This window comes from Pygocentrus nattereri, chromosome 17 (assembly GCF_015220715.1).
Source record: "Pygocentrus nattereri isolate fPygNat1 chromosome 17, fPygNat1.pri, whole genome shotgun sequence".
NCBI lineage: Eukaryota > Metazoa > Chordata > Actinopteri > Characiformes > Serrasalmidae > Pygocentrus > Pygocentrus nattereri.
In genome coordinates, this window is record NC_051227.1 from 38,605,365 (window position 1) to 38,677,453 (window position 72,089).

Genomic DNA, 72,089 nt, shown 5'->3' on the forward strand with positions numbered 1-72,089 from the left:
CGAGAAATAAGCATGGAGCATCCGCATGGAGTGTAAACGCCATTTAAGCATTAAGTCAAATATATTTCAAGGCAGTAAGTCTGCACCTTTATTTAAATCACTGCGCACACTACAGGTCCTCCAACCACAACAGCACTGACACAATTACAAATAGTGCAACATTCAAGGCACACACACACACACACACACACACACACACACACACACACACACACACACACACACACACACACACACACACACACACAAAACTGACCTCTAACAGTGGACTGCTGTCACAGTTGTGCTGTAATTATAGCATGTACAGATCAACGCTGACCAACATTATAGACTGCTGGCCATAACGGGAATAACTGCGTGGAAACCATTCACACAACAACACTGAAGAACATTCAACCCAAGTAGGTAAATGTGCCAGTATTTAACAAAAGACAGTTCAGACGTGTTTTCATTGTTAATTGTATTGAACATTACAGACTGATTTAAGCTTTATGGCCACCATTTCTATTATTTTACAGACAACGTCAAGACTTATTCACATACATTTTAAGGCAGTTTAGACATCTAGTATTTTTAGAGACAGAGTGGGGAAAAAAATATCCACTTCAGTATTTACAACCAAATAAATAAGTTAAAAATGCACAGTGAACTAAATCAATGCAAAGCATATACACAAAGTCGGCAGTTTATTAGGTGCATCATTGGCCATTTTATCAGAAACACCTACCATATAGGTGCATTTAGTAGGTTTACACTTGCTGCCTGTACCCCAATGGTCACCAAACCCTTGAAGATCTACTTTCATGCTGAGTTTAGTTCCAAAATGCATATTGTTGCCCCCACTTAACCAATACTAAGGAAGTTCATTAGCTGGGGCAGGTGTGGCAGATTGTGGCTGGAGCTGGACACCACAGGATTGTAGATTTCCAGAACCAAAGTTGGTGATGACTACAGTTCTCCATCTGTCGCTATGCATAAGCAACACCTTGTGAGTCCAGCGCTGGTATGAGTGTACCAGACCTCTGAATCACCAGTGAGTTGAGAACAGTGCACCAACCAAAAATATCCAGCCAACAGTGGACCTGTGGTCGAATACTGACCACTGATGAAGAACTAGATGAAAACCAACACACTGTGCAGAGAAAATGATCAAACCATAAAGATAACCATGTCTAATAAAGCGGCCAGCGTGTGTACATATGGTCTAAAAACACGCTAAAACATCATCATCATCATCCATCACCCAAATAATATCTAGTCAGTGGTGCTCCTTTTCCACTGATGGATGGAAGCAGATAAACTGTGCAGCAACAGATGAGCTACAGACAGTAAAAGTAAACCTACAAAGTGCACCTATGTGGTATTTAGACCTGATAAAACAACCATCAGTGGAGATATAAGGTAGGTGTACGTGATAAATCAGCAGATCAGGGTGTTTTACATAATATCCTACAGTACCAGTCAGTTTGTACAGTCCTACTCATAGAAAGGTTTTCCTCACTTTTACTATTTTCCAGGTTAGAATAGCAGCGAAGGCATCATGAAATAACACGTGGAATTATGCAGAGAGCAAAAAAAGTGTTAAAGTGATCAAATCTTGGTCATATTTTAGATTCTTTTAGGCATTTACCCCCCCCCCCCCTTTACGTTGATGCAATTCTCTCAAGAGCCTTCATAATGAACCACTTGAGATCATTCTTTTCAACAGAAACAAAGATAATACATATGCTAATACCTTGTTGTTGCTGAAAATTACTTGCTGGGGGGTATTTAAAAATGCATACAGTACTGTGCCAAAACCAAACCAGCACTAGGAACAAAGGAGAAAACATTTAGCAGAAAATTACTCAGGAACCTCAACAACTAAACTTTTTTCAGTATTTAATTTCAGGTTTCCAGAGAAACCTGCCAGGAGATTTCACCATACTTCCAAACTACTCAGAGATCGGTTGCATTTTCTGCTTCTCACAATACAAGCAATCCCAAGAATTCAGTGATGGTGAGGTCTGGACTCTGGGGTGACCTCAGGGTCACCAGAGCCAGCTCAGTCTGACTAGCAAACTCTGTTTTTCTGTCCGTTTTATTTGCTAAGTAAGGATTTCTCGAGCTGCCCTCTCCCAGTGGAAGGATATACAGAAACACTTAGATTCTGTCAGATCTTAAGTGAGAGTGGAGTTTTATCCTCATCTCAATTTCACCTTATCTTTTATGATTTGTTTTGGAAACTCCTGTTTTATTTATTTATTTATTTGACTCAGAAGTGCCTCATAAAAAATGAATAACCTGTCCTTAATAGCCATTTTGATTGGCCTTTTAATAAATGGTACCTGCCCTTTGCACAGTACTGCATTTTTTTTTATTTTTGAACTGAGAAGGAAAAAAAAAATCCATAATTTCATACATAGGTATCAATTAGTATTTGTCATAGGAACAAATTCATTCAGTCATCTTGAGACATAAGTATTTAGATGAAGTGTCTATGATTATGAAAAAAGCAGTCAGATGTGTGCAAACTTGCGACTGGTACTTATAAAACATTGTAATATTACTTGGAATGGAAAGAAAACTGATCAGTTCAATGTTGAAACTCACCCGTTAAGACAATCTGGGTTAAGACAACTGGGCCCTTCTGTGAGCTACTCTAAATCATATTACGTATAACCTTTGTTAAAGGGCAACTTTAGGAAAGTACTGCAGAGCCAAATCACAAGCCATGCACAGATAGATTAAGTTGTAAAGAGTGAAACACAGCTGAAAGCCCATAAAGCACGTACGGTCTCAGCATGACACCAAAAACACATGCCACATATGTTGACGTGTTAACGGCAAATCACACAGTAAAGCAGAATGTCATGGAAAAACACTCCTGCCAAAATGCACAGCAAGGAGGCGAGACAAGAATAGGTTAGCAATTGCTGAAGAGCGCTCCAAGCAAAGACAGGAATCACGTGCTTCACAGTGCAGCCCTCACGGCAAAGGGCAAGAGAGGGAATCAGGTGACTGGTAAACTTTTGTACTGCCTTGAAAAAGGCCAACAACAAAGAATGGAATAAGAGAGAAGGACAGTGAGGAAAGAATCAACAGCCAGTTTCCATTCTGTCTTGGTGTTATCATATTTGATATGGCATTTCAGAGATGGACATCAGCAACGACCCATCTGCAAAAGGTTTTTGCGCAGAAGCGCCAGCAGGAAGAAAGTGGATAAGAGCTCGCTAAGGCGTCTGAGAATCCTCTAATTCAGATCCGGTACAGGGGTGTTTTTGAGATCAGGCTTGGTCTGATAAAACACAAAACAGGTGGGCAGTAATCAGAGCGAGGCCGGATACATGTAGTGCGTTTCAGACCCAGAAATGTAAGGGCTAAATCAGATCCAGACCCAAAAGCATCCACCAGTCCCATGTCCACTTATTCATTCTAACGTACCTTCGCGTCTGACCGCTGACCTTTTTTAACAAGAGGGTTTGATATGTTTGTGTAAACGCATGTGTGTCCGGCGGTGATGTCTTCCAGAGCTCCTATGGTGGTAGTTTCTCGGCATTTTTGGAGAGGCTGTGGAGCAGGGTTTTCTGAAAGTCTTCATCGGACGCCTCAGGGATGAGGAACTCGATGAGCAGCTCCCACACGCAGTACACCAGATGCCTGTGCAGAATCACAGTCACAAGCCAGATGCTCAACACAAACACATACACAAAGACAGTCTAAACCAGGGGTCACCAACTCCGCTATTGGAGTCCTACTTTAGCTCCAACTAGGCCTGTCACAATTATTACATAATCACAATTGTTTCGGCTGATCGCCATTATATTCCACAGTAAGCTATTACATACATTTGTTTATGTCACAACACACAGAATACAACAAAGCAGAACACGTTTACTGAGACATGGATCTTAGAAAAACAGCCAAAATTCTAGTAACTGCGAGTGATGTTTGTTTATTTGAGCTCGGGTCTTTACTTTGGCGCTACTAAGGAACCGAGAGTTAAGCTGCAAGTTAGCTAATCCGCCAATTTGGCCACTTGCACTTTAATAGTTGCACACAACTATTACATTTCATGATCACGACAGGCCTACTGACCCCACCTGATCCATGTCACTGCTGCCTTCAGAAGTCCTCGATTAGATGAATGAGGTGTTAGATGAGGGTTGAAGGTGAAACCTGTTGGAAAGCAAATCTCCAGGAGGACGTTTGGTGACCCCTAGCCTGATCTATATATACTCCTCATGCCCCTATTTGCTCTACTAGCTTAGAACATACAGTATGCGTGGATATCACAGCCTAAGAAATACGCTGTTTAGTTCAGGGGTCCTTAATTGCAGTCCTGGGAACCCCACACTAAACACATTTGTGCTTTTCCTGACCCAGCATAGGTTCAACATTTGAATTGGTCATCAAACTCTTCAAGAGGGGTTTCATTTCAGCACTTTGTGAATTTGAAGTGAGGTTTCAAAGTCACAGAAAACTGGCATTAATCCATATTACTGCTATGCACGGATTCCCGAAGCCTCATTCACTGTGTGGAAAACTCTCGCTTATCACACACAGGTTTAAACCTTCCCTAGCTCTCATTAGAAGAGGTTTGCTAGCCTTCTGCCTTTAGCTCTAAAAGGTCAGAAATCTGGGCGAAGGCCCCATTTAATGAGGGCTTCGCCCACCGAACCCCTGGGAATTAGTATCTTTCAGGCGAATTAGCACGACGGCTATCAAACGCAGTGATTTATTTTGGCTTTCGCTGGTTTTAATTTGTTTTGGAATATCTGCAGTCTATCAGCAGCTTTTTAGCAACTCAGTCATTTTGAACAAAGGAATATGTTTTCTTTAGAAGCTGGAAAACACTAATAGGCAAAAGGAAAATCAGGAAACTGAATGATCTCTTTCAGATGGTACACTTTTTCCTGACAAGCATAATAGGCCAATGTACAGTTTTGACAACAATCTCGTGAGTTGTGAGTTGAAACAACAATCTCCCAGGTTGACAATCACTTTGTTTACACATGTGAGTTATTGGTGTTGATTGATAATTAAAATATAAAATCTGTTTAAATATCTGACAAAGAAAGAAGTGGAAAACTCAAATCTGATTTCTGATTCCATCTGACAGCCCTAATCCAGCACACCTGATTCAACAAAGTCACTAATTAACAAGCTCCTCATGTGCTGAGTCAGGTTTGTTAGAGCAGGACAAACACAAAAATGTGTGCAAGACTGCTTTTGGGAATCACTGGCTTAGCCGATTCAACCAGTTGATATTAAGATTCCCCAGACTTCTTGGATCACTGGAAAAAGCACAAGGTCTTTGTAAATGTTCTGTAAGCTCATATATTTCCTCATATATTCTTACCATTTCAAACAACTGCGGTCATTGTTATATTAATAATTTCACGCATTTATCTGAAAATAAAATGGTTTTAAATGACTGCAGTGCTGATTCCAAAGGTGGAGGTTTGCACTGGAGAGGAGAGGAATGAAGGTCAGTAGAGACAAGACGGAATACATGTGTGTGAATGAGAGGGAGGCAGGTGGAAAGGTGAAGATGCAAGGAGTAGAGGTCGTAAAGGTGGATGACTTCAAATATCTTGGGTCAACCATCCAGAGCAATGGACAGTGTAGAAAAGAGGTGAAGAAGAGGGTGCAGGCAGGATGGAGTGGGTGGAGATGGGTGTCAGGGCTGATGTGTGACAGAAGGATAGCAGCAAGAGTGAAAGGGAAGGTTTACAAGACAGCAGTGCGTCCTGCTATGATGGACGGTTTGGAGACTGTGGCTCTGTCTAAAAGACAGGAGGCTGAGCTGGAGGTGGCGGAGATGAAGATGCTGAGATTTTCGTTGGGAGTGACGAGGATGGACAAGATTAGAAATGAGCAGATCAGAGGGACAGTGAAGGTGGAGCAGTTTGGAGATAAAGCCAGAGAGGCCAGGTTGAGATGGTTTGGACATGTGTTGAGGAGGAATAGTGGATATATTGGGCAAAGAATGTTGGAGATGGAGCTGCCGGGTAGAAGGAGAAGAGGTAGACCTCAGAGAAGGTTTATGGATGTAGTGAAGGTGGACATGGAGATGGTTGGTGTGAAAGTAGAGGAGGCAGTGGATAGGGCAAGATGGAGGCAGATGATCCGCTGTGGCGACCCCTAAAGGGATTTAAGACTGTGAGAGTTTCTTTAAAGTCCATTATCTCATTAGAAACCTAATGCATACGGGGCAAAAGATCCCTGATTTGACACTGCAGCACTAATTCTGCAGAACACTGACTAGCAGTCAACAACAATCATCCAGATTTAAGCGACAGAACACGAGAGGATGTGTGTTATCGCTATAACATCTCCGACCAAATCACAGCCGTGATCTTATAGCGATAATCAGAATCTGAATCCTTTATTGATCCCAGAGGGAAACTGCAGTTGTTACAGCTGCAACCATTTATGTAAAAGAGTAAACACTTTATTTAAAACAAAGATAAAGAGAAATTTGTAATATGAGCACAAGATTTAAGTTCTTATGAATACAGTAAAGTGGCGGCGACTGTGATAATAAATATGAATCATCTAGTATAAAGCAGTTCAAAATTATTACCTCTCAGTTATTGCGCACAATTATTATTATTATTACACATATGAACAGTACTGTTAGATATTGAGTTTTGCACAGATGAACCACATGAAACACACGACCTCGAGTGTTCTGTTGCTTTTATACAACAGTTAAATGATAAACTGGGCCGCGAATGCGTCATTTAATATTTCAATGTTCGCAATTCCTTCTGCCAAATTATAGTTTCTTAACAAGCAGCTCGCTGCTACATCAGAGTAATGAGCTCCGCTCACCCGCTGCACAGCCAGCAGTTCGTTCTCCAGCTGACAGTTTAGGAATTTAGTGTAGTCTCATATTCAGAGTCCGACCAAATCGGCTGTAGGTCAAATTTTCCAAATATCCATTTTCTGTGGCAAAGTAAGAAGCGAAAACGTTCAAACGGCTTGAGCGTCTCCTATCAAAGTTGTTGCTTAGCAACGGCGTCTCAGCGGAGTGATACGTTTGCGAAAAGCCCACATTGTTACGCCGAAATATCGGCGCGGTTAGAACGCTTCTCAACCAATCAGCTTGCATGGCCGGAACTGACTGCTGTATAATGTGAATATAAAGCCGCATTTGCATTAGATATTTAATACAGGTTTAAGTGGCTGTGAACATGAATCATAAAATCACTACTTTCTGCTCTGAGAGCAGAGCTATTTACCTCTAATGACGGATTATCTTTAATGAGCAATTTTCTCTGTACATGCACGATTTGGAAATTCGGGGGAAAAACATTTGTGCGTGTTGTGTAATGAAACTGATTGCAGTATTGATTGTTCCACCTGTGTGTGTGTGTGTGTGTGTGTTCTGAGACAGACCTGTTTATGGTAGGATCCTGGATGGAGTCCAGCAGCATCTGCCAGGAGAGCTTGTACTTCTCGGAGCCCAGCATATCTGAGAGCAGATCTGTAAACACAGCAGACAGTGCTGTCACATACTCGTGCAACAGATTTAGGAGTGCTGAGTGAAGCAGGCAAACTGTTTTAGTGTGACAGCAATGATGAATTGCATCTTCACGAATCTGTGACTAAAAGAGTTACATTGTTCTGTTCAGCCAAAATAGCTATATAGCTATATAGGGGGAAAACATCTATACAGAAATGTGCAAAAGAAACTGTGAAGCCAATTATCTGGGCAGTAAGCATGTATTTGTTTAAAGACACTAACAATAGAACACATATAAATAATCCTGTGTGAGTTCATGCATGAATTTGTAAGCTTAACCTTTTCCATTTACTGTTACCATCCCATACCTGCTTCAGCTAATCCTTCATCAAATTAACCCAAACTGTTTTTGGTGATTTTCTGCAGTTATGTTTTTTTTTTTTTATGTTATTCTAATTTTATGTAAAACACACTGCTGAGACAAACAGTTTTAAAGTGTTTTCTTGGCTGCTTTTATGTGGCACTTTGAGTTCTACATGTAAAAGAATCAATATGCGCACTAGTTTCAGATTGTCGTACTGATTTGTGCTGTTAAAACTGAATGGCTAGACATTTTCCCTGTTCTCTGTCTAGAAAACGAGATGCACACTGCCATCTAGAGTGTTAAAAATGTCTTGATACAATAGGATATTAATTTAGTACATGCACAGGTTTAGCCAATACATATACAGTCCTATGAAGAAGTAAGCACCCCCCATGAAATGTTTCCCTTTTTCTGACAGATGTGGACATTGAGTACTCAATCTTCAGTTAAACAGTATGTATAGATACATGTTATGTAATACAACAAAAAACAAATTTATTATATATATATATATATATTAAATAAGGCATTTCCTTTAACTGTCCACCAGTTTCTGACATCTACTGGGAAATATTTGCCCATTCCTCCATGCAGAGCTCTTTCTTGCATGTACAGCCCAAATACCTCCAAAGCATTTCAGATCTAGGCTTGGACTAGGCCATTCTATAAGCAACCCATTTCTTCCTTTTAAGCCATTCCTTAGTGGATTTACTTGTATGTTTGGGATCATTATCTTGTTGGAACGTCCACTTCTTCCAAACAGTGGATCAATTGATTTTGCAATATTTTGGATTTCTTCTTAAGATGAAGATCCACATTTAACCCATCCGTGAAGTGAACCACCACATACACACTAGGGGGCAGTGAGCACACTTGCCCAGAGCAGTGGGCAGCCCAATCCGCAGCACCCGGGGAGCAGTTGGGGGTTAGGTGTCTTGCTCAAGGACATCTCAGTCATGTGCTGTCGGCTCTGGGGATCGAACCGGCAACCTTCCGGTCGTGAGGCTGGATCCCTAACCTCCAGCCCATGACTGCCCTTCAGCCCCTAAGCCTCTTCTTTCTCCAAGGCATCTATAACCTCTGAAGGCCTCAGAGAGCTCATCTGATCTAGTTAAGATAATACCACACGCTCCAATAACAAACAGCACACGGCGCCAGATATTTACTTTTTCCACATATGAAAATGTTGAAAAAGTCAAAACTTTTCAGGGTGTGTCCCTACTTCTTCACATGACTGTATACACACATATTTTCAAAACTAAATATTGCAAGGTACCATGTCATCATACAATATAGTTCTTACTTTTTAATATCTTCAATTTTTCATTCAATCGTTCTATTATTTGATCAAAAATTATTACAGTATTTCTAAAAAGATTAATGCGTCACGAAAGCACAATTAAATGTGCAAAATGTATGAAATAAAAATGAAGCATTAACCATAAGCTGCTCAAATCTTGTGTTATTGATCAATTAATTGACAGGGACCTGCTTAAAAGACAGGAAAGAAGCAAACCTCAGACCAAAGATCAATTCACAGATTATGCTGATTAAGTGCAGATGACACAACGTACGAACAGTGGAAACCCCACTCACATTAGCCCATTCAACAACAACAACAACATGTTTTTTTGTCATGTTTCAAATGAAAATTAAAAAGGAAGCATGACTTTGATCACCTCTCGCTGTACAGTCTGTTGCATCGGAAGTCTACTTTGTTTTCAAGGCTGTGGACATAAATGAATGGCCAGTCTTTTGGGGTTAACTATAGCCTAACAAGGACATCAGAGCACTTCTGTTTACTCTCATAAAAGGAAAAAAGAAGCCATCTGACTCAAACAGCTGTATCAGACAATGTACTTGGGCCATGGACCAGCTGGTACTGATAGTGTGAATGACTGTAATATTTTCCAAATTCAAGCAGCGTCTGGCGTTTGGAGGTACAAGTGTACGGGACGCATGTAGGAATCAAATGACTTGAGAAATTCAATGAAGCTGAACTTGGCTTCTTATTTATATTTCCCATTCTACCTTAAATGGCAGCTTGTACAGCTGCCAGAATGTAACTGCTGTTCCATCCAAGGTCACCTGAAAAATCGGAAAAATCAATTTGACCGGAAAAATCAAACAAAAAGCTGCCATATAAGTCCAGGGAAAACTTTTAGAATTTTTGGTGCTGGACAACAAGTGTACACCCACTCTAAAACCCACCCCTATATCCCTCTAGTTCATGCTCTTTTAATCTCCAGAGTACAATCAATAACACACAGCAGTCTAGCAAACGAAATGTTATCATTAGCTCATTTCTATTCTTCAAATTAAATGAAACATGTATTGATTTCATTTTGTCAGAGGTGTGCTTGGTGCTATTTAATGAAAATCACTTTAAATACTATTTGAAGTTTGAAGATAACTTCAGGTAATTAACCATCACCCATTGATTTTGCCCAGGGCATGATTGTTGGTGCCAGCTGGGCTGGTTTAAGTATTTCATAACTGTTGATCTTCTGGGATTTTCATAGACAAGTTTGTAGAAATGACTCAGAATGGTGCAATAAAGAAATAACACCCAGTGTGTGTCAGTTCTGCGGACAGAAGCGTCTTGTTGATGTGAGAGGTCAATGGAGAATGGCCAGACTGGTTCGAGCTGACAGAAAGGCTACGGTAACGAGGACAACCACTCGTAACAACTGATGAGCAGAGAAGCATCTTAGAACACACATAACATTAAACCTTGAAGTGGAGGGGCTACAACAGCAGCCTCAGGTAGCATTGGGCACAGCCTCACCATAACTGGACGGTTGAAATTTCGGAAAAAAGAAGCCTGGTCTGATCAATGTCCATTTCTGCTGAAGCACATGGATGGCAGGGTCAGAATTTAGCGCCAACAGCACAAATCCGTGAACCCACCTGGTTTTGCGTCCATAGCCTAGGCTGGTGGAGGTGGTGTAATGGTGTGAGGAATGTTTTATTGGCACACGTTGTGCCAGTTATTACCAATCAATCATTGCTTTAATGCCACAGCCTATTTGAGTATTATTGCTGACCATGTGCATCCCTTCAGGGCCACGATGTCCCCATCTTCTAACGGCTATCTTCCAGCACGATAATCCATCAGGTCACAAAGCAAACGTCATGTCAGACTGGTTGCATGAACTTGGCAATGAGCTCAGCGTTCTTTAGTGGCTTTGTCAGTGAATCTGAATCCAATAGAACACCTTTAGGATGTGGTAGAACTGGAGGTAGGCAGCATGAAAATGCTCCTCAAAAATCTGCAGGAATTTCATGATGTAATCATGTCATCTCGCACCAGAATCTCAAAGGAATTGTTCCAACATCTTGTGGAATTCTGTCAGCGGCTTGTTGAAATAGCTGCATGCCACTGCTCTGTGGTGAGTACATGCATTTATGTATTTAATCATTACTGCTGTTTGGTGCAGTCAACTGGCGTGTTCGTTACATTACTCTTGTTTGATGTGGATAACTGGTCTACTCCTAACATTACTATTGTTTAGTGCAAATGACGGGTGTCCCTTTAACATGCTTTTTAGCTGTGACAGTAATGATGGCACATCATCCAGTTCCAAAAACCACGAGCTCATCTTTTCTGGAAAATGTAACTGCCAATTTTTACTTCAGGGTTGCGAGACTAGGCAAGTTCCTGCCAGATTGTGTGGATTTTGGTTGGATTTGGCGGGAGAAAAAGTGCTTTGGCAGGTGGACAAAATTTGGGCTGGTTTGTCATTATTTTGTCAACTAACTGCACTCTAATGTTCTAATGATCCGTGAGATTGGGGGAAAGGAATTTTAATCTCAGTGATTTGACTCAGTCTGCACGTGCTGCAACAGCATGGCTTCATATATAGAGTGTGTGTGCTTCACTGACCTGCTGACCATAGACAGCTGAAGTCACAATTAGGCACAGTTTTTTTTTGAGTGTGTTGCAGTCAAATTCTAAATTTGTTTATATTTACAAAATAAAATCAACTGGTCGGTGAAAACAGTGGAAATATTTTCTTTGTCCTTTTTTTTTCAGTTGACGGTTCAAAGGAATTAACAAATCACAAATTCTTATTTTTATTGCATTTTACAAAATGTCCCTGTGGCATGCGCCCGCCACCATGAACAACCCCCCAACGGGCCCCCGACAATGATGGCCGTGGGAGCCGGGCGCACACCACAGTCCCTTTTCCAGAAATTAGGTTTGTGTTTGTTAATGTTTTGTATATTACTCAAGAAGAAGCCTTTGTTTGATTAGACATTAAGAAATACCCGGCACCAGCTTCATCAGGCACTGCAGGGACTGCTGCTTGGTCTCGTCTTTCTGCTGCTGGGTGCGCTGAGGCCGCGGGTGGGTGGGCAGGCGTCCCCCAGGCCACACAGCATCCTGCAGCACTTGCAGGTAGGTGACCCAGTACTGTGTGCAGGTCAGATTGGCCACACCGACATCCAGCCACCTGCATGAACACAAAAAAGGACAACACAAAATGAACACAAAGTCAAGACTTCACAAACGGCTGAATCCACAAACAAACAGCAACGGTCACTGAGAGTCCAGGACTGACTCACAACTCTTTGCAGTTCCTGCAGAAGACATTTAAGGTGAAATATCTCTAAACCACACGTTGGAAATACACATAAGCAGTTGTCAACATGACAACACAATTGCTTTTTCAAAGACAATAAATAATTCTGGCTTGGAATTTTGGATTGGCCTGTGACAGCAACATATGCTGCTGAATCAGACATTGACAGCATCGCAGATTTACTGAATGGGAACAGACAGCACACAACACATCGTAAAACAGCAGAAATACACACTCAAATCAACATCAGGAGGAGGATGGGAATGTCTCAGGAAACTGCATGAAACATGTTCCTGGCTTTGGATCTTCCATGATCCTTCTCCAGACTGGGTGTATGTCACTGCGAAAAATTTGGTGAGCATCAGGTTTATTATAGCACAAGTTATACAAAACCATATGGACATGGGCTGCATCCAAATAACTGAGGAGTCTCCTTTCCTATCTGCTTGCCTTGATTTTGCATGACCTGTAGCCCAATGCCTCAGCTAAAAGGCTTTTGAGATCACATGCAATAAAGCTTTACCTGATCGCACCCCTAGCCAGCATCCACTGACAGCAGTATTGTGGAGGTCTTCTGGTGGCGGTCACAAGTACCTTCCTCCTTTGTGCATGGTGCACACAACCGCTCTCATCAGAACGTCCCCAGTGAACTTGAACAAAATCCAAGCTTCAGAACTCGTCAGGACTACACTGTGCCAAATCCAGACGTCAGAACCTATCACGACTACAGCGCGCTAGTCAGCAGTGGAAAGTTAATGCTCTCAGTGGTGGCTGCAGCGGCTTGGAGGCCTCAGGCATCGCATTTCTGTCTTAGGTTTAGCACTGAGACTGATCCATCTGTGCGGTACAAACACCACAGTATAATTTAGTGGACAAACCTGCTGGTAAAGGGGTATACTTAGTGCATATTAAACAGGAAATTCATTGATTGTTCTACAACTCTGCATAATTTAATCTTTAAGATGGAAATAAAGTCATTTAGAGCTAAAATATACCTTACAGAACATTATAACACATATACATTACCTTATGCCTAAGGTACAGTTTTCCAATAGTTTTATGCTATGCTTTTAGCTTAAAACACTTTTGAAATACGGATATACACACACACACACACACACACATACATATATATATATATATATATATATATATAAAATGGTAAAATAGTGGTAAAACTGTGTATATATATATATATATATATATATATATATATATATATATATATATATATATACACACACACACACACACACACACACACACACACAGTTTTACCACTATTTTACCATTATTAACCTTAAAATGAATCTTAACATTAAAAAGTGTAGGTTCACTGGTTGTTTTGGATGGTAAATAAATTGGCTATATTTGCATTGTAGATCCTTGGTTCCTATCAACACTGCAAAGACATTTGAGTCAGTACATCTCTACAAAAAACTACTTCCCATCAAACTATCAGAAACCAGTGGAGTTTCCCTGAAGTATGAAGAGCTTATTCTCAGTACCACTGCACTGTTTAAATATGCGTTTAGGTGAAAATCCAGTTGAAGACCATGAGGCACTGCATTCTTGCATGTATTTTACTATGTAGTGACTGCTTAAGAGCACAATCACTATCAAATACTACGAAGGAGAGAGGATAGACTGCAGAATGACGGATGCTTCTGATACAGTCTAAAAAGGCAGCATGTAGAGATGCTGATATCAGTATCTGCAGAGAATTGCTTAAAAAAAACGATTTTCAGATCGGACTGATATTTCAAACTGATATTTGATGACGTATTTGCTGTACGGCAGAAGAGGAGAATGTTTCCGTGACGCTGTTTCTCTCAAAGCCTGTTTACTGTACACAGCAAACATTTACAGAGTAATATGCATCCATCTGACATCGCACCCCACTGACAAGCTTACGCGATGCCAGACATGCTAGGCTAGACATGATCTCATAACGAGAATGTCTGGGGACAACCATGAGAAATTTGGAGCTGCGTATGGGTTGGGATGTAGGCTTATTGGGGTTGGAACAAACTCAGAGCGATGTTTCTAAACCAATCCAACGCCTTGTGAAGGCAAAGTTGAAAGCAGAGCGGTAAGTCTATACATTAGTCCCCTCAAAAACTCCAGGAAGACGTATGTCACATATGTGGAGAACATTACGTGCAGTAAACATCTCCTGGAAGGCAAAAAGAGCACTTTTAGCTAAAAATGTTTTGTTAGCTCGCTTATTTTGCTTGTGTCATTGATTGTACTCTGGCTGTTAAAAGAGCATAGACCAGAGGAACTGGGGTTTAGGGAGGTTTCCCACTTACTTGGTCTGGTGTGGACCTACAGAACTCTGTCCTTAGTCTGGACCATTTTGACTGGTGTGAACACCTGCACCAAACAAATCTTGGACTGCCAAAAATCACAGATCTTGGTTCGCTTCCCAATGAACCCAGGTTCAGTTCACTGCTGGTGGAATGGCATTTTTGTAATGGTCCATACCACACGAGAGAAATTAGCTTCAGAGCTTACTTTCCATACTTCTAGCAGCTTGACAGCACTGTACTATCTGACTCTTCACAGTCGTTCTTCTCATTCTTCAGCACAAGCTGCTGTTAGTAACAGACAAATGACAAAGCAAATCATTTTGGCATTTGGTCATAAAGACGCAAATATCAGGTAAAGATTACTAATACTGCTTTGACTGTAGAAGTCACGCATCTGTTTTCATGCAAGGTAGGATTTTTTTGGCTTACGTGGTGGCAAATGTGAGAGGAACAATGAGCTTGTAGCCCTGCGCCAATAAAAAAAAAATAAAAAGCACTTACATCTGTAATTTGGTGCACTTTTTTGCAGTGTAAAATCAACCAAACCAAATGAAATGTCACAAACATCCAAACTCTGGCTCAGACTTTATCAAATTAAATGTGAGAACAGCCTTAGAGGGAATACATCTTTATTTGCCACAGATTTTGCCACAATCCAGCAGTAAAACTCTAACAACTTGTCCCCAGATGTGTGGTCTTCTTCTTCCGAGATCACATCTGGCCCCACGAGGCACTACGACGGCAAGCTAAACCGCATAACTCCATAAACAACATTATCACTCAGTTTAGTGCTGTAACTAATGTGTTAGTTCTGCTCAGAATACTCAGGATCCCCCTGAGAAGCATTCTGGCCTGACGTGCAGGGTGCAGTGTTTTATGGTGCCTGAAGCAGCTTGTAGTGCAGGCTCTCCTGCAGCTCTATGGGGAGGGATGCGGAAGCTTGAACATGTTCGGTTTGGTGGGGTCAAGTCTGGAAATAACCCCTGTGCACTCTCGCACATAGCCACACACACACACACAATGAGTGATGGCTTTCTTAGCCTCAGATGATGTTTAGTCTTCAGCGAGTTGCAGATGGCATGGCAGGCCAGGCTACACGTGGCTTTTTCAGCTCACAGAGGCATTTGTGGTGAAGCAAAATTACACGATGCAGCATTCCATGGAAGATATCCTACACAGTGCAATGCACAATTAAATGTGTTTGTAGATGGCTGTGGTATCTTAAACTTGCCCCCTGTAGAGATTTGAAAACAAAACTGGGAGTTGTTTTTTTTTTTTGCTCTAGTTTAGATTTGAACAAACACTGCCATGCGTAGGTAGTTCTAGACCAGACCAGGAGTCGGCGGCTCTTTTACGGCCCTGTTGCATTTAACCCATCCATGAAATGAAACAGCACATACACACTAGTGAATACACACACACTAAGGGGCAGTGCCACCACTTGCCCGGAGAAGTGGGCAGCCCTATCCATGGCGCACGGGGAGCAATTGGGGCTTAGGTGTCTTACTGAAGGACATCTCAGTCATGGACTGTCGGCACTGGGGATTGAACCGGCAACCTTCCGGTCACAGGGCCAGATCCCTAACCTCCAGCCCACGACTGCCCCCAATTAAATTTAATTTTTAGGTAAAATAACTCAACCCTCCTTTCCAGCAAAATAAAGCTCTGCTGATTGTTCCAAGTGTAACAATAAATGGTTATAATAACAGTTTAACAATAAATGGTCTTAAACGCTGGAGTTGACCAACCCTTAACCCTGAACACTGGCACACAGACTGCTGGTCATATATCAATGCAGACAATAATTTTGCCCAGCTAGCAGGTAATGAAACGGCAAAGATAAAGACTTAAAGACGAACATCGATCATTTGTGGACGAGTGGATTTGCATTTATAAGCACTCAGCTGGTTTCCTGATGTGTTTTATCTTCAACGAGAAACTGCCAAACGCTAAAAAGTTGCGAAGCTGAAGTCAGATTTTCATTGCCAGCTTCTTGTTTCAATTTTACTGTTCCACCTTAAATGGTACGGCAGTTACGTTCTGGCGCCTCACACGATTTCCATAAATTGAAAACAGTTTCCTATTTTCATCACCAAGCAACAGTGGCTGCACATGTACCAATGAGGGTTCATATCATATATACAGTTACAGATTCCAACTCCTCTGTGATTGTAGTCCACGTGATCTCACTCTCGTTCATATGGTTCTCGGGTTCTTGTTACACTGGAGGCACTTCAGAAATGTAGTTTTCCACTTTGCTGTTGCTTTTGTCAGTTTGCTACTCATTGATTTAGTTAGTTCTCCCGAAAGCACCGTCCAACATAGTTTGCCACAGGTATCGACAGAGAGGACTACAAACGTGGATCCAATCATAGCAACAAAGACAGCAGCTGGGCTTTAGCCTGGAACTACTACAGAAGGTTCACATGGTCAGACTAGAAAAGTGTGTCATCATTAGCACATTAACTTTGAAATTCCTATAACTAATTATTCTCCAGGCAAGAAATGTATTTCATAAACAGTAGACTATTTGTCCAAAGCGAAATAATGACACATTAATACAGAACTGAGGCCTGTGCCCGGCTTGGACAGTCAGAGTTATTTTGTTTACTTTATTTAATTACATACAAATCATAGGAAGACGCTAATATTCCCCATACTATTGGGCAGACGTGGGCTGGAGGTTAGGGAACTGGCCCTGTGACCGGAAGGTTGCCGGTTCGATCCCCAGGGCTGACAGTCCATGACTGAGGTGTCCTTGAACACCTAACCCCCAACTGCTCCCCGGGCGCCGTGGATAGGGCTGCCCTGCTCCGGGCAAGTGTGCTCACTGCCCCCTAGTGTGTGTGTGTGTGTGTGTGTTCACTAGTGTGTATGTGTTTCACTTCACAGATGGGTTAAATGCGGAGGTGGAATTTCCCCAGTTGCGGGATCAAAATAGTATCACATAATCTTAATATGAACAAAAACTAAATTTAAACATTAATCCTATGTCCGATTCAGTGTTTGGGTAGTGGCAAAATTCAGTTAATATGTGCGGTCATATGCGTACATTGAGTATTTTACATTTACTTCCAATCTGGCTCACTTGTCATGTCTAATGCTAGACCTGTATTCCGCTGCAGTCAGAACAAAACCTTGTATCTCCATTTTGGGAGTTTTTTTGGTCATAATTTGAAAATGCCTGCTGACCTTCACATTTTGTGTAAACGTCATGATGAACGGACTAAACGAAATGGCCCAAAATGATTTTGCTAATATTCTGGTTCCATTGACTTACATTAAAAGTAAAGCACATTTTTTTTCTTTCTCCTGTGAATTTGGAGGTACAAGGATTTGTTCCGACAGCAGCAATTTGCTACGACAGCCAAGATCAGTTTGTTCTTAATATTCACAAAATCTTGCACAACGTTGGACTGAATTAACATTTCAACATTTCTGATGTAAGATGATGGAACAGAAAGGAGCGGTGATCAACAGTAGTACATTTTATTCCAGTAATGGCATTACTGAAGTTTATAAAGCGCAGCTCATTTTAACTGGCACAGTCTTTGAAAGGGGACACAAGGCATTAGTGAGGAATGCATAGCTCAAACCAACAGCAGTGGAAAAAAAGGTTGCCTATGTGCAGAACCGAGCCAATAAAGCTTAAAGGGCCCTTTTCAAATGTTTAATGGGGGCCTTGATTTCTTCTGACACTCCAAAAACATAAACATGATAAGTATATTCCATTTGGAGCCTTGCCTAATTGGCATCTGCATTTCTATTGGAAAAAATGATACCATTAGAGCAGTCAGATGGGCGCGCACTGGAACTGGAATGTAGGCTTAATTTAGAGCGGCAGAGACAGCAAAGCCATTGTCTCTGATATAGCAGACAGAGTCGAATGCTGAGAGGCAACAGCAAATCCCATCCTATGCCCATTCGTTTCTCGTTAGTCAACGGCTATTTTCGCATTAATGTGTCACGCCATGCCCAGACCGGGAGACAGCACTGCGGTATTTAGGCCCACCAAAGAACCTGCATGTTGCTTCACTTTCAAAATATACAGCAAGCTGCATCATTCTATCATGCCAGCTATAATATGACACCATCAAACTGAGTTAATAACAATTTTTAATGGTTCATTTAGCCAGATTATCCAAAAAAAGAGACTTCAGTTGAAGAATCTTTATCTGCCTGTAAATACAATGATCGGATAATTACGGTATATATTATAAAGACTATCTATGTCTCTCAACGATCAGAATATTGCATAGCAAATGATTATGCTTAAGTATACAGTCATAGGCACAATTTTGAATACATCACATGATTTGACCAGGAGCACACAAACTTTTGCATATGACTGTATAGGTAGGGCAACAGTTCCTCTTGGAGAGAGCAAATACAAATCTATACCAAATATAAAGAAACTATAGTAGCTAATTGAAGGTTTTTAAGAAAAGGCCATTAACTTTGCTATTTTTCCCTAATTAATCCGATTGAACATTCCTTCTTTACCAATAAATGACCTCCCTCTTCAAACAAACCGGTCATCTTCCGAAGAATCGATAGCTGCCTTTGCCATTACGGTGTGCCATCTTTTATACAACAAATAAATATTGCATAAATGTCATTTTTCTTCCAGTAAAAATACAACTGTACTTAATATTCAGCGTCTCTTAACAAAAATAACTCTTTAGCCTGGCAGACACTTACAATCATACTCTGTCACTCTGCTTTGTCTTCTCTTACCAGCCTGAAATGTGTTTTGATTTGGAAATTTCATTAAGTCTCTTAAACATCTCAGCATTGTCTGATTGTACTGATGTTTGTAGCGGTGTCATCCATTCATCTATACAACCAGATGGTACTGAAGTGTTTATAAGAGTTCATAAAATTCCCAAATGAAAACACTTCACAAGCTTCTAAGAGAAGAAATGTGCCTTCCAGTAAACTAACAAAGTATGTTTGTTAGGATTTTCCCAAAATTTTCCAAATTCAGCTACGTGACACAATGTCACTCGATGCTGGAGAGTCCAGCTTGCCTTTATTTATAAAATAGCGGGCCTTGAAAACCAAACAAGGCTGCACGAAGTACGAGAGTGTAAAAGCCCTTGAGTGGGAGGGAGATGATTAATTCTGTGCTCCAGCCTGGTGCAGGTGTCTCCAGCAGGTGCCTATGCAAACTAATTACTCGAAGAACCTTGTCCAAATACAGGGAATAAGGCGACTGATTCAGGATCCACTGGTTTACCAAATGGAACATGATGGTCTGTCTGGCCAGCCAAGGGTTGTATTGCATCAATTAATCTTATGGAATAATCAAACTCTGAAAAGAGTCTGGGTCACGAGCCAGTCTTTAAACAAGTCATTACCTATTAGCAGACTGTTTTAAAACCCTGGGGAATGACTGAAGTAAAACAGAGTGCCTTTCCCACATTTTTCGCATCCATCTCCATCAAATGAGAATCTGCCATTGTAAAACAACACAGGCGTTAGCCTTGATCGTAACTTTCAACACTGAGAGTCAGGCTTGGTCAAGGACACCTTGGTATGCATGGTCTTCTTCATAACAAATCCTCTGCATCCCTATACGCATAAGACGAAGACAAACAAACGAGGTGCATATTTACCAACATCAACTTGCACGTAGGTCTAATAGCTACATCTGCATGGAAGCGTTTCCAGATGGACCTGCTAGAAGTGGCTGAAAATGTGAAAGACAATAAATCCAGCTCTCAGCAAGGACCTACAAATGATTGAAGATCGTACCAGCTGGAAGTCATTTTTTGAAAACCAGGTTTAGTTTAATGGAACAAAACAGCACACTGGGGGATCATATACCATTGATGTTCAATGTGCCTTGAAAAGGTGCATTTTTTAATTACACTTGACAAAAAGTTAACGGGCACCTTTAAATTGTTGCGTTTGGCAAATATGAACGTACAACATAACACTAAAATATTAAATTCAAGTGAAAGTCAAGTTCTAGTGGAACATGAGCAGGAAAACAGACGAAGGCAGCTCACAGCTCAACAGAGCAGAAAAGCATCATACACTCGGAACTCGTGCTGAAGTTCCAGCTGTATTTTGGTGTCCATGGCTGGGGGTCCCTGAGGATGCAGGTGTCCATGTTTTTCCTGAGTGGAAATAAAGACGGAACGGCTCTCTGCGTTTCTACATGTCAAACACGGCTGTTAGGAATGCACAATCAGAATCATCCAAGATCGGAATCGTTCAGCTCCAAACATGCTATAAGCCATCGGAGAATTTATTGTTTAGATTTTTGCTCATTTGTGCTGCAATTTTTGACGTAAATAATACGAGACAGGTAAATGCATTGGTACTGTATTTCAATGTTAATGCTACATCTATACCAAAGCATTGAAGTACAAAGAAGCATGGTACATTGTCTTAAATAATTATTTGTCATTTTACTTTCGATGTACCATCGGGGTTCGATTCCCCAGCCGGGTGACCGGGGTCCTCTCTGTGTGGAGTTTGTCCAAAGACATGCAGCTAGGCCAGTTGGACAGGCTACATTGCCCCTAGGTGTGATTGTGCCTGTCTGTCTGTCTGCCCTGTGATGGACTGGCGACCTGTCCAGGGTGTATCCTGCCTTCCGCCCGATGACCGCTGGGATAGGCTCCAGCACTCCCCCGCAACCCTGAGGGAGAAGCGGCTTGGATGGATGGATGGATGGATGGATGGATGGATGGATGGATGGATGGATGGATGGATGTAGCACTTCATTTGACTCATGTTATTGAAATAGTCAACTAATTTTAGATTAAGGGTTTAACCGGCCTGCTTGGCCTTATGTTGCAGATTCTGCTAATAGAAAGTATTGGAAGAACAGCATTTTATTCCACAGTATACAAGTTATATTAAGCAATGACAAAGACTACATGACCTGGAAATGTTCTAGCATGTTTTGTGTGTTTATTCAGCCCACACAGTGTGAGCTTTATTACGATTATGCAAAACGGTGGGTAGAGATACGGGATGATTACCCAGCTGATTACCCAGTTCCCTAAATTTACAAAATTTTGGGCAACAATTTTCTTCATCTTTTATAACCACAAACTATGTTTGAAAGAGTTCCTTTAACAATGGCAGCTGCTATTATGGCAAGATTTTTAAACCCTGGGCTTTCCAAACAAGCCCCAATTAGGTAGCCCTTTGCATGATTTTCTGATCAGCTGCCGGCTAGTAAACCAGTGGATATATTGTAAGAACATACTGCATATGCACCAAGTCATATTTTGTGATGCACCTTCTCATGTACGAACGTCTGGCCCATAGCGCCAAGCCTCGTTCGCTCTGCTCGTCTTATAATCTTACTGTGTGATGAGGACAGATCTACACGTACGCATTGATTTGGCTACAAATAAACAGAGGAAGAAAAAGAAACGGTTCGAAGTAGATGAATTTTCATCTAAACTCACCTTTACTTTGGAACAACAAATCCCCACAGTGATCCGATCTGATTACACAAGAAACTAGAACTGTTTACTCTATGCCTTAATTTGTCTCGCCCCACACTGCCAAATGCTTCATCAGAGATATTTGTGAAGACTACAACAACTCAATGCCATAATCAAAGCCTTCTCGGTTTACATCCCCAAAGATCAGAACATTCTGCAGCAGGTCTGCAAACAATAAGAGACATAGAGGAGTCCTCCAGCACTGCTCCACGAGCCTCTCTGGATGTTGTCGTTATCGAAGATCAGACTAATTTACCGTCTGTTTCTTCATAAACGTGCTTTTGTGGTTGTTTGACTCGGGGATGATTGAGCATGACAATAGCACAGGCTGCTGGAAGTGTGGATAGAAGTCTGACATGCTGGAAGCCATGGCCAATGTCTCCAGGCTAGTGGATCAGAGGGAAAAAGAGACAGCAGGGATCGGAGTCCAAATGCCCAGCTCCTTTTTGTTCCTGATCAGGCTGTGGGAGGCTTTCAGTCAGTTGGCTTTTCCCAAGCCCTTACTCAGGTCTAAGGTAATTAAAGACCCAGCAGAGCCTGGTGCTTGAATAAAGGAGAAATAATGACACAGCAGAGTTGAAGCACGTCGGTCCATTATGAGTGGTAAATTAGTCTCTGCATGGGGTCAAATCTTCAAAATGTCAATATAAAGCTAGTGGAGCTGCTTATGAATCCCCTTTGAAGCTTTTAAACGGGGACGGCCTGAATAATGATGCCACCTTAAGACTACAGCTGAGTTTATCAACAGACAGCATGGTAAATGCAAGTCAAGGGAGCCCATCTTCTTCCATTCAAAAACTTGGCCATATTGAAATAGCAGACAATATATCATCAGTTAACCGTTATTAATGGATCACTATCAGAACACGGCCCTTTGCAATACTGTAGACGTGTACCAGCATTCGCTAATTCGGTTTACCATAATATTAAACGAGCACAGTAAAAACTTTGTAGACACTCGGAAATACTGTCACTGCAATTTAGTCAAACATGGTGCAGCTTCCTGTGAGATTTCACGAATTCCTACTAGCCATTGATCTCTGAACACACTCCTAAAACAATCAACGGCCACAGCACAGCAGACGTAGGAGCAGGAACAACCTCTTATGCCCCAGAAAGGTAAAAACTCAGAACCCATCCAGCTCAGAGAAGGAAAAAAAAATCCGAAGTCTCTCAAATAAATAACTGAAGCATCTCGCACAAAACCCAAGCAGCTCAGCAGACTTCTAACAAGCGGACAGGCAAATCCAGCAGTTTGGCGAAAGGTCAGAATATCTACTGAATGATTCGCTGTATATCAACAGCATACCAGGTGGAAAATCTTCATCTGAACGTTTGTTACAAGGTTCTTCGGGCCTGCAGTATGTGTGTGGACTGAACCCATGTTAGTACTGAACCCGCTGTTTTAAATGGTGCTTGGTCAGTGTAGTGGTTAACACCTCTGCCTTCTACACTGTAGACTGGGGTTCAATCCCCACCTGGGCAAACACCCTACACTATACCAATAAGGGTCCTTGGGCAAGACTCCTAACACCACCTTGCCCCCCCCCTGTGTAAATTGATCAAGTTGTAAGTCGCTCTGGATAAGAGCGTCAGCAAAATGCCGTAAATGTAAATGTAATGTAAATAAATAAATAAATAAATTAAAATTCCTCTGTCGTTATCTTGATGCTACCATACCATGAAGGTTTTCACTTTAAGGACTGATATATAATGACTAAAGTGTTACATGGTGCGATTATATGATACTTGATTATGTGATATGCGATTTTTATGTTGGTACAGTACAGGTATGTTCCACGTGGTATATTATGTTGGAGCAACTTCACAACTCTTGATAAATGTCTCGGTGGTCTATGCTGGGATTCTCGACACCAGTCCTGACTCCTAATGGTCCTGCATGATAACGATACACAGTGAGCATCGTTATACGGACAATTTTTATTTTTTTAAAGTTTTGATGTTTGTTTTATTGTAAATACTCCACACATTAGAGCCTGCTTCAAAAATTGGATTCAAAATTATAACATTAAAAGCATCATTTGTTTAAAAAATCATGATAATATCAGAAAACATGATAAAAGGACAGGCATTTATCGTGATTATTTTTTATATCAGTTTATGCTTTCAATACTCGTATCACAGAAGGCTGCGATATCCAAAAGTCTGCTAACAAATAAAAATTCCTGCTTTAAAAATGAGCGTTGTGTTGGTTATTTGAGGAGTCGAGGCACTCACGCGAATATATTACAGGTCAACTGTTAACTATACAGCTTGACCTACTGCAGTAATCATCAGTAAACAGAGAAAGCAGCCTGATCACATGAAAAGTATATCAAAGCGCAAATACACTAGATGACCCAGTCTGAACTGTTCTTGTTTGTGAGCATTAATGTATATTTGCCAGTATCTGCTGCCACCATGTGGTTTTGCAGCACTGACAGTTGCACATGATGAATTGTTGCTTGGCAAGAAACTCTTAAAGAATAAGAAAACAACTGCAAGCAGGTTGCAGGTTGAGGTCTGGGCTCCGGGCACTGCGTTATCTGAGTCTTGCACAGGATCCTGATCAGTACACACGCATGTAGGTTATACACTGAGAAGCTGGTTTTAGGTTCACCTTCCACCAGCACACAAACTGTATGTTCCAGCACATCATAGTCATAGTCAGTGTGTAATAGGCCACAATCTAGAACCAAGTGAGTGCTCAACTGAGTGTTGACATCATGACCATAGCTAGCATCCAGACCTTGGGATATTCTAAAGGGTTTTTATTGGAATCAGGGGAGAAACAGCAACAAGAATAGCCAGTAATTCCTATCTGCACGCAATGATTCCCATATTGACTTTGACTTCCTGAGGTGTATAGGTATGCAAGAGAAAGGCGACTTTTTGAGGAGAGATCCCATGATTATTTTTATTTGGACCGCTCATAACTAAGTCAGCATGCTTTAGCCTAATTTCAGCAGCTATTCAGTTCAGGCCACAAGCTCTGTAGTTGCTGTATTATCAATAATATAATCAAATCAGAAAGTAACGGGTTGTTCAAAGTTCTTGAGACGGGGGACAGAAGGGAAGCTGTAAAACAATGAAACTAACAACTCATTTTGAACAGTTTCAACACTTTCAGTTGAAAATAAATGGGTAAATTAATAATTAAATAACCAGCTAAAAAGTAAACAGCGTGCCCGGAGTTAAATAAGCGTAGGGAAGAATGGAGGGATGAGAAATAAACAAATCAAAGGAAAAGGTACATAATTATGGATGAGTAATAAAAGCAATGCATGAAACAAAAACTTAGAGGAAACTGGCAGACGGTGTAACAGACACATATTTACCTGTTACTTCATTCACTATATGATGTGGGTCACTTTTCTGCAAAGTGGACCTCACTACTCACTTTCACTTTAGCTATGGTCCTGGTTAAAATGGGCTAAACAAGTGACCACAGCAACTCTGAACATGGCATGACAGCTGGCTTTAGTTGTTCCAGTTCTAGCATCTGCCTGGGCTATTCCTGTATAAACGCTTGAAGAGTTTACCGAAAATGTCATAAAAAAAAATTAAAAACAAACAAACAAAAGACTACCAGATACTGGCAATCCAGAGAATGAAAACAGGTTGTGGATTAGAGGGTCTAAAGAGATTGGCAGAACTCATGCAAGCAGACAGGACAAAAACAGGCAAATCGCGTCCGAGTTCACTACCGGTGTCCAGAATGTCATTTCGGAATACACCGCTGATCAGACATTGATGTCAGAATCAAAACTGGACTGTTAAAGAAAGGAAAAAAAAAAAGCCTGTTAATGAAAGACGAGCAACACGAGTCCATGGAACACGTTTGGCGTCAACAGCATAGACCAGCAGCATCAGTGAGACAGTATGGGGAAGGCTTTCCTGGCACGCTTTAAGGCCCCTATACTCACTGAAGAACTGGAAGCCTGAACATCCGAACATTGTTATTGAAGTTCATCCCGTAATGGCCAGTTTATCCACACTTGGTTGGACACTACCAGTATGACTCCACCAGGTTACAAGACACATATAATTACCAAAGAGCTCCAGGAATATGACATCACATTTTCTCAACCTCACCAGCATCTTTGGGATGAGCTTTGCACTACGCAGCTGTCCAGTGTGCTGCACCCAAACACCACGATTAGTTCTGCATGATACATAATGGTATAGCATAGTGGGTGGTTGGTCAGTGTAGTGGGTAACACCTCTGCCTTCTACGCTGTAGACTGGGGTTCAATCCCCCACCTGGGTAAGAACCCTACACTATACCAATAAGAGTCCTTGGGCAAGACTCCTAACACCACCTTGGCCCCCCTGTGTAAAATGATCAAATTGTAAGTCGCTCTGGATAAGAGCGTCAGCCGAATGCTGTAAATGTAATATTGCTGCCCTCTATGCAGCAGACTAGAGCTCCATTACCTGCCCTGACAGGTACATCAGGCTATGCTAGTAAGAATTTTATAGCAAGACTCGCTCAGGATTAGAACGCAAATGCATGAATGTAAATATGTACCTAAAAAACTGGTAACTCCGTGCATGTTAGATAGAACCACCAGCATGTAGGACTGAGCCAGTGAAAATACTCAACACTGGACAAGCTGCAAAAGCATGTAAAGTTGACAAAACATGAGTTAATAAACTACAAAAAATCCTTTCTATGCCTCTTTTCATTCCAAGTCAAAACATATACCTTCTGTCCTATTCAAACTGGCACCCTACTCAGAGCTTGTGATGTTTGCTTCTATGTGCTGAAAGTTCCATCCTGAATCTCCTAGTTTCGGCTCTCTAGGGAAATGGGCAGACCCAGAGGCCCTGGTCCAGTTGTTGCTGGACCAGTGACAGACACTGGATTCAATCAGTCATCCTGTGAGGCGCTGTTGGCTGCGTGTGTGTGTGTGTGCGTGCACTGAGGCGTGAGTAACAGTCATCTCAACTTTCTGTCTCCGAGCGATCATATGGTGCCATCTCAATGGCGTCTCATCCAGCACGTCCAGCGGTTTCATTAAGAGTGCCGTGGCACGACCAGCGGTGGCTAGTCGAGGGGTGATCTAATGTTCGAGACGGTTTGCAAAAGGTACCGGTCACATTTAAAACAGATCCAAACCAAAGCGCATACCCAGGGCTGAGGTTTCAGCTAAGGCAGATTCCATCCCAAAATTCTGGCATTTTGCTCCAGTCAGCACCACACAGCAGAACGATCTTTGGCTTATTTAACAGACACTTATGACAGTTTCTTGAATTCCAGACATAATAACAACAGGCATGGGGACAGGCATCGGGGACTCAATCATGAAATCCAACAATTTTGTTTTATATCCATATAAGATTCATTGACATTGGGGTGGATGCAGTTGGTCAAGCAGAAGATCAATGATCCTTTCAATAAAAATCGACGTAACTGACCTTTTGACGTGATGTACAGAAACAGTTCAGCGAAAATTTAGTGTTACAGAATTTTCCCCTTTACCTCAACACAGCAGATCAGGCAATACTAATGCTACTAGGCTAATGGAGCTAACAATAAATGAAATACACCAACAATTACCAACCGCATGCCTACATCACCACACTTTTGCATCAAACATCAAGCTACTAATTACATTTTCCCCCCTAAGCAGCGCAGTACAGTAACAAAAGCACATGTAAGCGTTTTGTTATCATTTCCACCAAGTGACCCGTACCTCAGTGCCAGTGCTGTTTAATGGGTATCTTTCTTGCTGGGGCACCAAGTAGGAACACATGGGACAAGCTAGAAATGGTACAAACCACTTATCAAATCAAACCTTGAAGCTCCTCCACTTTTTTATTGCTATTAACACAAAATGCTTGAGAAATCATGTGACCACAAAAGCTAAAGTGAGCATTGCCTGCTTTCAAGGTTCTACCGCACTACGGACAAGTAGTCAGCCGGGGTACGGATAAAGTAGGTTAACTGGCAGTTGTGAGCCAAACCGGATGCCGTCTTGCTCCAAGATCCCCACTTAAAAAAAGAACTAAAAAAGTTCTGAATACATCACTGGCATCGTTTTGTTGCATAAAACACTACTTTTTCGGTGCCTTGCTTAAGAATGTCTTCTTGAAATTTGTCTGAACTCGTCTTTATTTAATAATAATAATAATAATAATAATAATAATAATAATAATAACAGTAATCCTTTGTATTAGGCTACATATAAAAAACACAATCAGTAACGGAATATATTTTTAAAGCAACCCTTCCAAATACGGTTATTCCGTACTGTCTGGTTAAAAAACACCTTAAATAACCTCAAACAGACCTGCTTATCTGGTTTTTGAAAGTGTAGAGTGTGTAGTATTGTTTATATAAAAATGGACAAAACTATGAAGCTTAGATAAAACAGGAATAACAGTCATGTTGAAGCCTGAACTCTGTCCATACTTTCCAGATTATAGTAAGTGTGAGAAGTTTAAGAACAAGGGTGATGTGCAGAGCTGCAGTAACTACAGAGGTATAAAGTTGATGAGCCACACCATGAAGGTATGGGAAAGAGTTGTTGAAGCAAGGCGAGAGGTTCAGCTCAGTGAGCAGCAGTTTGGTTTCATGCCCAGAAAGAGCACCACAGATGCAGTTTTTACATTGAGAGTGTTGGTAGAGAAGTACAGAGAAGGTCAGAAGGAGCTGCATTGTGTCTTTGTGGATCTAGAGAAGGCAGATGATAGGGTGCCAAGAGAGGAACTGTGGTACTGTATGAGGAAGTCATGTGTAGCTGAAAAGTATGTTAGGGTGGTGCAGGACATGTATGAGGATAGTGAGACAGTGGTGAGGGGTGCAGTTGGAGTGGTTTCAAGGTGAAGGTAGGGTTACATCAGGGATCAGCTTTGAGCCCCTTCTTGTTTGCAATGGTGATGGACAGGTTGACAGATGAGGTCAGGCAGGAGGCTCCATGGACCATGATGTTTGCAGATGACATTGTAATCTGTGGTGAGAGAAGAGAGCAGGTGGAAGAGAATCTGGAGAGGTGGAGGTTTGCACTGGAGAGGAGAGGAATGAAGGTCAGTAGAGACAAGACAGAATACATGTGTGTGAATGAGAGGGAGGCAGGTGGGAAGGTGAAGATGCAAGGAGTCGAGGTCGTAAAGGTGGATGACTTCAAATATCTTGGGTCAACCATCCAGAGCAATGGACAGTGTAGAAAAGAGGTGAAGAAGAGGGTGCAGGCAGGATGGAGTGGGTGGAGACGGGTGTCAGGGCTGATGTGTGACAGAAGGATAGCAGCAAGAGTGAAAGGGAAGGTTTACAAGACAGCAGTGCGTCCTGCTATGATGTCTGGTTTGGAGACTGTGGCTCTGTCTAAAAGACAGGAGGCTGAGCTGGAAGTGGCGGAGATGAAGATGCTGAGATTTTCATTGGGAGTGGACAAGATTAGAAATGAGCAGATCAGAGGGACAGTGAAGGTGGAGCGGTTTGGAGATAAAGCCAGAGAGGCCAGGTTGAGATGGTTTGGACATGTGTTGAGGAGGAATAGTGGATATATTGGGCAAAGAATGTTGGAGATGGAGCTGCCGGGTAGAAGGAGAAGAGGTAGACCTCAGAGAAGGTTTATGGATGTAGTGAAGGTGGACATGGAGATGGTTGGTGTGAAAGTAGAGGAGGCAGTGGATAGGGCAAGATGGAGGCAGATGATCCGCTGTGGCGACCCCTAAAGGGAGCAGCCGAAAGAAGAAGAAGAAGTAAGTGTGAGCTCATTCGGATATTCCATTAGGGAAAAATTGTGATTTGTCACCAAATCAATTCTAAGGTTATGTCTCAACAGAGCACTTTACCTGATATGCAAATGGACAGGAAACCTTCATGGTTCCAATGAACATTCCTTTTGGATGTCTGGCCTATTGTGATCATATTACATTCATTCATTCGTTCCTTCCACATGCTCGAAAAGCCTGTTGAAAAATTAGCCACTTGAGCAGTTGGTCCTAAATAAATTCTTTTGTGCCGAGTACGAATCTGAGTTTATTCACTAGAGCGATGGTCCGGAATGGGAGAAGAAATCATCATTAAACAGTCACTGTGTACTCTGGCAGAAAAATGCACCAGGATGAAATCCAAATCTTCAGACACACGTGTGCAGGTAGAGCAAGTGAAAACTGTAGACAGTGCAAAACGGTTTCCAAGAAGGCAAGACACTTAAACTAGCTGACAAACAACTAGACAACTCATACACTTTGGACAGCATGCCAGGCATGATGTCTAGTATTTGTCACACTGGAGTCATTTGTGTACTACTTTAAATGATAAACGTCACTGGAATCTCTGGAGTACGTACAGCTAAAATCAATTTGACTGGGAGACTCTAACGGTCCACAGTTCAGTGGTCCCTAGAAAGTGCAGACACAAAACTAAATGACTTACTGATGTTTCTTTATATGTTAATGTAATTGTAAAGGCATTTTCATGGAAACATGACGTCTATCTTACTAATATTACACTGCTGCTGGATGTACACAATGAGGTGATATTACAGCCAAGTGAGTGATTTTAGACAAGAGGAAGACGGAGGTTATACACTCCAGACTCTGAAAGCACAATATGTAAACATCTGTAAGTATCTGTAAAACAATTCCACTCGTTTTTTTGGTTTGGAAATGCATGTCATCTTCACACAAACTAAAGTGAAGGAGATTTAAAAAGAAAAAAAAAAAAAAACGAACCAACAGAGCACAGCTGCAGATACAAGATACAGTGTCGTCACTGTAAGACCTCAGCTTCAGCGGTCTGGAAGGCTTTCCCAAAGAACGTCTTTACAGAGACCAACCAGAAAAATCATGTGGGAAAAGTTACCGAAACGATGAGTGGGAGCTATGTTGGTTGAGGCTTTGAATTGACATGATAGGCCATAGCTACACTTCCAACAAGCATCTAAAACCATCAAAGAAATAGCTGAAAGCAAATTCAGCGTTTTTGCCCTGGTCATTAGACTCTCCAGCCTTAATACTGCAGAGGAAAACACACAGACAAATACCTAAAAATAAAAAATAAAAAGGTTATGCATGGTAGATGCTTCAAATGTGTTCTCCAACCCTAATACACTCTACAAAAATCATGATAACACTTTATTGGGACAGCCCACTGTAGATGTGTACCTTGCATTTAACTTACATTGAACTAATTATTAATTAAATCCACATTAATGGGGCAGTCGTGGGCTGGAGGTTAGGGAACCAGCCCTGTGACCGGAAGGTTACCGGCTCGATCCCCATGGCTGACAGTCCATGACTAAAGTGCCCTTGAGCAAGACACCTAACCCCCAGTTGCTCCCCGGGCGCCGTGGATAGGGCTGCCCACTGCTCCAGGCAAGTGTGCTCACTGCCCCCTAGTGTGTATGTTCACTAGTGTGCATATATGTGAGTGTTTCACTGCACGGATGGGTTAAACGCAGAGGTCTAATTTCACAGTGTACAAACACAGAGACAAATGGTTGTTAATTCTATTAATTTTCATGAATCTTAACTCTAAACCTCAACCCAAAATTAGTCCTAGCCCTAACTTCTGTTCTAACCCAAACAACAAGGGGGGGGTCCAAATCTTAACCCTAAAATGAGGGATATTAATGGGTCAGCACAGAAGCAACCATGTAAATAAAGCGTATTCCAGACATTTTATGAACTTTTGTTTTGTTTACGCTGAGAACCAGTCGTAAAATCATGAAGATCTACCAGCTGTGTATGTAGTTACATAGCAATGTTTAATGCAGAAACCTTTTCATTTGCTTTATAAGTAGACCCTCATTGTCTGATTAGCCTCTTGCACAATGTTAATTTTCACTAGTGCCCCATGGAAATTACATACATTAACATGCAAAAGTTTGGGCACCGCTGGTTAAGTTAGAATAAGTGAAAACATCTTCTACAGAGAACAAAAGTACATTAAAATACACAATTACTCTTTATTTGTGGGCAAAAAAGTGGCTTTTGCACCAATATGTCAAACTCACAAAATCGAAAATGTGCACTAAAATTAGTGAATTACATTTTTTCCTGTAAAACAGGGGTGTCGAAATCCATCCAGCCATCCATTTTGAAAGCCGCTTCTTCGGGGGGGGGGGGGTTGCTGGAGCCTATCCGAGTGGTCATCAGGCGGAAGGCAGGATACACCCCGGACAGGTCGCCAGTGGGTGTCAAAATCAACCACTAAAAAGGCTATATTAAAAAAATTGTTGGGCCAGCTGTGTTTTTATTGTTGTTTTACATTTTGCCATGACCCCAAATGACCACTGTTTGTTCAAAATAAGCCAAAACTACAACGTCAAAAAAGAAATAATAGGTTTGACACATGGACTTCAGAGTATATGTTAACTAATTTTCACTTAGAAAAACAATAACACATAAAACATTTGCATATGACCTGCGTATGAAGTCTAAAAAAATGTAAATGCTCTTTATGTAAATGCTGATATGGACAAAAGGAATTGAGAGTGAAATAAACACAGCATTGACTTATTTATGATAGTAATCACACTGTTTTTAAATCAGGACACCCTAGACCCTGTACTTTGGTGAAGGAGGTAAAACGACCATGTGTGGATGCTGCGTTACTCCGATAAACTGAAACGTCCTTTTGCAATGATTTGTAATATTAAACCGTATGTAAATCAAACAAACAAACAAACAAACAAACAAACAAACAAACAAACAAACAATCTGGTCACTGGGATTAAAGTCTTTATATTCTTTAAATGAAGACAGCAAATCAATGCAGCTTCAGATTAAATATTTGCCTGGAACAGAATATCTTACCAATTATGCACAGATGCCACTTGCTCATACCTAGCACATCTATTTCTGGACACAGTGCCACAGTGAAATGACCCAGCAACTCTCTGGAAAACAAATGTCAGAATAAAGCTATGCCTCTAATTAGAAAGTGCCAAAACATTTATATGCCACTAAATCTCTCTTAAGCTGGTCAACACAGGTGTAGGCAAAAAAAATACATTTGTGTTTTCATTTGTGATCCAATGTTAGTGGTTGCTTCTGAGAAGCAAGATTATGGCATCAGGCTAATTTTACTCAAGCACAAGTTTCTACTCATGCGATTTCCAGGAATCTGACAGTATACTCTACAGACCCCGTGAGACCATCATGTTGTCCAAAGGCCTTACATGATGGATTTAATCATATCTGGCAAGGGTGAAGATGCAGCTCAGAGTGCCAAGTGAAAAATCAATAAGGTCCTAAATTCTGAAGTGATAGATGAAACCCAAAAGTACAAGGTTCCAGTTTGTCACACTGCTGGCATTTGTGATGACACTTGTTTAATGGACAGTTTCCATCCGATTGAGCGTCCACCTCTAATGGATCACAGCAAGATGGAGCTCTTCCACGGCCAAGACAACTCTCCACAAGATTTAACACAGCAGTGCGTCTGATATCAGCTCAATCCAAACACTGCAAATGGCTTTGCTTGAGAGATTAATGCATGTTCTGTTCAGAATGCGACACCGAAGTAAGAGCAACGACAGCGTTATGTAGCATTTTTTTTCCAGTCCTTCGTATCCCCTCTGTAAACCCTAAGGGCAAGTCTGTACTGCTGTGACTGAAAACAAAAAGCCTTTACATCTGCAAGAGGTCTTTGAGGGTTGTTCTAATGCTGTTCCCCCACATAGGAATGGCCCTGCATAACTCAACCATATGCGGAATAGTAGGATAGAATATCTACATGCTGTGAAAATACCCAGCTGAAAGCTCTCTGTGGTTGACCGACGTCTATTCTAGACCTCATAATATAGACTAGACAGATGAACTGCGCCGTCAGTGCAACGTATTAGCCATTTAGCAATAACAAGTCTGATGAAGCACTGAGACCTAACATCCATTACCCTGTGCCCATTTACCGCTCGAAAACAGCTTGTAAAAACGACCGGCTCAGTTCAGTGGAAAGAGAAGTAGTTCTTCAGACCAGCAAATGAGCATCAGAACTATTGTGAAGCAGTACTTCTGCTGCTGGTCCCAAGCCCGGATAAATGGTGAAGGTTGCGTCAGTAAGGGCATCCGGCGTAAAACGGATCACAAATATGATTGCCATGCCGGATCGGTCGAGGCCCGGATTAACAACGATCGCCTCCGCTGCTGTTGACCAGCAGGGTGCCGGTGGAAATTGGACTACTGTAGGTCGAAGACCATCAAAGAGGAGAGGAGGAAGGCGGGTTAGACGGCAGCAAGAGAGAAGGAAAGGCAGGAGTGTGGAGGTTAGAGTAGGGACTCTAACATAGGGACAATGACTGGCAAAGGCAGAGAGCTTGCCGACATGATGGAGAGAAGGAAGGTAGATATTCTGTGTGTCCAGGAGACCAGATGGAAAGGAAGCAAGGCCAGGAACATTGGAGGTGGATTCAAACTGTTCTATCATGGTGTAGAGAGGAAGAGAAATGGAGTAGGGATAATCCTAAAGGAACAGCTTGGGAAAAGTGTTCTGGATGTAAAGAGAGTGTCAGACAGGATCATGAGCCTGAAGTTGGAGGTTGATGGTGTGATTTTGAATGTGGTCAGTTCATATGCACCACAGGTTGGTTGTCAGTTAGAGGAGAAAGAGGAATTTTGGAGTAAGATGGATGAAGTGGTAGATGGTGTCTCTAGAGAGGAGAGATTGGTGATTGGTGCAGACTTCAATGGACATGTTGGTGAAGGGAACAGAGGGGATGAAGAGGTGCTGGGTATGTGACAGAAGGTCAGATGGTTGTAGATTTTGCAAAGAGAATGGAAATGGCTGTGGTGAACATGCATTTTCAGAAGAGGGAAGAACACAGGGTGACATACAAGAGTGGAGGGAGGTGCACACAGGTGGATTATATCCTAAGCAGGAGATGCCACCTAAAGGAAATTGGAGATTGTAAAGTGGTGCCAGGGGAAAGTGTAGCAAGGCAGCATAGGGTGGTTGTCTGTAGAATTAGATTAGAAACAAAGAAGAGGAAGAGAGTGAAGACAGAGCCAAAGATTAGATGGTGGAAGCTGAAGGAGGAGGATGGTTGCAGGCAGTTCAGGGAGAAATTGCAACAGGCCCTTGGGGGCAGTGAGGAGCTACCTGACGACTGGGAAACTACAGCTAAGGTGGTGAGAGAAACTGGCAAGAATGTGTTGGGTGTTTCGTCTGGTCAGAGGAAAGAAGACAAGGAAAGTTGGTGGTGGAATGAAGTCCAGGAGAGTATTCAGAAGAAGAAGCAGCTAAGAAAAAGTGGGATAACCAGAGAGATGAAGGAAGTAGGCAGGAGTGCTGTGAGGCTAGTTGCATAGCGAAAAGAATGGTGGCAAAGGCAAAGGCTCAGGCCTCTGATGAGCTGTATGAGAGGCTGGACAGTAAAGAAGGAGTAAAGGACTTGTATCGCTTGGCTAAACAGAGAGATAGAGCTGGAAAGCATGTACAGCAGGTTAGGCTGATAAAGGATAGAGAGGGAAATGTACTAGTGATTGAACAGAGAGTGTTGAGTAGATGGAAGGAGCACTTTGAAGAACTAATGAATGAGGAAAACGAGAGAGAGAGGAGGACAACGGGGGGAGAGATAGTGGATCAGGAAGTGCAGAGAATTAGTAAGGTGGAAGTGAGGGCAGCTTTAAAAAGGATGAAGAATGGAAAGGCAGTTGGTCCAGATGACATACCTGTGGAGGTATGGAGATGTGTGGGAGAGAAGGCAGTGGACTTTTTAACCAGGTTGTTTAACAAAATCCTGGAGAGTGAGAGGATGCCTGATGAGTGGAGAAGCAGTGTACTGGTCCCCATTTTTAAGAACAAGGGTGATGTGCAGAGCTGCAGTAACTACAGAGGTATAAAGTTGATGAGCCACACCATGAAGGTATGGGAAAGAGTTGTTGAAGCAAGGCTAAGGCGAGAGGTTCAGATCAGTGAGCAGCAGTTTGGTTTCATTCCCAGAAAGAGCACCACAGATGCAGTTTTTGCGTTGAGTGTTGGTAGAGAAGTACAGAGAAGGGCAGAAGGAGCTGCATTGTGTCTTTGTGGATCTAGAGAAGGCAGATGATAGGGTGCCAAGACAGGAACTGTGGTACTGTATGAGGAAGTCAGGTGTAGCTGAAAAGTATGTTAGGGTGGTGCAGGACATGTATGAGGATAGTGAGACAGTGGTGAGGTGTGCAGTTGGAGTGACAAATGGTTTCAAGGTGAAGGTGGGGTTACATCAGGGATCAGCTTTGAGCCCCTTCTTGTTTGCAATGTTGATGGACAGGTTGACAGATGAGGTCAGGCAGGAGGCTTCATGGACCATAATGTTTGCAGATGACATTGTAATCTGTGGTGAGAGAAGAGAGCAGGTGGAAGAGAATCTGGAGAGGTGGAGGTTTGCACTGGAGAGGACAGGAGGCTGAGCAGGAGGTGGCGGAGATGAAGATGCTGGGTTTTTCATTGGGAGTGACAAGGATGGACAAGATTAGAAATGAGCAGATCAGAGGGACGGTGAAGGTGGAGCAGTTTGGAGATAAAGCCAGAGAGGCCAGGTTGAGATGGTTTGGACATGTGTTGAGGAGGAATAGTGGATATATTGGGCAAAGAATGTTGGAGATGGAGCTGCTGGGTAGAAGGAGAAGAGGTAGAAGGTTTATGGATGTATGGACGTATATCACTGGGTGATATGGCAAAAATATCATATCACACATGTACATCGAATACAGCATCAGGTTAATTTTACTCAAACGCAAGTTTCTTGTCATGCAATTTCTGGGAATCTGACCGTACACTCTACAGATCCTATAGACAAACCACATTTAAAAAAAAACTCTGGCTATAATAATTTTTATTCAGTCTTTTCATGTTGCAGTGCACCAAATTCAATTAAACAAGACTAATTATGATCTCTATGTAATGAAAACGCAGTATTTTCAGTAGGCCTTAAGTATAGATGATATCCACATTCATTTGCCTAGAAAGGTATATTATTGATCACAATACCAGCATTTATAGTGATAACGATGCTGTCATATTGCCCACCTCTGTATCACTGTATACATACATTTTGAAACAAAACCCTTTTACATGGTTTAAAATGAAACATACCTTTGTAGTTCAGCAGTGGCTTATTCTTCACTTTTTAATAAGAAACTGCCAAAGTAATCTGAAATATTTTTGCTGTCCAAAAGTCCAAATTGTGCAAAATGTTGAACAATATATAGGCAAACTTTCAATCCTGCTTTTCCACTGTTAAGTGGCCCTGTTATCCACTGCACTACCCAACTTCTCTGCGTTTTGGATTATGGCTTTTCATGTTGAGGCCTAACACACTCATCCTGCCTATTCTTTCAACAGAATAGCATCTTCACCTCAAGCCACAGCATGTTCAGCTGTATGTGCAGTCGTATGTGCACAAACATCTGCACAAGCGAGTTTAAGCTTAACGTATCAAATATTTTTCATTACACCAGGACGTTCATTGTCTAATTTGGGATCTCCAAGAAAGAGCATTGTGAATAAATCATAAATATGCATGTCAACACCAGCCCATTATTTAAATATTGAACAATAATTTTCAAAACAAGTAGTCGTGGGGCAGTTACTACAGTTACTGTAGTAGTTACTACACGTAGTAGTCGTGAGCTGGAGGTCAGGGAACTGGCCCTGTGACCGGAAGGTTGCCGGTTCGATCTCCAGGGCCGACAGTCCATGACTGAGGTGTCCTTGCGCAAGACACCTAACCCCCAACTGCTCCCCGGGCGCCGTGGATAGGGCTGCCCACCGCTCCAGGCAAGTGTGCTCACTGCCCCCTAGTGTGTGTGTGGTGTTTCACCTCACGGATGGGTTAAATGCGGAGGTGGAATTTCCCCATTTGTGGGATCAAAAAAGTATCACTTAATAACTTAAGTATTCAAGCTTAGTGCACTCATAATGCACAGTTTCATCCTTTAATTGAGAGCAACAACAGATTTCTTCAAGCAGGTTATGCTATTCTAAGCTGAGAGCTAAGCTTTTACAGCAGTGAAGCTCATTTGATGCTTCACCGAGAAAAGGCTTACAATGGGCTGTCAAAAACTGAATGCAAGCTTGCTGTGATGGTTTTAGACCTGTGGAAAATTCAACACATCAAGCCAACCAGGATTCTGCCATACAGTATATACAGCTAATGAGAACCATATAGCTAATGAGTCTCTAACTAAGTTTAATGCACTGGGCACTAGAGAGCAAGACAAATGGAACACAAAAATATGGGCCCACTTCAGAATTTGTGAAGATGATTCCAAGAAGGTGGAAAAACTCCGTAAAGGCCACTTCACAAAGCACTTTGAACATGTAGTAAACCTTTAAGTTCATGGCACTGCCAACTAAATTACAACCAGTCATGCCCACAAACTGTAATAAAATGTCCTTATAGCCAAATTAAAGCTTTCACTAAGTTTAGTTTAGTTCAAGTCGAAGTTCAGAGACAGAGAGCACTTTAATTAAAGCCAAGTGGAAAGCTTCAGCGGAAACTGAAGACGGCCTCTCTGGCAAAGAGGGTGATCCCATGGCAGTAGTTAACACGGAGGTAAGGAGAACAGAGGAGAAGGGAAAGCTGCCTGTTGACAGCTTTAAAGCACACAGCCGACGCTTCCTTCATCAAGCTGTCATCAGTCCCCACAGCTCCATTCCCTTACGAATGCATTTATAATCCACTTCAGACATTAAAATGTCACTGCGCAGCAGGTGGAGGGGATGACAGACGCAACAGAGCAACATTTCACTGCTTTCACGCACACTTCACTCATTTCATATTGTTTAACTTGCTCCTGTTCAGATTTATGTTGGGTCAAGTCTGAAAAACTGACTGACTGACTGGCTGATGACCACACAGGATTTGTACTCAACAAGCTTGGGTCTTAGAGAAAACATACGTGTATTTTCGAAAAAAGAAATGAAATAAATCACATGTTATCTTGTAATCACCTCTTGGTATAACTGACAGTGCTCTGGCCTGGGTAATCTCTTATATTACTAATAGATTTCAGTTTGTTTTCCTTGGGAACAACACAACACTGACGCTATTGTGCAAGGGGTCCCACAGGGTTCAGTCCTTGGCCAAATTTCTTCTGATCTATATGCTGCCCCTTGGTCAGATCGCTCGCTGTTGTAGTCTTCACTTTTACTGCAATGCAGATGATACTCTAATTATACTTTTGTGTCAGCTATTAGAATTGATATTCAAAAAAAATCTTCTCCTATCATTTCTATCATTTATCAATTACACTGGCTTCCTGTGTCACAGCAGATTAAGTTGAATCTAGGCCTGGCGCAATCAAGAAATTTTAGCTGACAATTAATTGGCACATAAATATTTAAAATTTACAAGTTTACAGTAAGATTGCGTGTCCTTTCTGTGTCTGCGTGGCTTTCTTCCAGGTGCTCTGGTTTCCTCGCACAGTCCAAAGACATTCAGTCAGTCAGGCCATTTGGAGATACTACATTGCCCCTAGGGGTGTGTGTATATGCATGTGTGTGTGATCCATGGCCCAGGAGGATAAGCAGCTCAGATGATGAGTGAGTGAATTTTACCTGTCTTGTTCTCTGTTTGCATACAAGCTTTAATATAATTCTGTGTAACTGTAGACATTTATGTGTTTTTGTTAGCAGGTGTTAGCTACTGTGTAAACATAGCTATCAAGCAAGGTGGCTAAATAGCAAATTTGGCTGTTTACAAAACACTACAGATAATAAATAAACAAACATTCCTCATTACTGCCCTCTAAACATGTTAGAACATAAAGTTAGGAGTTAGAACTTTTCCTTTTTGCTTATTCCCATGACATCTCAAAGGATGCATTTACACCTTCCTTCAATTTACATTTATTTGCATTTAACTCATAACATTGATCTAGAATGCTCGGTTCAGTTGCTTAGTGGACAGACAACAATTTTAGACTACAGAAGGCTCAAATGCACTAGACTACATATTACCACTCCAGCATAATCTGCAGCGTAAGTCAGGCTTGTGACAAAGTATTCTTCTAATAGTCACAACAGACTTCCATAGCAGTCAAAGTACTGTATAATAATGCATATTTAGTTACTGGGAAGGTGAAGTGACTCCTATTTGTAGCTCCAATCATATGGCACAGGTAGTAAAATAACTGGAGAGATCAACTCCATAAATATCACGCATGTACCCATTTTAATACTGTTGATATCAACAGATTGATAGCAGTTGGTACAGTGTGGCTTTTAATGTGATCAGTAATTAGAGCAACAGAAACTTCTGCAATAATCCGTTTCTGTTTATTAAGAAAATATTTTCCCACATTAAAATATAGGCTCATACACGGACAGTAGTAGTGCAATCAGCCAAATGCCATTTATCAGCTTTTTTAATGACTAAACAAAGTCTGCCAAACCGAAACTTCACACATGTAAATGGAATATTCCTGCTTAATACAAATCCAGGCAGATTTAGTCCAGGGGTGTGGCCATGGGAAGGCCAATGCAGATAATGCCATTTGATTTGTTTTCTGTAAGCAGCATCATGACCAATCAACTCATTCCACTCTCCGCCCAGCTCCTCCTTATTGGCTCAGCATACCAATGACTTCATGACAACCACTGCTATCCACCACTGCCGCAAGCCTTCAGCTCATCATCAGCATGCCAGTGTTTCAATTTGAAGCTGCCAGCTGCAGTTAAAATATGTAACCGAGGATGCTGAAAACTGAGATTCAGTCCCATAGAGCATGTGGTTTACTACACATTCAAAGAAAAAAAACAAAACAAAAAAGAAAACAAACATTTTCTGTCATCCTCAGATGTACTACAAAGGCCAAAATGTCAAAGCAAACATTAACATTAATGTTCCCTCATTGAATTACAGGTAAGATATGAATGGACTATTTTTATGGCCCCCACAGCAATGTTTTTGGCTTCTATGATTAGGTTTAAATTTTTAAGTTTGCTGTGTTGTTTGTCCTCATCTTTGAACATCTCAGCTCCCTGATTTGAGCTTAGTTATGTCATCTTCATTAGGCAAACATGCTTTTAGTGAGCAGACACATTCTTTACAGTCTTTAAGGTGAAGGGTGATGCAGCGTTGGTTGTGCATATGTAAATCCAGTACTCTGGTTGATTGCAAGAATACGGTGGTATTGCCATAGGCCAGAAGCATTGAAATGGGTGGGATGACTGCACAGCTGTCCGGAATAAGCCTAATGTAACTAGAGATGAATGACTCCAGCTCTTCTGGAATCTCGACACCTGCCGCTGGAGTTGACAGAAACACTCCTCGACTCCACTTCATTTTAACCAACAGAGCCGCTGAGCCAGCAACAATGAGGTATGGCAGAGTTTATTGGAGTGGCTACAGTTTATAGTGACATGACAAAAAAACTGCATTATCAGGAACTTATTCCACATAGGATTTGCCTCAATCGCCTCCCAGCCTGCATCATTAGATATACGCATATAATTACATGCAAAAAAAAAAAAGATAATTACAGCTGACCAATCTTAAATAGTTCGCACATCTTACCATGAGAACGCCACTTTCATTTAATGAAGCACTGCTGTAGGGACACGGCTTGAGCAGCCTACTTGACAAGCGGAAATTTTTGGTTTTCATTCTTTGTACCATTTCTAATCCTTGTTTATTGCCATGCCAATCACAGAAATTATGAAGCGGTTGGTTTTCCGTCGCATATGTCTGGGTGCAGACCAGTGTCGATACCCACAATTTTGTGACCATAATTTGTGCCTGCAGAGGCTGGTAAGCAGCGTGTGGTATAAAGCCTGGGAATAAATAAACTCAAACTCTTCCTTACATTATACTCGCCTGTCAAAATGTTCCTCAAGCTAATCACAGAGTCAGTAGAGGAAAAGAGTCAACTCCAAGCATTTCGACTCTCAGAACTGTTCACCAAGAGGCGACCCAGTCTGCCAGACGCGAGTCAAAGAACAAACCCGTTCAAGAAACAGCCTATAAACGGCTTCTTGTTCATGTAATAAGAGCTCAACCATGTGAAGTAGCCTTACATCTACTCTTACTGTAACTATGTGTCGTCTTGTGTGCTGTTAATAACTGATGTAATCACAACGTACAAGCCCCCTTTTAAGCCCCTGTTTATGTTTCAAAAGGCCTTTCCATGCGTGCACGGCTGCTGCAAGGCTTTATCGGTTTTATAAGCAAGAGCTACCTCACCCTGTTGCTGAGAGTTCTGGAGCCACATCTGAACGTTCAAACGCCAGATCAAACCAGCGCTGAATCAACATCTGGACTAACTATACTAATTAAAAGAAAACTCGTTAAACAAAAACAGATCGAGAGATAAATATTTCATTTTTGTCCACATTCCAGCTGCGGATGCTGTGATGTCGGATATCAGAATCACGCAACTTGACTGGCAATGGTGATAGATGGAAACTCTCAGCAACAAGCGGTACCATCATAAAATGATTAGCTTGTCAATGATTGTTTCACCTGCTCCAACACCGGAGTCAACTTAGTGGATAAATATACAACAAGTAGGTCCAAACTACCACATGATTCTGCTGAGCACCAGAGCTGGACGAAGTACACAAATCATGTACTTGAGTAAAAGTACTAAAGTATTTCCTTCAAATGTACTTAAGTATAAAGTAAAAGTACTAAAAGAGTAATTCTGGCTCTGATGTCCTGTTATCATTTTTATAACCAGACTGGCTTCATGAACTCATTTCAGGTGAAAGTCCTCCAGCGTCTCTCTTGGTAAACCAGTCTTTTAATAGAACGTCATTAATTAGTGACGCTGACGTCTATTAAAATGATCAGAAGCACAAAACACTGAAGGTAAACAGTTTCCATCAGGGAGAACCGAGTGGCTCTGAAATCACTTTTTACACACAAGCAAAGTTTCAGTTTCAGATTTATTTACAACTTAGTTCCAAGTTTAAGTTGAATAAAAACTGGCTTTAAACTCAGGATCACAGATGAGCTCCTTTACTATGTTGATCTGTAGGCGTCTGTTCATAAACATAAACCAGCCCAAACTCATTTACTATAAAATGAAATGGTGTTTGTAGAAATTCAGAAAAAAGCCGCGTCAGTCTCGACTGCATATGTGGACATATTTCTATATTGAGCTCTATTTACACAAAGTTAGGTTAGTTCATCATTTATGTTGAACAGACTCTCCCAAAGTTTTACGCTGCTGTGCTGACGTTGAACCGCGTGCTGCACTGGGTCGGTATGACCAACCGGTCAAAACCAGCTCAGAACAAAGTGACCGCTGGGCCCTGATTGGTGCTCTGGCTTTGCGCTTCTTTCGTTTTGACATGTTACGTTTTTATACACACAGAAACCAAAAGGAACGACAGATTTCTCAAAATGTAGGAGGAAAAAGTCGGATATTAGACTCTGAAATGTAGCGGAGTGAAAGGAAAAAGTCGCCCAGAACGGAGAAACTTCAGTACAGATACACCAAAAATACTAAAGTACAGAAACTAATTACATTTACTCAGTTACTCAGTTACTCAGTTACTGTCCACCACTGCTGAGCTATGCGGTTCTGAAGTATTTCACTCACAGCCTAATTTTCTACTTTAGTAAATGTAAAAACAAAAAATGATACATTACATAAATTCTATAAGATAATATTTTACCTGCACTGTGTTTGGTGAGACTCTGATGAACGCTATTACAGCAGGACTGCATCAAATTCTGAATCTGTCGTCACGTCTCAAAAACCTTTTCGACTCTCAGAGTCTTGGGCCAAGAGTCAACCTGGACTCTCGGATGTGAGTCAAAGAGTCTATGTATTTGGAGTCGATCCCCTATCACCAGCATCAATCAGCAGATGAGCATAAACAAAATGTCTAACATACTGGATATTCGCACAAGCCAAGAATTCCCATATTGCTGCATCCTGTCTGAGCATCCACACAGTAGCTGGAAAATAAAGCTTTTTCCACACATCTGTTTTAGGGGGGAAAATTTTCTTCTACAATTGTCTCACTTTCCACACTATACGATTATTGCCTTAACACTCAGGCCAAAACATTGGACCCTATTTACAATGGCAAATTCCAAGCCAACATTCACGCAGACCATGACCAGCGTGCTGCAGAAAAAGGCTCCAGGGCTACTCAACTCTCGACTGGAACAGCGCAGACTGACAAGTGGTTATGGCCTGATTGGGTGGGAGCATGCTCTACCTCAAAAAGAATGATACTTCTAGCAGTTGTATGTGTCGAATCAAGTCTGATTAATGAAGTATTTTGAAAAAGAACATCTTAAATAACATTTTAAATGAAGAATATTTCTCACCTTGCCCAAGGGCTTCACCACAGCTCCAAATCATTTGCAAATAAAGTCGCTAATGATGGACATGGCTTACAGCCAATAATCTACTTGCGCTTCGAGGGTTTAAAGCGGTCTCCTCGAAGCCTTGTCAAAACACAGCCAATTAGCTTATAAGTAATGCCAATATGTGATTACATTCATGTGAACTTGGGGTGAAAACAATTTTGTTGACCCGATTCGGAGGAAAACTTCTTCATGTACCGCAAATCATCAGACTGGTGTAGAAGTCTGAAATGTAACCATTACTTTTTAATGACACTGTTGCAGAGGTTTATTGTTTCATACTAATAAGGTGTATTTGGGTGTATAGAGCTCCAGCGTGTTAAAGTTGGCTGACATTTCAGGTTTCTTGTGATCATCTAAACATAAGGTTTCACTGCCTTATAAACCAAATCCATACTTGGCCATTAGTCTGGTCTGCAAGGCAACACATTCTGCCCTCAAGCTAAGCACACATGATGGGTAGAGCCAGAATGACTAACGCTGAACAAACTCCATTCAGGGAGGTGGGTTTCATACCGGTCTATAAGGGTCCCAAACAGCAGTCTGATGCTCTTCTGGATATTCTCAGTGCACAGCCAACTCCACTGCTCCTTCATCAGTAGACAGAGGACGTTCAGAGCCATGTCAGCAAGTACTGTCTCCCCTATTGAACACAAGGTATATGTGCTCAATATGGCAAAAATACACCGATCCATCTTATCAGCTCCACTTACTGTATAGCTGCACTCTGTAGTTCTACAGTTACAGACTGTAGTCCATCTGTTTCTCTGATACTCTGTTACCCTGTTCTTCAGTGGTCAGGACCCCCATGGACCCTCACAGAGCAGGTGCTATTTGGGTGGTGGATCATTCATTCATTCAGCACCGCAGTAACACTGATGTGGTGTTAGTGTGTGTTGTGCTGGTATGAGTGGATCAGACAGCAGTGCTGCTGGAGTTTTTAAACACCGTGTCCGCTCACTGTCCACTCTATTAGACGCATCTGCTCATCTTTTGCTGTACAGTATGAGCTCATGAGCTCATAGTATCACCCTCTAGTCCACTGGCAGTCACAGGACGCTGCCCACAGGACACTGTTGACTGGATATTACTGGTTAAAGGACTAATCTCAGTCCAGCAGTGACAGTGAGGTGTTTAAAAACTCCATCAGCACTGCTGTGTCTGATCCACTCAGACCAGCGCCACACACACTAACACACCACCACCACGTCAGTGTTACTGCAGTGCTGAGAATGACCCACCACCCAAACAGTACCTGCTCTGTGAGGGTCCATGGGGGTCCTGACCACTGAGGAACAGGGTAACAGAGTATCAGAGAAACAGATGGACTACAGTCTGTAACTGTAGAACTACAGAGTGCAGCTATACAGTAAGTGGAGCTGATGAAGTGGACAGTGAGTGTAGAAACAAGGAGGTGGTCAGGATGTTATGCCTGGTCGGGGTGTTCATTTTACATTCTGCACAGCAGTACATCCAGGTAAGTAGAGGCTATAAAGCTGTAATAATAGAGCTGGTCATTAATGTACATACCATGACGTTATTTATAACGATAAACAACATAGTACTGCCGCGTCGCCCAATCCAACTCGTTTCTGAAAGATTTCTTGCTTGGAATTATAACCAACGATGCCATCATGCCCAAAAATGTAAGGCTGTTTACACAACCAGTGTTTTTGCTGAACTCCAGGTTTTTGTGACGTTCTATTATTTTCCATTTGGTTTGGTTGGTTTTACACAGCAACAGCTGAAGTGCACTGAATACATGTTCATGGCCTGAAAGTTTACAGGGGTAAAAGTGCTGTTCTATTTCTATTTGTCACCATAAAAAAAAAAAAACCTTTCTGATTGGTTTGTTAACTTGAACTTCACCAATCAGGACACCATGAGTCAAAACGTAATGCATATCTTTTACATTATTTTATTGATCAGTTCATTTAGTCCTCCTCCTTGTATCTACACTCACTGTCCATTTTACCAGCTCCACTGACCATGCAGGTTCACTTTGTCGTTCTACAATTACAGACCGTAGCCCCTCTGTTCCTCTGCATCTTCTGTTAGCCCCCTTTTTACCCTGTGCTTCAGTGGTCAGGTCAGCGTTTAAACACCTCAGTGTCAGAATAGTCAAATAAACAAAAACGTCCTGTGGACCGCTGATGGAGGGCTGGAGGACGACCGACACAAACTGTGTAGCAACAGATGGGCTACTGACATTTACAAGGTGGTCCAGCAATGAAGGAGTGACTAACAGAGTGGGTGACCAGTGAGTGGACACAGTATTTAAAATCTCCAGCAGCACTGCTGTGTCTGATCTGCTCTAACACACCGTCATCACATCAGTGCTCAGAATGATCCACCACTCAAATAATACCTGCTTTGTGGTGGTCCTGTGGGGGTCCTGATCATTGAAGAACATGGTAAAATGGGGCTAACAAAGTATTCAGAAAACAGGTGGACTACAGTTTGTAACAGCATCTATGTGGTAAATGGACGGATTAAGCTGAAGGACAGCCATAGTTTAAATAAATGATTTAGTGGCAGGCTTCATGTTCTGGAGGAGGCATCGGCCAGTCTTCCACAGTTTGGCAATGCTGTGATATGACTGGGGAGACATGCAGTACAGTGGAATTTAACCATGACGAATCAGTGGAAATAGAAAGAAATGAATTTACAGAACAAACAGCTTCACGTTTACATTGTCCCAATTAGTGCGGCTGACAGGCACACTTTTTTTTTAATATGCTGCCCTCTACTGGCAGGACAAATCTATTACACATCAGTTCCCTCTCCCTCACAGAGTCTGGCTGCAGACGTGCACTCTCAGCCCCAGTGACCTCACGTGCACATGCACTCTCTGCCACATCTTAGCGTCATCACTTAATCCATTCTTCATCCATATCAGGGCTAGAGAGTTACATTTAGTGTAAAAAAATCATAGAACTCATTAAAAGTGTCTTGGTTCCTGGTGGTTTCCAGTAGAGGTTAATGGTATTCTCTGTGTTTTCCTGATGGGTTGATAACACAGTGTAAAGGATTTTGATCATTTAATCTGGTGTGACTGATTCCACATGCATTTGATTGTTTCCTAATGGCGTCTAGTGGCAACCATCAAGCCAATTCCCGTTAGGAAGCAAAACCATCAGGTTTTATTCCTAACGGCCCTGCAAACACAGTTAAGTTGTGATAATGTACTGTTTGGTGCCCACAACATCGTCTGCCTGGTGCTCTCTACATTGTAACATTGTTGAAGTGTAAATCCTCAGAAATGTAAAGTTATGACAAGATAAGATAAGATAATCCTTTATTAGTCCCACAGCAGGGAAATTCACAACGTTGTCTTGGCAATTTTCTAGGTTGGTTGTGACTACACTGACGAGACAGTAATCGGCACGTTGACTGTACACGGTCACAACCTCCTAGAATGCTTGAAAAGTTCTATTTTAATCGCTACTTGTAACGGTTGGGAGCGAGGAGGCGGATGCATACGCGGAGATAAGCGAGATTTATTACGGGCAAATCCAGGGTCATCGTCTAAACGGTCCAGGTTCACATAGCCAACACGGACTGATCGGGGGACAGATATGACAAACCAGAATCAAACAACTGTTCATAGACCAGTACACACCACAACACAACACAACACACCACACCACAACACAACACAACACAACACAACACAACACACCACAACACACCACAACACAACACAGACAGAGATTCAAACAAAGACCCGTCCAGACAAGGGGCAAACACAGGGCTTATAAACCAGGGATAACGAGGGACAGGTGAAAACAATCAGGGGCGGAGTCAACAAACAAGGGGGCTGAACCAAAACAAATGCGCATGGAAGACCAAAACAAAAAGCAGTGGGAGGAGCCAATCGTGACACTACTACAGTCTTTGATAAACGATTCTAACCGATTCACGGCTTTCATCAGTTTCAGCAGCGTTTCTGTTTTGTTTCTGCAAATAAATCGAACATTCATATCTTATTGTCCCGGTTTTACTGTGACAGTTTCCATGTTTACCTTATTATCAGTATGGCAACATTAATATACTGTACATTCAGTGGAACTCTTGTTGTCCAGCAGTTCGTGTTTTGCTGTTTTTCCTCATGAAACCGACAAAAACACCGTTGTGGCAGAGCGTGCACTGATGTCGTCTGCAGCCAGACCCTCCTCCTCCCTCACATGCGTATCTGCATCAAAGCGGTCACTAGACTTTCACAATTCTTTACACTACAAAAAAGACGTCTCTCAAGGGTCCTTAAGTAAGGCAAGTTAGCTCACTGTAATTATTTGGTAATCATAAATGCATCATCCCAGCTGATCCCTACTGGCTGATCCCTACTGGCTTTTATTCTTTTGAAGTGCAGGTAGGATGTTGAGGTGATGCATGACTACATCTAATGACTTACCTTGGTCTTGTACAACTATATTCTGTTGCTTTCTTTTTGCACATGCACAGGGCTCCGAATCCCCCTTGGCACCAGCGTTGACATCTTGCTCCCCATCTGCATCTTTAATCTGTGCCTTGAACTCAAGATTGCCCTGCTCGGACATGACGCTCTCTAGATCGTGCATGTTGAGGCTATTAAACACCTGAAAAAAGAGCACCTGGATTTTAGATACAGGACCAGTTCTGTAGAACACAAAAACACAGTGCAACCATCCTGTACCTGATACATCCTGGCGTATAGAGAGTTTATGTTCATTGTAGTGCTTTCCTACTACAGGCCCAGCGTTTCATTTGCTAGTTTACAACATAATTCAGGCCTCGCTAAAACAGCCACTAACAGGTGCTACTAGATGAAGACTACTGTACTTACAGTGGTGCACTCATTGAAGCAGTAAAGCACTTTGGGTCTCATGTCAGACACGTTAAGAGCAGGAGCGATTTTACTGGAGAAGCGCATCCTTGGCCTGAAATAAACAGACACAGAGGCAGGTCAGAACCGGCAGCACTTTGGCACAGCGATATGGCAAAAATATACACGATCATAATGATACAACATATCATACTGTCCCCCTCTGCCCTGAATACTATGCGTTCAGGTTCAGAATCATTCTAATTATTAGGATCTCAAAGTAAATTCCCATACTTATTTTTCTTGTCAGAAGGTAATTTCCCATCAGGCTCAGCGTCCACCTCATCAGTGGGGCTCTGTGGCTCTGATCGGGGGAAGGCCGTTTTCAAGGTGTCCACGATAACATTCACCACAATCTGCCAAATCACAAAGAACACACTCTCATTTAGGCCTGGCAATTATGAGAAGTGATGAGCGATGAGAAGGTTCAGAATTCATCTTCGGGGTCTAAGAATAGTTTTACTGTTTATTATTCTGTTGAAATGCTCGGTTAGAGCTCCTGTGTATTGAGGCCCACGTATTTTCGGCTTTGCAGACTGTTTACTTCCACAAAAAGACTAAAGGCAAAAGCGTAATGGGCTAATGTGAAGTTGTGATCTGGTGGAAGAGGTTAAAGGAGGATTGAGTGGTCAGACCCATTACATCTCATTGCTTTCCATTAACAAAACAAAACAAAATGACAACAAAAATTATTTCTATTTCATTTTCATGATGAATGAACCAACATAAATGCTCTAAAACAGCTTAAAATGAACCTCTTTAGTTTAACTTAAGTTAAAAATAAAGTGTTTTTGTCCTCTCCTGTAACGTTACCATGTTGGATGATATATCATATCGCTGCTGTCGGAGGACAACCTCGTATCTCCAAAATGGTAACTTTACAGGAGAAGGGAAAAACACACATGACTCCTAATGTAAGTCAATGGAACCAGAATTTTTCCCATGTCATTTTGGGTCATTTCTTTTAGTCCAATCCTCATGAAATTTACAAACCGTGTAAAGTGCAACAGGTATTTTTTAATTATGTCAAAAACTGAAAAATGACAAAAATGGAGATGTGAGGTTTTCTTCCAACAGCAGCGATATACATGTTCCTATGCATAGTGGAGAAAGCCCAATAACCAAACCTCTAATAAAAATGTACACATTTACATTCATCTATGTGAACTGAAATCCTTGTCTTCTTTCTAAGTAGTTCATTTTGCTCTTGTAGGCAAACAACGTACAAAGTATGCGCTTTCCCACGACCGATCAAGGGCCGACGAATTTCTTTCTACACGGTCTAATGGGCAGAGCTGATCTTGGGTCACACGTATGTAAGTGGTTAAGCAGAAGACGTGTCCCCTGATGTTCTTATTCTCTTACCGAGAGAAAGCTGACGACAAACAAAAGTCTAGTCTAGCAATAATGTCAATTCATCAGTTCATTGTCAGTCAGAAAGGCTTTTAAGCTGTTTTATTATATTTGTCTTTTTTTCCACTCAAACATTGCTGGTTGTTTAATAGAACGCTCAATTTTCATACAAATCATACAAATATTTTGGACAATGGGTACGTTGTTCTCTTGGGACTTTGCAAAAACCTACAGTAAATAAAAACGTTAGAAGTACCTTGTCTATGCGTGAAACAATACAAGGCTTCTTCACGAAAGCAATTCTTGCATCAGTGTTCAGGGCCAGGAACTCTTGCATTTCCTCACTGTTGGCAGTTTCAGGAATGGCACAAAGTTGCTGCAAAACACAGCATCAAAACATAAGTCCAGACCTAAAGTCACCAGAAAGCAGGAATCTTGACACATTTTCCTTCTGCAGTGACCTAATTTTGAGTGAAACAGTGTCGTGGAGGGTCTCTGAGCTAGCGGAGCGTTTTTACGTGATAGGTGAAGGTGGTGGAGGTGGTGGAGGTGGAAGGCGAAACGTGATGCGACTAGTTAATGTTACTTTTTTCTGTGCGTTGGTGCAGCAATGTATTAAAATATCAGACAAAAGTCCTCAGAATTCAATAAACAATTACAAGAAAATAAATTCTATTTTAAATAAAATGGTCTGAGATGAATTACGCTTTGTGATGCGTGTTGAAATGAACCTTTATAGTCATTACACATTGTACTTGTACATTTGCACAACGAAATTGGTTTACAGCCCCCCCCCTCCCCTCTTGGTGCAAAAGAAATAGAAAAGTTTAAATAGAAAATAGAAAAGTTTTTAAATATAAACAAATGAAATAACAGATTAGAGCTACGGTTAACTATACAGGCGTAAGCATAAATGAACTAAGCTCTCCTATTTACACACTGAGCTTTCCTATATAAACAGTGAAGAAATTGGCATTTGCAGCATCAGTTTTGCCTCTCGAGTAGAGGTTTTTGGATTTACGTGTGGCTTCTGGGTCTGCGGGGGGAAGGAGACCAGTAGGACGAACAAAGCCAAAGATGGAGCGCACTATCAGGCGGTTTATTAACAAGAAAAAACAAACAGAAAATAAAGTATTTACATAGCATACTAGGCGTCATACGCTATCCCATAAACACTACAGGCAGCCAGTGTTTTCAGTATGAGTCATAGGAACCCCCGGCTTTTATATACTAAGCCCCGCCCTTGGGGCTCCCATTCCCCACTATGTGGTCTGAACTGTGTTACTTGCATTTAAAAACAACAATAGCGATGCACATGGTCAGCCTGGGTTATGCAACCAGTCCGGGGTAAGATCATTGCTTTGGCCAATACTTTATAACATTTATAACATAACTATTTCCTTTCATCATCACTAGGGTATTGGATGGGAAATAGACCCCCCCCCCTTTTCCCCCCATCGGTGGATCCTCCCGATAAGGATAAGGTGAGTTTCCCTGCCGTCCCCGTTTGCTGTTTCGTCTTCACCGGCAGACACAGGTAAGTACATTCACACACCCACATACACACACCTATGCATATTAAGCTTTAAGGGTGATGTTCATTAGTGATGGGTTAGGCCCTGTCTTACCACATCACACAATTCTATCGATTTTTCAAAATTTCTGCTTAATATACTTGTCAAGATGTAAACAAAGTCATTCAGAGGGGCTTGATGGGGAGTGCTCTGTTCAAGAGAAACAATCTGAGTTAGAATCATTCACAGTGGTCATGATAGGAACCAGGCATCTGAAACGGTGGGTGCTGTAAGGTAAAATAATTCAGATTTACATCTACTATACCTTAAATCAACTTAACATGTGAAACCTCAGAAGACAAGTCTAAGTTCTCCTGTCATTCTGAATAGTAAATAAAATCTGTCTCACTGTTGAAGACATTGTGAGTCCGGGTTCCTATCACCACCACTGTAAAGAACTCTGAGTCAGTATGTTTCTCTACTATGAACCACTTCATGTTTAACCACTCTGCATTACTTCGTGTACGTCTCAAATACTGACAGTTTGAATCATCGGTGGACTTCCCCTTTAATATGACCTAACCAATGACATGAACTAAAAACGCAAAAATTTGGATTTCAGGATGACTTTAAAGTCCACACAGACTGTATACCAATACAGTACAGTATGATCGGTCACTGACAACGTACCTTAAGGAATGTTTCCAACAAACTTTTTCTGGCTTCAACTTTGTCACTGTCCATGTTTCCAAAAGGGAGATCAGGAAAGATTTTCTTGGGTCCTTTGACATCTAAAATGACAACAATGCAAGTAAAGACCCACAACTGTACAACACAAAAGCAAGCACTTTATCGTGGCACTGTAATCCAGCAGAACTCACGTTTTAGGATTTTGCGTAATTCAGATTTCTCCTCCAAACGCGTCTGCAGGTTCAGAAATTCACTGTAGCGACGACTGACTGTGTGATAAGCCACTGGCTGCAATGTGCCTGGATTCTCAGAGTCCACTGCAGTTTCATACTGCAAAACATCCCCAAAGAAAACAAAAGATGTGATAACTAGAGCTTCATGCACACTCTACATGTTTTGCCTACCTGCACATCGTTTTTTGTTTTTATTACTACCAAGTGCTGATTCGCTGGCATGACTGTTACCTAGTACTGATTGGCTGGCATGACTGCTAGCGAGTGCTGATTGGCTGGCATGACTGCTAGCGAGTGCTGATTGGCTGGCATGACTGCTAGCGAGTGCTGATTGGCTGGCATGACTGCTAGCGAGTGCTGATTGGCTGGGATGACTGCTAGCGAGTGCTGATTGGCTGGCATGACTGCTGCTAGCGAGTGCTGACTGGCTGGCATGACTGCTACCGAGCTCTGACTGGCTTGCACTACCGAGCGCTGATTGGCTGGCATTACTGTTACCGAGCTCTGACTGGCTGGCATTACTGCTACCGAGCTCTGACTGGCTGGCATTACTGCTACCTAGTACTGATTGGCTGGCATGACTGCTACAGAGTGCTGACTGGCTGGCATGACTGCTACCGAGTGCTGATTGGCTGGCATGACTGCTACCGAGTGCTGATTGGCTGGCATGACTGCTACCTAGTACTGATTGGCTGGCATGACTGCTACAGAGTGCTGACTGGCTGGCATGACTGCTGCTAGCGAGTGCTGACTGGCTGGCATGACTGCTACCGAGCTCTGACTGGCTTGCACTACCGAGCGCTGATTGGCTGGCATTACTGTTACCGAGCTCTGACTGGCTGGCATTACTGCTACCGAGCTCTGACTGGCTGGCATTACTGCTACCTAGTACTGATTGGCTGGCATGACTGCTACAGAGTGCTGACTGGCTGGCATGACTGCTACCGAGTGCTGATTGGCTGGCATGACTGCTACCGAGTGCTGATTGGCTGGCATGACTGCTACAGAGTGCTGACTGGCTGACATGACTGCTAGCGAGTGCTGATTGGCTGGGATGACTGCTAGCGAGTGCTGATTGGCTGGCATGACTGCTAGCGAGTGCTGACTGGCTGGCATGACTGCTACCGAGCTCTGACTGGCTTGCACTACCGAGCGCTGATTGGCTGGCATTACTGCTACCGAGCTCTGACTGGCTGGCATTACTGCTACCGAGCTCTGACTGGCTGGCATTACTGCTACCGAGCTCTGACTGGCTGGCATTACTGCTACCTAGTACTGATTGGCTGGCATGACTGCTACAGAGTGCTGACTGGCTGGCATGACTCCTACCGAGTGCTGATTGGCTGGCATGACTGCTACCTAGTACTGATTGGCTAGCATGACTGCTACAGAGTGCTGACTGGCTGGCATGACTGCTACCGAGTGCTGATTGGCTGGCATGACCGCTACCTAGTACTGATTGGCTGGCATGACTGCTACAGAGTGCTGACTGGCTGGCATTACTGCTACCGAGCTCTGACTGGCTGGCACTGCTGAGCGCTGATTGGCTAGCATTACTGCTACCGCGCGCTGATTGGCATTAATGCTACTATGTCCTGATCGTTAGCTTTATTGCTACTGAGAGCTGATTGGTTGGGAGCTGATCAGCTCATTGGCTGAGTGAGGGGTTCACATTCACTGATGTCAAAGGTGTTAGAAAGGAAAACTGCAAACAGAGCTCTGACTCAGCTCAACAGGTTTAGACATTTATGCGACTGTGTTTAGTCTGAGTGACTGTGTAAGTTGTGGGTTTCAAAGCTTCATTTGAGAAGACCCTCAGACAGTGAAGCCCAGTGCTCGGCATTCACCGCTGTATCTCCTTTTTTTCGTAACATAACTATCTAACGTTTCATCAGAACAATCAAATACTTGAAATAAACTTGAAATAAATGTTTTATCTTTGCAAATATTCAACAAGTTTTAGCATACTTAAAATTATGTTTGTATTGTAAGAAATTTTTGCATAAAAAAAAAAAAAACTCCAGTACCGACTGCATATCGGTTAAACACCACTGTTGTGTTTAAATAAGATCAGTTGATATTGAGTGATATTGTTTGTTTATGCTCTTTGATTTCAAATTGTAAACATCTTGAGGGCAGATCGTGCTGTTATTATTGCTTACTTTATTATTTCTACTTTCTCATTACTAATACTTTAATATTGCCTAAAATGACTTTGACACATTCAAGTAAAAAAATTTTATATAGTAAAAATGAGTTTTCTTTTTAAAGGCCTTTGTTGCTGAAACATTTTAAGATTAATATCCTTAATCAGACGCCACCCTAGTCTTTTCAATTCCAAAAAGACTTCTCCCAAAATCAAAGCCACCACTGATGACTTTGAGCAAAGCTGAATTGTACTAGCCAGGTTCAGCAGATGAAAACTCACCTTCACGGTGTAAAGAGTGTAGGGGTGTGATCCGGTTCCTCTGTGCTCCTTCGCTGTGATGGTACCCGTGATGCGAAGGTTTTGAATAACGACTGGGCCCTCAGGGCTACTAAGGGGTTCAAAGGCGAAAGGAGAAAGTGGCACGGCTCCCCCTGAAGGTGAGGAGGCTTGAAGAGAATCCGTTAGAAGAAGCTCACTGGGATTCAATGCCCCTGACTGCTCAACACCCGTCAGCCCCAGGTCCACTTTGGTGTCACTCTTCTCAAGGTCTTGGAGAGCACAAAAGCTGGACGATAACTCTTCTTCCCCTTCAGCGGCATCGGAAGGCTGTTCTTGCATCTCTGAGACCACCACCTTAGGGCACGTGGTCTCTGCTGTGCTGGAATAGACACGGAACTCATCCTCCAGGTCCAGCACACCATCTACCAGCGTTTGGCACTCTGCAGGTCTTTCTGACATTGCTTCCTCTGGGCCTATCAGAACCAGTGACTCTAAAGAGCTTCTTTTGAAATCATTCAGAGGAGACTCCAAGTCAGAGTCGGTTTCTTGAAAGAAAGGGTTGGATTTCCCAAGTCTCTGATAATCCTTCAAACTAAAACCTGTATTCGCTGAAGAAAATGCCTCGACCGGTCTTGCTTCTTCCTCCTCTAGGTTCTGTGGACAGTAAAGCTCTGCAGAGTCAATGACATCGTAAGCAGCCAATTCTGGCATGTCAGTCACAGAAGGGGTATCAGGCTTGGCTTTCACAGTTAAAGCAGAAGGAACCTCAAGGTCCTGTTGTGAGTTCTCTTGATTTATGACTACTGGGGGAAGAGGGGGAATTTTTACTGATTCTGCTTGGACCGGTCTGGATTGCGGCTTACTGGTAGACACGTCTACAATCAACATGTTTAACCAGTCTGGATCGGACAGTTTGGCAATTAAAGGCAGAAGAATTTTGCACGTTATAAGTTCGCACACTACAAATCTCCCTGTCCTGGTCTCCAGATGTGGTGGAGGGACAAGAACATGTAAAAGCAAATCCACAATTGCTCTTGCATAATTCACTTCTATGGCAGGGCTCTGAAGAGCTGGATGAGATGTGCAAGTCGTGCTGTACGCTTGCCATAGACTGTCATTAGCGCTTCTGCTTTCTTCTCTGTCCTTCTTTCCAGCCATGAGTTCTTTGGCTCTTAAGTAGCACTGGAGATGGCATCCACAAAGATCCAACGTCCTCAGCGTTAAAGCTTTCCTGTCCACTTTCTTCGCCCGGCGCTTGAGCTCCATCGCCATAGAAATCATGGCATTGTGTACCTCCTCCTCATATTCACACTCTGAGGACACGGTATTGTACCACGAAGAGACGAAGTCTCGTATGATCTTGCTAACTGTATTCTGGATCTCGTGGTCCAGCTCCAGCTCGCTCTCAGCAGTAGACTGGATCTTCTCCAGCAAAACAAAACGCTCGAGATGAACCACACTTTCAGAGTCGAGGACAGCCTGAGACCCAAGCCAACCGCCTATAACTACTAAGAGGCTGGTGAACACACAGAGAAGCCAAACGTTCACCAATAAGTGGAACAGGATCATCCAGGCCAGGAGCGCACCAAATCCAAGAAGTTTCCTTTGCACCATAAACTCGGCCACGCCCCAGGGGGACGTGCTAAGATGCTCCGGCTGAGACATGGCAGAGGCAAGACTCTGTAAAGGGAAAATAACAATAAAAAAGACTTCTGGGTAGACAGTCCAAGGTTCCTTCTAAATATGCCATCTACTATATGCATCTTTATACCTTAAATGGATGCTTAACCAACATGTAACATTCATTAATACTCATCATGCATTTCACAAATACATCATATAACAACTAGAATCCCTGTGGCGTCAACCAATGCTGACTGCTCCAGGTCTCTGATCAGTAGGATAATAAACACAACCAAGCCAGCATTAGTACATTTTTTGGCTCAGTAATGGGACAAAATCATAAAGAAGCTATTCTGTCTGGGAAATTCACAGTATTACAGCAGCAGCAGAGTAACAGGAGTAAGGCACTCAGTAATAGAAACGGGAAGCAGTATAAACATTATAAACATTATAAATAATAAAAATTAAAGTTAAATCTTTACTATTTACAACAAAATAAGAATAAAAAAAAGAGTTGCATAAGATCTGTATTGCACAATGAAAAACATTTACATTCTGAATATAAGTGTATATTGTATGTGTGTATATTGTATGTGTGTGTGTATATTGTGTGTGTGTATATTGTATGTGTATACTATGTCTGTGTGTATATTGTGCGTGTGTGTATTGAGGGTGTGTGTATATTGTATCTGTGTATTTTGTGTGTGTATTGTATCTGGGTATGTATTGTGTGTGTGTGTATTGTATCTGTGTATTGTATGTGTGTATATTATATCTGTGTATATTGTGTGTGTGTGTATATATTGTATGTGTGTATATTGTGTGTATATATATTGTATGTGTGTATATTATATCTGTGTATATTGTGTGTGTGTATATATTGTATCTGTGTATATTGTGTGTGTATATTATATCTGTCTATATTGTGTGTGTATATATATATTGTATGTGTGTATATTATATCTGTCTATATTGTGTGTGTGTATATATATTGTGTGTGTGTATATTGTATCTGTGTATATTATATCTGTCTATATTGTGTGTGTGTGTGTATATTGTATCTGTGTATATTGTGTGTGTGTGCGTGTGTGTGTATATATATTGTATCTGTGTATATTGTGTGTGTGTATATTGTATCTGTGTGTGTGTGTGTATAGTATCTGTGTAAATTGTGTGTGTGTGTGTATATTGTATCTGTGTGTGTGTGTGTATATTGTATTTGTGTATATTGTGTGTGTATTGTATCTGTGTGTGTGTGTGTATATTGTATCTGTGTATATTGTGTGTGTGTGTGTATATTGTATCTGTGTATATTTTGTGTGTGTATATTATATCTGTGTATATTGTGTGTGTGTATATATTGTATGTGTGTATATTGTGTGTATATATATTGTATGTGTGTATATTATATCTGTGTATATTGTGTGTGTATATATTGTATGTGTGTATATTTTGTGTATATATATATTGTGTGTGTATATATATATTGTATGTGTGTATATTGTGTGTGTATATTGTATCTGTGTATATTGTGTGTATATTATATCTGTCTATATTGTGTGTGTGTATATATATTGTATGTGTGTATATTGTATCTGTGTATATTGTGTGTGTATATATTATCTGTCTATATTGTGTGTGTATATATATTGTGTGTGTATATTGTATCTGTGTATATTATATCTGTCTATATTGTGTGTGTGTGTATATTGTATCTGTGTATATTGTGTGTGTGCGCGTGTATATATATTGTATGTGTGTATATTGTGTGTATATTGTATCTGTGTATATTGTGTGTGTGTATATTGTATCTGTGTGTGTGTGTGTATTGTATCTGTGTATATTGTGTGTGTGTATATTGTATCTGTGTGTGTGTATATTGTATCTGTGTATATTGTGTGTGTGTATATTGTATCTGTGTATATTGTGTGTGTATATATATTGTATCTGTGTATATTGTGTGTTTGTATATTGTATCTGTGTATATTGTGTGTGTATTGTATGTGTGTGTGTGTGTGTGTGTGTGTTGTATCTGTGTATATTGTGTGTGTGTGTGTTGTATCTGTGTATATTGTGTGTGTGTGTGTGTGTGTGTGTGTGTGTGTTGTATCTGTGTATATTGTATCTGTGTATATTGTGTGTGTGTGTGTGTGTTGTATCTGTGTATATTGTATCTGTGTATATTGTGTGTGTGTGTGTATATTGTATCTGTGTATATTGTGTGTGTATTGTATGTGTGTGTGTGTGTGTGTGTGTGTGTGTTGTATCTGTGTATATTGTGTGTGTGTGTGTTGTATCTGTGTATATTGTGTGTGTGTGTGTGTGTGTGTGTGTGTTGTATCTGTGTATATTGTATCTGTGTATATTGTGTGTGTGTGTGTTGTATCTGTGTATATTGTATCTGTGTATATTGTGTGTGTGTGTGTGTACAGATGGACTACAGTCTGTAACTGTAGGACTACAAAGCGCCGCTGTACAGTAAGCAGAGCTGATAAACTAGACAGTGTAGATGAAACGCGGCCGTTTTAATGACGAATCATCTCCGGATGTTCAGCAGTTAGTGAAGCAGTGAAGTGTCCGTCTTTTAAAAAATAAGAAGTGAAACGCCTCCAGCACGAATTCCCGCATTAAACCGCGATCGGCCAGCGGCGGCCTGCGACATCCACAAAGGACCAGGCGAGGCCTGGCGGTCACCGCCGGTGGTCTCCCCAAAGCATCACGACCACCTCAACAACCATCACAGCACGGCTGCGGGGGTCCGAATGACAAGAAAACCGAGTCTGAAGTCAGATTTCTCTCGTTCCAGCAGAATGTAACGGCTGCACCATTTAAGGTGGAACGGAAAGATTCGAATAGGAATCTGACCTCGGTAGAAAATATAATGAGCTAGCTGCCCACGCAGTTGAGGTTGGTGGTTGGTTCGCTGCAGGATTAATCTAAGTAACTAGTTAGTTGGGTCTGCTTGGTTGGCTGGTCTTGGTAAAATCTAGGAAAACTTCAAACTGTCAAGTACGCGAAACCGCACCGGCGTCTCCTACCGTTCCCCGTCCTTCGCTCCTCAGAGATGATCGGTGGTCATCAGCAGGAAAACTAAAACGAACTGAAAGTCATTCGCTGTAGTCGCCATCCGTCATCGACACTGACCACGACTGGGCGACTAACCAACAGCGGTGTAAAATCCAGGTCCAGAAAGTAAAACTCCTTCCCAGGATTTTGTTCCGACAGCCCGGCTTCTCTGGTTAGATTAAGCCAGCAGCAGAGCCGTCCAGGCAGTTGGAACAAAATCCTGGGGAGGATTTTTACTTTCCGGACCGGGATTGGACACCGTCGCTCACCGAGCCAGCCGAGCACAGCGCTAACTCACTAACACGCTCAGGAAGACACTGACCAGACAAAAGCAGACGGTTTACCTGGATGCGCGACTCCAGAGCAGCTGTAATAAAGTTGCCAGGAGGTTAAATCAACTCATGGTTCTCAAGACATCGCATCGGAAACGCCTACTGTCATGTTTTGATGTGGCTTCCTCTTCTTCAGCGCCTTCCCGCAGGCCTGGACAGAGCGCCTCCTTCAGGTCTCCCAGCGAAATAACAACAGGGAACCCAAACGATCACAGAGTGACTGCGACACTGGACAGATCTGTGTTTTTCTCCTGTAAATTTCCAGTAATTATACTTATGTGACCACGGCAGCACACAGAACAGATTCTAGAGCACAATTCCATCCATTTTTGGAAAATTCTACATAGTCCAATCACTGAGATATAAGCAACGCACGCTGTTTCGGTGCCGGTCCAGTTGTATACTAATTTCTTTACAGTGGTGGCGTCAGGAGCAAGGAGTCACAATATTTACAGCATGATTTATAGACACTGTATTTACCATCCAAAACCAAACGGGAACATTTTTTGTGTCTTCTAGTTTTATATGTAATGCTGACGATGGTCAAATAGCAATAAATAGTGGGGGCAGTCGTGGGCTGGAGGTCAGGAAACCAGCCCCGTGACCAGAAAGTCACCGGTTCGATCCCCAGAGCCGACAGCACATGACTGAGGTGTCCTTGAGCAAGACACCTAACCCCCAACTGCTCCCCGGGCATTGAGGATTGGGCTGCCCACCACTCTGGGCAAGTGTGCTCACTGCCCCCTAGTGTGTGTGTGTGTATTCACTAGTGTGTATGTGGTGTTTCACTTCATGGATGGGTTAAACATGTAGGTGAAACTGCCTCATTGTGGGACTAATAAGGGTCTCTTAATTATTAATAAATAAGGAAATAATATTTTCTTAGGGGATTAATTAAATTGAAAAACATACTTTAATACATTTGTTTCAAATAAAGGAATTACGTGAATTAAACTGAAACCAGTGCGTTTTACGCCAATACGTCTAATTTCCATCATCACTATGAACTGAGTTTCACTGAGTTTCTCTAGAGCAGAGCATTTCACACCAAACCACTCTGAACAACGTTGTTTACATCTTAACCACTTCGTTACATAGAAATTCTGCTTTAAGGTAAAATTTGGAGACCTGATTCTGCAGAACTTAAGGCCCTTTATCCTTTGATCCTCTGGCAATAAATGATTATATGAGTGGAGAAGCCAAAAACACCAGCACTTGTCCAAGACCCCTTTAATTAAATAAGCAATCCAGCTAGGAGCTCTTGGTTCATTCGGATCACAGCTACCAAGGAGGTTTTGAAGAGTGGCGAAGAGAACCCCTGCAGAAGGTTGTGCAAACCAACCATTCCCAGATAGCCAGAGCTTTTCTTCACCTAACCTGCAGCGTAAGTGCAGACAAGTGCAAACACATTGGGCTCGTAGTGCTTGCGGGCCTCTGGAGACTGGGCCCCCCATACATCTCTACTAGAGTCTTCTGCTCTTTGCATGTTGATGGAAAGCCAAGATAATAATATTCAAACGTCGGCCTACGTTACAGCACCAACTTGTCTTTTTATTCACTGAAGGTCATTTGCATATGGGAGACTTTTTTTTTTTTTGCACACCGAGATCCACAAAATCCAAGGAACAGCACAGCAGCTGTCCATCAACATTCCAGTAAGTTGTAGTCACTTGCCCATCTTCCTCCATTTGGAATAACAGTAGCTTCCTCGCTGGAGGTCCACAAATTTTTACAGAAAAACCTCTACATGGAATGCCCTCTCATCCTTTTCATCCTTGAGGACATCACTGTCACGAACACCATCAAAAAACAACACCGGGTTCATATTTTTATCTTCTGCCTTAATCGTCCTTGAGGGCCCATCATCGTCTTCCGCCAGCAATCGGGCAGCAAGCCAAAGTTCCTTCAGAGAGAGACCAAATCATACGGTAAACAACCTTACGAACAGGTTCTAGTTCCTGGAACCGGTCCAAATGATGAGCGTTTGGTTCAAAGATCTTTCAAAGGCATTAGGCCACCGTTTAAAACCAAGTGAAAAAATGAAGGAAGGTGTGAAGACTGCCACTTTGAAGGAGCTAGAGGAGTCTTATGTTGGATGAATGCAATCGAGTGATGAAGGAAACCTTGAGTAACGTTTGACCGTTAAAAAAATACACTGAGTGGACTTTTTAGGGCTAACCTCAAAGTATGATTTGGAAATGACCACAAGGGAAAAAGACCGAGACACTGCATCAGTGACGACGTGAGCTGCTGTTTATTCATAATATTTTCTCTCTGGAATTTGTTAAAAGGGGTGGAAAATATACGGGTGGTCATCGGCCACCGCAACATACACTATATGGAGAGAAGTTTTGGGACAACTACACATCACACCTACAGGAGGCGTTATGACATCCCATCCTAAATCCATACGCATTAATAAGGAGCTGGTCCCCCTTTGCAGCTTTAACAGCTTTGCCTCTTCTAGGAAGCTTTCTACAAGCGTGTCTGGGGAATATTCGCCCATTCATCCTGAAGAGCATTTGTGAGGTCAGACACTGATGTTAGACAAGCAGGCCTGGCCCATAGTCTCCATTCTAGTTCATCCCAAAGGTGTTTGATGGGGTTGAGGTCAGGGCTCTGTGGGGGCCAGTCAAGCTCTTCCACACCAAAGTCTCCCAGTCAAGCCTTCATGGACATTGCTTTGCGTCACGCTGGAACAGATAAGGACCCCAAACTGTTCCCACAAAGTTGGAAGCGTGCAATTGTCCAAAATTTCTTGCCATGCTGAAAAACAACCCCATAGCATTATCCCTCCTCCACCAAACTTTACAGCTGGTGCAATGCAGTCAGGTAGATAATCTTCTCCTGGCAACCGCCAAACCCAGACTCGTCCATCAGACTACCACTTAGACAGGTGTGGTTCATCCCTCCACAGAACGTTTCCGCTGCTCCAGAACCCGCTGGCGGCGTGCTTTAAACCTTTCCATCCAGCATCGTTGCTCGGTGCCTTAAGGCTTGCATGCAGCTGCTCGGCCATGCAAATCCATGCATGAAGCTCTCAGCAGTTTTTATGCTGACGTTAATGTCAAAGGAGGGTGGGAGCTCTTCAGTTAGTCAGCAGAGCGTTGGTGACTTTTGTGAACTATGCACCTCAGCAGTTATCAACCCTGTTCTGTAAGCTCGTGGCCGGGTTGCCAAATGCTTCAACTTTTCAAGAATACCCCTCACAGTGGATCATGAAGCAACCAGGAGGGAAAAAATTCACAAATTGACTTGTCGCAATGGTAGCATCCCATTATAGTACCACTCAAATTCAGTGAGCTCTTTAGAAGGACACACACGGTCACAATTGTTTGTAAAGGCAGACCGCATGGGTACAAGCTTGACTTCATACACCTGTGGAAAATTGGATTGAAACACCTGAATTCAATGACTAAGAGGCGTTCCATAACGTTTTCCAATGTAGAGTGCCGGGGGGTGACCTTAAGATTGGCATCCAGCAAAGACCATCCAAGAAGGACAACTTCCACGAATTCTTCCACGACTCACAAAAGAACTAAATACACCTATATAAGGTAAGGATGCACCCAGATTGGGAATTCTGGGGGTCAGCAAAATGTAGTAAATGGGATTAAATCCGCCAATTAGACAAAATTTATTCGTAGAGGGTTACAAATGCAGTAAAAACGAATAAATTGCACACATTTAGCTCACAGCCCAGCATCGCCTGAACATTCTGCTCTTCCAGAATCAAATGCGTGGCTCAATATTGTTTTGGAAATATTAGTAAAAACTAAGCAATGCTGACAAAATGTTTTCTTTTTGGATGCAGGTATAATTCCAGTGTCATGGTGCATGCGTGGATTTGCAGAAAATGATAAGTATTCACTCAGCTCAGGGGGATGAATACTTAATCACATTTACCATTTTAATAATGTCACCAGAGACATTTTCTCCTTCAAAGTCAGCCAGCTGTTGTGAAGTCGAATGTCGGAGAAGAAATGGGAACGAGGCCTTATGAATGGGGGGGTGGGGGGGTGATTTAAATTGCAGGCAATTCCCAAGCTCTTCATGTAACAGGCATCCTGTTTGCTGGTGGTTTTATTTTGCCTAGAAGTCAGCTGACTGTGTGTGTGTGTGTGTGTGTGTGTGTGTGTGTGTGTGTGTGTGTGTGTGTGTGTGTGTGCGGGAGATAGAGGCATCTACCACACTGCAAAATGTAAACCACAACAACGCAGGACAAAACAACGCCAACATGCCTGTCTACCACAAGCGGTTGTGCATGAAAACAAACCCAAGCAACTGGCAGCGATGATTCACCGATTCACCGATTCACTGATTCACCGATTCTTTCTGGAGCTGCATTTCGAAACGCAAGAAGCTACAGACATTTAAACCAAGCCATTCAACGTAAATTCACCCGAACTAAAAGAAAATACATAAAATGATAAGTTTTCCTTTGCTTTTTTTTTTTAAACAAAAACCTGCAAGAATCTCTTTTACTCTCGCAGCAAAATTTGGTAAAACGTTTTAAATTCAATATAATCTACTCCAGTCTGTGTGCAGTTTGAAATGGAAGTTGCATAGCTTAACGAGCAGAAACATGCATGGGGCAGTCGTGGGCTGGAGGTCAGGGAACTGGCCCTGTGACCGGAAGGTTGCCAGTTCAATCCCCAGTGCTGACAGTCCATGACTGAGGTGTCCTTGAGCAAGACACCTAACCCCCAACTGCTCCCTGGGCACCATGGATTGGGCTGCCCACCGCTCTGGGCAAGTGTGCTCACTGCCCCCTAGTGTGCGTGTGTTCACTAGTGTGTATGTGGTGTTTCACTGCACAGTTGGGTTAAATGCGGAGGTGGAATTTCCCCGTTTGTGGGATTTAAAAAGTATCACTTAACTGCGCAACTTCTTTAAATGTGCATGTGCTCTTATTCTTGTCTACCTGTTTGTTTGAAGTGAAAGTAAAAATGAAGTAATGAACAGTATTCAAATAAATGTCACACCACCAAGCCAAGAGCTTAGCTTAGGCTTCTCTGATAACGGGCAGCAGCAAAGTGCAATCTGACCAGGTTCTACTTGGCCAGGATAGCAGCACAATATTTTATAGACTACAAACAAACAGCACATGACCATCTGTTTCTTTTTTTTTGTCCACTTTTGAGGATCCTTCCATAAACACCTCCTCAAACCTCCTCAAACGGCACACAGAGAGGATCTCCAGGACCGACTCCATTCACTAACTTACTGGAGTAAACTTAAAACAAAAACCCTGTCCGCTTTACCCAATCAGTCCGAATCACCAAAACCCACTCAAGCACACCGTTTAGATCCTCCAGCACATAAAAAAAGATTTAAAAGTCAATGTCTTTCTTTTTTATTGAGGCTCTTGTGTACTGACCCATCGTCTATATAGCACTGTGGGATGTACTTAATGTTCAAAGAGAATAAGACATATGCCAGCTTATTAACCTCTGCATGGTGAAAATCTCCACAAATTCCTCTCCTTTCAATTAACAATGATTTCGTTCAGAGACGGAAAGCCACTCTGCTTCCCCAGCAATACTGTAAAAACACAAAGGCATCCAACGGATGCAATTCCTCAACAGCACTTGATCATCTTGCAGGGAGCACCACGTCATCTAGTCTGCACATTTAGCAAACAGTGCCAAGTCATTTTTGATTTGTTTTGTTCATGTGTTTCATATTCCTTTTATGGTACAATCATGTAAAAAAAAAAAAAAAAAAAAAAAAAAAAAAAAAAAGTCATTAATCCAAAAGAAGGCCCAATCCTGATCATCCATCTGATATGTTATGACAGGAAGCATCTGAGAACAATGTGGTCTGAGGATTTGGGACGTGAGGAACTGAAGTAGTTTCTCAAGCTCAGTGAAGCACACATGCTCATCAGAAAGTGAAGGACAGTCTACAGTAGTAGAAGGTTGTGTGGTGGTGGGGAATTTCCATTTTTCCCTAGTATTCATATAAAAGAAATGGAGAAAGCAAAGTAAATCTCTAGGTCAAGCTAATGGTCATAGGTTCATACGTAGATGCTCTGGCCTTTTGGACATGACTGGATATGCCTGTTGTTTAAATGGGCCCATCGTGGAGCCTGCAGGTTGCCTGATGGGCAGCGGAGCGGTGACTTCAGTGCTGGCTGCGATGTCCATCTGATCCATGGTGGACACCTCCATGGCCAGTTCTGTGGGAGACTGAAGAGAAGAAGCTCCGGGCATGGTCGGACCTCGTGGCCAGCAGTCCCCAGCAAATTTAACTGGACTAGAAGACAAGAGGCAGAAAAACGGCATTATCCAAATTTGGAGAGGTTTGATGTGAAACACTCCAAGATAAGACTTTGGGCTAAATCCTATTTCTTGGAAAAACTATTCACTGCACACAGGTACATGTGGAGTGTTGTGAGGGGAAACCTCATTTTACATCAAACCACTCTGAACGAGTTTGTTTACATCTCAGCGTGTGTGACGCACACCTTCGGGGAATCAAGTATGCAAATTAACTTCACTTCTGCAATAAGATTTTGTCTTGAGCATTAAATTATTCCTGGATGACGTTATTAGGATGAGACAGTCCATTGAGTACAGCACAGTAAAACTGATTACCTCACAGGCGTTCTTGGGCTTCCTAAAAAGCGGCGAGGTGAACGAATTTTTGGCTCAAATGAGAACTTCTCCTTAACGTTTTCCAACACAGATGGAGCTACGTATGTGAAGCCCTAAAACATGTGAAAATAAGATTATATCAAGGGGAAAGGAAATAGAGTTGCGTTGTCTAAAACCTCTGGACTAAATCCATCTGAAAACACCACCAACTTACCAGGAAGACCTGATTGGCGCTTTCGCTGAGTGTAGAGTCATCCGGACTATCGACAGGAGTCTGGCTGGTGAACTTGGAATCAAACTGGCTCACATCCTCAGCAGATTGCTAAGGAAACAAGAGCACAGTTCAGGCAAATCACATGTAACTGTTTCTTACTTAATCCCGTTTGTCAGCAGCGGAAAAAAGTCTGAAGACACTCACTAGGAAAGGCTTGAACGGTGGCTCTACTTTCCGCGCAAGCAGGTCATCCCAGTTAATGTGTCGGAAAAAGGCATGAGCCTGGGAAAAACAAGGGTGAAAATAACGGTCATTAAATAATAACTTATCCCGCCCAGACTGAAATGTATCTAGAAATCAGAAAACAAGAAATTCAGACATTATATATTATATATTCAGTTGCCTATTTATTAAGAAAAACTGATTTCCAATTTTGAAAGGTAGGGATACGCATATATAAGATTTCCCGTGAACTGACCTGCACCTCTGTTGCATCTCCAGGTCCAGCTCCAAGCCGAGATGAGGCACTTCTTTTCAGCAGCTGGATGCAGTTGAAATATTTTTAGGAATATAAAAGTTAACAAAGCTGGCAAAAGGTCTACGCTGTACCGCTACACAACTATAGGAGTAATCACCGACCTTTTTGAGCAGGTCCCTGGCTTCTTGTGTGAGGTAGGGTGGGAGGTTCAGTTTGCATTTAAGAATTTTGTCAATGGTTTTCTTCCGGTTTTCTCCAGTAAAAGGTGGCTAGAAGGGCAACACAGTGTGTGTCATATTCAGAACAATTTAACCTGGCACTACACTAAGCCCAGTTTAGCTTACTAACCCATAAATTCCTACTTCTGCTATACTCTCATTAGATACCGTGCATTAAAACTGTTACGTGACCAATCTCAAGGTCAAACTGAATAACTGGTACTCACTGCGCCCGTCAGCATGTCATACATCAGGGCTCCAAGACTCCACCAATCAACAGCCCGATTGTGTCCACTTCTCATCAAAATCTCTGGAGCCCTAGAAAATTAAAGCAATTTATACTGATGAAAAGAACCTGAACAAGAGATTCAGAAAATGCGAGCGCCACCAAATTTTAAATCCTATAATAAAATGTCTTACATGTACTCAATAGTGCCACAGAAAGTGTGTGTGACAGTCCCGTCATGAATGGATTCCTTACATAGTCCGAAATCAGTCAACTTCACATGGCCTGTCCATGAAAGACAAAAGGAAAGACGATCATAAAAACACAGTGATCTTAAATCAACTGCACCGAAACTGAAACAAACAGCAGGTACACTGGTTACACTCTTTCACTAAAACTCAGAGTCTACATGGCAGCGTTCCAAAGTTCCACGTCCTAATTAACGCGTAATCCAGCCTTACCTTGGCTATTCAGCATGATGTTTTCGGGTTTAAGGTCTCTGTAGATGATGCCCTTCTGATGCAGGTGGCCGAGAGCCATGGAAATTTCTGCCAAGTAAAAGCTGCAAGTAAAAAGCCTCCAGGATCATTCTGATAATCTTATTTCATTTTACCCAATCAAAAGATCTTGACCTGCTCTAATCTTTCTATTTTTAATGCATGACCAAAGACTTCAGTACGATGTTGCACATCACTGGTAATTTTTTTTTTCTACGAAAAGGCTTTTTCGTTATTAGTGACGGCCCAAACTGAAATATGGGACACACTGGGCTAAAACCGAAAAAGAGATGACAAATAAAAAGATCACATACAATAACAACATGCACATCATTACAGTACACAGGCTACAGTATGCGCCACGAAATCCAACTCTTGAGAACAGACTGTTGTCCAAGGCAACAAACTACATGACTGTCATACTTTGCATGATTCCAGCTTTTGTGAACTTCTGCATCATGTTGAAAACAGATTTCGCTGTATTCTGCACATCAAGCGGGACGCTGCATTTACCAGCAGACCTGTATAGGAGACGTACTTGGGCATCGTGGCCCCTGGGTGGCACGAACACTGACGCCACGCGATTAACGTCTGTCGCAGAGATCATGAAATAGTTCCATGCAGCCAACATTTTCACTGTTGTCGAAAATGTTCTACCATCTTTGTCTTTTGGACAAAAGAACATTTTTGGTGGCTGAAATTTCAGCGCATTCCTACGGGACATCATACTGGTGAATAATAAAATCATCCAACAATCCAAACTAAACTCGGAATGTCGTTTCAAATCCAGACTAAACTTCATAAAGAACATAAAGCAACATCGAAGACAATGAAGAACATATCTATCCTTACCAAGCTGTATCTTCCATGAAAATGCCCTCCCTTTCCAGCTGCATGAAGAGTTCACCTCCTATAAATGACCGAACACAATTAGAAGCACATCAACATTTTACTTTTTGTTTTAAGAATTTAAAAAAATTTTTAAAGCAAGATATAAAATGGCAAAGTTCCCAAACGGCAGAGGGAAACTCGGTGGTGTCTAATCTACTGTATGTCGCACGAACCACAGCAAAGCAAAGTATTTTAACGAAGCAGGACATCTCCCAGCAACTCCACGGCAACGGCGAGAGAGTGGCAAAAAACGAGGCGCTAACTGTCTCTTTGAACAACAGTGGAAGTTGATTCACTGACCACTTAGGTATTCAAGGATGAGATAAAGCTTGCCGCCCGTCTGAAAGGCATAGATAAGATCCACAATGAAAGGATGCTTCACTTCCTCCAAGATGTTGCGCTCAGCCTTGGTATGAGCGGTGTCCTTAGCGTTACGGACAATCATAGCCTAGAAAAAGAAATAAATACATAAATAAAACACGCGACTGCATCCACATCGTTTAAAACTACAGCAAAAAACACTCATACTGATATTAAAACTACTTAAATCATGTTGCTCAAACCTTTTTCAAAACTTTCATTGCAAATATTTTTCCCGATGCTGCACCGGTCACCTTCCGAACTTGGAAAACCTGGAAAAATAAAAGGCTCCTTGCCAACGTATACACTGCAGAATCTATATATGCATTTACATATAAATAAAAGCCCTCGTTTATTTTTTTTTAAAAAGTCTCGTTAATGCACAAGTTACCTTTCCATAGCCACCTTTGCCCAAAACCCGCAGCAGCTCAAAGCATTCAGGACGTATGCTCTCTGTGCCTTGGTTTACGTTGTCCTCGGATATCTCGATCTTCTCACAGTCGTCCATATTACTGGAGGTGCAGAGACGTGTGGACATGTAGAGATGATTCATTTCAAACGAAATTAAATATGAATTTCATCTGAGGCGATCACATCGAGATATGTCCCATTTTAAACTAAAGCTACTTTAACTAATTTCACTTGAGTTATTGTATATACACACACACACACACACACACACACACACACACACTTATACATACAGCAATTGAACATTGAGGGCCATATCTAGACTAATCAGACTGAAACCGCCTTAATATTAAAATAAAAACAACAAAAAAGAATACTCACAATTCAAAGCCACTGCACTGGTCCATAAAGTCAGTGATCTGAGTCTACGGAAGCAAAAACAGCAGATTTATTATTCAACCACAGCCAATTAACAGACCTGCTCTCTCAGTACGGTCAGCTGGTGCAGCTGGCATGGTCAGCCGGAAACCTGAGAGCTGGTCTTTCAATAGCAGCCCTGCAAGATGACGGCGAGGTCGGCTAAATATGAAGGAGGTGATTCTGCAACGTATCCGTCCAAACTACACGGAACTAACGTGCCTCTAAAACTAACTCCAATATACACGAGTCGCACGTCATAATCTGATTTATCCTGCAGGGATGTTGGAGACGCTCCTCAGCCGCTGGTCAAACGGACAACTTCAGGAAAGCGCAGTCCCGGAGCTGCTATACAAAAGCTTTCAGGCGGCCGACCGGAATCGGGTTCTCGGAGAGTGGACAGGCGGCCGACCGGAATCGGGTTCTCGGAGAGCGGACAGGCCGCCGACCGGAATCGGGTTCTCGGAGAGCGGACAGGCCGCCGACCGGAATCGGGTTCTCGGAGAGCGGACAGGCCGCTGACCGGAATCGGGTTCTCGGAGAGCGGACAGGCCGCCGACCGGAATCGGGTTCTCGGAGAGCGGACAGGCGGCCGACTGGAATCGGGTTCTCGGAGAGCGGACAGGGGGCCGACTGGAATCGGGTTCTCGGAGAGCGGACAGGCGGCCAACTGGAATCGGTTTTCTCGGAGAGCGGACAGGCGGCCGCTGGAATCGGGTTCCCGGAGAGCGGACAGGCAGCAGGCAGGCGATCAGAACCGGGTTCTCGGAGAGCGGACAGGCAGCACGCAGGCGATCAGAACCGGGTTCTCGGAGAGCGGACAGGCAGCAGGCAGCCGACCAGAAACCGGTTCTCGGAGAACGGACAGGCAGCAGGCAGCCGATCAGAACCCGGTTCTCGGAGAGTGGACAGGCAGCAGGCAGCCGATCAGAACCCGGTTCTCGGAGAGCGGACAGGCAGCAGGCAGCCGATCAGAACCGGGTTCTCGGAAAGCGGACTGGCAGCCGATCAGAACCGGGTTCTCGGAGAGCGGACAGGCAGCAGACAGCCGACCAGAACCGGGTTCTCAGTGCGGACTGCCACCCAATCAGAACCGGGATCTTGGAGAGCGGACTGGCAGCCGATCAGAACCGGGTTCTCATAGCGGACTGCCAGCCGATCAGAACCGGGTTCTCGGAGAGCGGACCGGCAGCCGATCAGAACCGGGTTCTCGGAGAGCG

At 42.3% G+C, this 72,089-nt stretch overlaps 2 protein-coding genes across 4 annotated transcripts in view; both read right to left on the reverse strand.

Annotated features, from left to right (window-relative positions):
* Positions 1-445: 445 nt before the first annotated feature.
* snx19b (sorting nexin 19b) lies at positions 446-60,715 on the reverse strand. 3 transcript variants are annotated; one of them, XM_017723944.2, is made up of 12 exons: positions 60,571-60,715; positions 55,538-57,217; positions 53,068-53,206; positions 52,877-52,977; positions 50,929-51,048; positions 49,554-49,675; positions 49,281-49,374; positions 48,870-49,053; positions 44,972-45,098; positions 12,090-12,274; positions 7,387-7,474; positions 446-3,639 (listed from the first exon to the last, which is right to left on the reverse strand). In XM_017723944.2, exons 2-12 carry the CDS (start codon positions 57,200-57,202, stop codon positions 3,516-3,518), a joined length of 2,949 nt encoding a protein of 982 aa, XP_017579433.1. In that variant the 5' UTR covers positions 57,203-57,217; positions 60,571-60,715; the 3' UTR covers positions 446-3,515. The 3 variants fall into 3 exon arrangements, with proteins under 3 accessions (XP_017579433.1, XP_017579435.1, XP_037402417.1); XM_017723946.2 differs by lacking the exon at positions 60,571-60,715 and adding an exon at positions 60,199-60,352; XM_037546520.1 differs by lacking the exon at positions 60,571-60,715 and adding an exon at positions 60,186-60,327.
* A 5,175-nt stretch (positions 60,716-65,890) lies between these two features.
* Positions 65,891-72,089, reverse strand: part of rps6kb1b (ribosomal protein S6 kinase b, polypeptide 1b) — a 6,795-nt gene continuing 596 nt past the window's right edge. Inside the window, exons 2-15 of the mRNA XM_017723948.2 lie at positions 70,834-70,877; positions 70,433-70,553; positions 70,245-70,313; positions 69,982-70,129; positions 69,643-69,700; positions 68,755-68,855; positions 68,488-68,578; positions 68,295-68,385; positions 68,011-68,118; positions 67,850-67,912; positions 67,576-67,653; positions 67,372-67,479; positions 67,158-67,270; positions 65,891-66,816 (exon numbers count right to left, since the gene is read on the reverse strand). Coding sequence (XP_017579437.1) covers positions 66,570-66,816; positions 67,158-67,270; positions 67,372-67,479; positions 67,576-67,653; positions 67,850-67,912; positions 68,011-68,118; positions 68,295-68,385; positions 68,488-68,578; positions 68,755-68,855; positions 69,643-69,700; positions 69,982-70,129; positions 70,245-70,313; positions 70,433-70,553; positions 70,834-70,877 — 1,440 coding nt within the window. The 3' untranslated portion in view covers positions 65,891-66,569. The remainder of the gene's footprint in view (positions 66,817-67,157; positions 67,271-67,371; positions 67,480-67,575; positions 67,654-67,849; positions 67,913-68,010; positions 68,119-68,294; positions 68,386-68,487; positions 68,579-68,754; positions 68,856-69,642; positions 69,701-69,981; positions 70,130-70,244; positions 70,314-70,432; positions 70,554-70,833; positions 70,878-72,089) is intronic.

What these genes read in the sequence shown, in the direction of transcription:
- snx19b (XM_017723944.2), bottom strand. Translation starts at nt 57,202, where the DNA reads ATGTCTCAGCCGGAGCATCTTAGCACGTCCCCCTGGGGCGTGGCCGAG. An exon ending in CCTTCTGACAAGAAAAATAA is followed by an intron (nt 49,375 to 49,553) that starts GTATGGGAATTT and finishes TGTTTATTTCAG; the next exon opens with GCCAAGGATGCGCTTCTCCA. An exon ending in GCTTCAATGAGTGCACCACT is followed by an intron (nt 49,054 to 49,280) that starts GTAAGTACAGTA and finishes CTCTTTTTTCAG; the next exon opens with GTGTTTAATAGCCTCAACAT.